The following is a 72,089-nucleotide window of genomic DNA, read 5'->3' as shown; positions in this document are numbered from 1 at the left end:
AGATTTGGATTTTAGCAATTTTGGGGTAGATTTGATAATAAATCGCTAAAATTAGAGGGTTTTTTTCCTTGAAAAATTCCCCTTAAAACCGTGACCAGATAAATATGTGGTTTAATAAATGGGCCCCATGGAGACAGATTTGTGAGTATTTTTTCTAATTTAGGAAAACTTGAAAATCTTGAATGCGTCCTTATTTTTGAAATAACTTTTTGAAAAATTTGCTTAAAAGAGTTTAAAACAAAAAACTGGAAAACAGTGAAATCACATTCTACCCTTCATTTTGAATAAGTCTGGCAAATGAATAAAATTTGATGGGGAAGACGTGTCTCCAGTATTTGAGGAGGTTTCTTGAAAAGTCCATTGAAGGCTTTGGGGAATATTTATTGGGGATGGCATCACTTCTGGCATCTGGATCACCATATGATTATTTGGGTGCATTTCTGGTGTACCTATTGGCCCACTGTGCTAAGGGAACCCTGGAGCTACCACCATGTTCAGGGTGGCCCTAGCTCCAGGGTTCTTAAGCATTAATAGGTGCAATAGGACTGGTTTTGGACACAAGTACCTTCAGGATCAAACTGGGGCTCCATGGACTACTGGGTTGTGTCTCAGGATCCCCTTCCCCCAGCCCAGATCTATCCCCCCTCCCCCAACACCACCCTCTGCACAGTGGACCTAGTTTTTTCTTTTTTGTTTGAGGCCAGTGGGGGAAGTCAGTGAGCAGTGCCTAGGGTTTCCGGCACAGAATCGGACACAAGAGGTGTCCTGCCGGCCCAGTCTGACCCTGAGTATCTCTGAGTACAGCCTCTTTTTAGCTTGGGTGTACTTGCCTTTGTAAATGAACCCTATCTTTTTCTGATTGCATTGAATTTGTTTGAATGCCTGGGTTAAATATGTAAACCTATATCTAAAGCTCCTTCATAATGAAGAATCTCATCCAATCACCTCAGGGTACATTGGCTTGCCTAAAGTAGTGGCTGGGGGGCACCCTGGCCGATGACATTTAGAAAGAATGTCTGTTTCCTCTCGTAGATACTCCTGAATGCAAAATCTTAAAGACTGGGTGAAATTGTGATTAAAGGAGAACTAAACCCGAAAAATGAATTTGGTTAAAAATGCCACATTTTATATAGTGAATTTATTACTAGGGATGTAGCGAACTGATCACCGGCGAACTTCGACCGTTCGCGTCCGCCTAATGTTCGCGAACGTTTGGGAACGTTCGCATTTTGAGTTCGCGTTCGATTCGAATACAAATCGTTCGACCATTCGACCATTCGACCGCTAAAATCGAACGATTTCCATTCGTTCGAACGATTTCCATTCGTTCGAACGATTTCCATTCGTTCGAACGATTTCCATTCGTTCGAACGATTTCCATTCGTTCGAACGATTTCCATTCGTTCGAACGATTTCCATTCGTTCGAACGATTTCCATTCGTTCGAACGATTAAAATCCTTCGAACATTCGATTCGAATGAAAATCCTTCGATCGAACGATTAAAATCCTTCGAACGTTCGATTCGAATGAAAAATCCTTCGAACGTTCGAATCGAACGATTTTAGCGGGTGTTCGAAGTTCGCGAACTGTTCGCGAACGTTCGCATTTTTTGCCGGTGTTCGCGAACGGCGTTCGCGAACACCAAATCGGCAGTTCGCTACATCCCTATTTATTACACCAGCCTAAAGTTTCAGCTTGTCAATAGCAGCAATTATCCAGGACTTCAAACTTGTCACAGGGGGTCACCATCTTGGAAAGTGTCTGTGACACTCACATGCTCAGTGGGCTCTGATTGGCTGTTGAGAAGCTAAGCTTAGGGCTCGTCACTAATTATCCAGCAGACAATTAGGTTGGTCTGTCATATAAACTGCACTCCTGGCGCAAATCTTTTTGTCACTCTTTCTGTTTCCAAAATGTTGGGGGTATGCACCCGTACTGCAAACTGCCAGCTACAGTGCAGAGTTAAAACTTACTGTACACTACAGCTGGTCAATAGTAACCCACATCCTGACCTGCTGAACTTCTAGTTGCACAGGCTTTACCCCAAACTCACCTGACCTACTGGTAAATCCCTGGATCCCATGAGTACTGAGCAACCCCATGTATCACTAGCATCACTATCAGGAATATTTCACAAAGGATGTTAACATTTCAGCTCTTTATATGATTTATGAATTCAGTGGTTTTGTTGCCTCGGCCTCAGCTAAGCTTTCTCATCCTGTTCATTTTAATTGATAAATCAGCCCCCAAAACAGAAGCAATGGGATGTTATCCTGCTGCATGTGGCCCCACTTCAACCCCTGGCTGTGCACATACGTAAGGGGGTAGCCAGTTTATTATAGGGATGCACCAAATCCAGGATTCAGTTTGGGATTTTGCCTTTTTCAGCAGGATTCGGCTGAATCCTTCTGCCCGGCAGAACGGAATCCTAATTTGCATATGTAAATTAGGTGTGGGGGACTTAAAACAAGGAAGTAAAAATAGTTTTCCCCTTCCTAACCCTAATTTGCATATGCAAATTAGGATTCAGGTTCAGTATTCGGCCAAATCTTTCATTAAGGATTTGGGGGTTCGGCCAAATCCAAAATAGTGGATTCGGTGCATCCCTAGTTCATGATGAGGTTTATACAATGGATAATACATTTGATCCAGGGTCAGACAGAGAAATCCCACTGTGATTAAATAGGACAGACATGAAATCATTTAATTCAGCGGTGATGTTATTCCAAAACTTTATGTTCTTTTTAGATTAAAAAAATGTAGAAATACAGGAAAGAAGGGAATAAAAACACCCTATAAATATCTGCGAGTGGATTATAAAAGGCCAAACTGATTGCAGGAGACTGCGGGCTACAAATATAAAGACAGAGAAGAGGAGAGAGAGAGAGAGAGATTAGAATCTCTGGCGATTGGTTGCTAAGCAACACTCCCTAAAGCTAGAGGGGTCAGTTACTCCATCCTTCTGGTTTGTGGTCTCATTTACCGGCCAGTTTAGCTCTGTTCCAAGTGCAACGTGGAAGCCTTTCCCTGGGATCAAGTACAGGTATGGGACCCATTATACAGAATGCTCGGACTTAAGCTGGCCATAGGCGCAAAGATCTCATCGTATGAATCGAGGATTCGTACGATATTCGGATCGTGTGTGTAGCATCCCATCATTTTTCGTCCGGCGGAGATCGGTCGTTTGGCCGATCGGACAGGTTCGAAAATTTCTGTCGGCTGCCGATAATATCTCTGCGTGTATTGCTGAGTGGGATTTGTCTATCGTACGATTGCTGTCAGGGGCAGAACATCGGCTGATCTGTTCTTTAACTACTTTATTTGGTCGGAATGGTAAGACTTTGATCTGAATGGTTAGTGGCAGGTCGGGAGATGGGAAAGTCCGATCGTACGTTGATTCGTAGGATCGGATCTTTGCGTCTGTGGCCAGCTTTATAGTTTTCAGTATAAGGGGTCTTTCCTTCTACTATAAAATTATTTAAACATTAAATAAAGCCAATAGAATCATTTTCACCTCCAATAAGGATTAATGATATCTTAGTTGGGATCAAGTACAAGGCACTGTTTTATTATTACACAGAAAAAGGAAATCGTTTTAAAAAAACTGAATTATTTGGATAAAATGGGTCTATGGGAGACGACCTTCCTGTAATTCGGAACTTTCTTGGAATGACAAACTGCTTGGCATGTGGGCGTAGTGCATGTCACTAATTTGTTTTTTTTGCAGAATATGAGCCATTATCAGTGGTCATTCTCTACAATTGCATCATAGGGAAACTGGTAGAAAATACATGAAATGCTTATAATGTTGTCATTTCCATGATTTATTTCATTTTAAGGGGATGTTAACCTTTAAATTAACTTTAGTATGTTGAAGAGATTGATATTCTGAGACAAATTGCAATTGGTTTTCACTTTATTTATTATTTGTGTTTTTTTTTTTTTTAATTCAGCAGCTCTCCATTTGCAAGTACAGCAATCTGGTTGCTAGGGTCCAAATTACCCTAGCAACCATGCATTGATTTGAATAAGAGACTGGAATAAGAATAGGAGAGGCCTGAATAGAAAGATGAGTAATAAAAAGTAGCCGTAACAATACATTTGTAGAAACACTTGTAACATTACAGTGACCCCTATTTGAAAGTCAGAAGAAGTCAGAAGAATTTAAATAATTAAAAAAACCTATAAAAAACAAATAAACAAAGAAATGGTCATTCTATAATACACTAGGGGGCAAATTCATTAACTTCGAGTGAAGGGTTCGAAGTAAAAAAACTTCTAACTTCGAAGTGTTTTTTGGGCTACTTCGACCATCGAATGGGCTACTTCAACCTTCAACTACGACTTCGAATCAAAGGATTCGAACTTAAAATCGATCGACTATTCGACCATTCGATAGTCGAAGTACTGTCTCTTTAAAAAAAAACCCCTAGTTCGCCACCTAAAAGCTACGAACCCAATGTTCGCCTATGGGGAAGGTCCCCATAGGCTTGGCTAAATGTTTTTTGGTCGAAGTATAATCCTTTGATCGTTGGATTAAAATCCTTCGAATCATTCGATTCGAAGGATTTAATCGTTCGATTGCAGTTTTTGCGCAAAATCCTTCGACTTCGATATTCAAAGTCAAAGGATTTTCATTCCCAGTCGAATATCGAGGGTTAATTAACCCTCGATATTGGACCCTTGATGAATTTGCCCCTAAAAGTTACCTTTAGGGTGAACCACCCAATATATATATGTTGTTTTATGGTGCTCTGTAGTAATCAAATGTTCTGGTTTTGCTAAAGAGGAGACCACTTTTACATTTGATCTATTGAGAGCTCTGGGAATCTGGGCCCTTCATGCTTTTTTAATTTAGGGTTCCTTTTCTAGTCAAACATTTGCCTGGGACCTCTCTCCCCCCCATATCCCATAGCAAAGTTATGTATACACAGGGTTAGACTGGGCCGTCTGGAGGCCACTGGGAGTGCAACTGAAGGGCCCTCTTCCTGGCACCCTGCATCCAACCTAGCCCCCACCCAAATGCCACCACTTACCTCCTAAATTAACCACTACCTGATGCGGCTGGTGAGAGGCTATGTACCGGGCAGCGGGAGTGGGCTGGGTTGCCCATGAAGGCCGGAGCCCACTGGGTCTTTTCCCAGTCCAACACTGTATATACTAGTTTTATACAGGGTTTTTGCCGACCTGCACCCGCCCGAGCCGACTTCTGTGTCTCTTTTATAGACCCGTGCCAACCTGCCCCGCTGATGACATCACAAAAGGGGCGGGGCAAGAGGCATGCATCTATATAAACTCAACCTGGAAGTTGGAAGCCGGAATTTTGAAGGTCGCAGGTGGGTGAGGTCGGCCCGAACCTGTCCTGTCACATCACTAGTGCGTTCACTAAAACAGGGGTCCCAAACCTTTTTACTCGTGAGCCACGTTTGAGTGTAAAAAATAGTTGGAGAGCAACACAAGCATGAAAAAGTCCATGGGAATCAAATATGGGCTGTGATTGGCTGTTGGTAGCCCCTATGTGGACTCACAGCCTACAGGAGACTCTGTTTGGCAGTACAACTGGTTTTTATATAACCAAAACTTGTCTCCAAGTCTGGAATTCAAAAATAAGCACCTGCTTTGAGGTCCCTGGGAGCAACATCCACGGGGTTAGTGAGTGACATGTTACTCACGAGCTACTGGTTGGGGATCACTTCACTAGAAAATAATGTTGAAGCAGTTCTGCTCTTCCTGTAATAGCCAAGACAGTAAATAAGCATTCACCCTCACATTTCACCTTAATCACGCACAAGTGATATGCATGGCCATCACTGTCTAGTAGATTTGGTTGATGTTTTGGGGGAAGATAACAGAATCACAGGAAGAGAAAATGCACACACTCCCATAATATGCATCTGCTGGAACAGCTACTAACAAAACAGCTGGAAAATCAAAACAACACAAAATATTTAATTTTGATCATTTTCGATGTACAAAAACCCTCCTTTCAGCTTGTGCCAAGTTTGCCAGAAATGAGGAAAGAATTTCATCCTATCCCTTAACTGGAAACGCTCAGCACATTTACCCTGATTAAACTAATATTTAAAAACAGAGAATATTCTACTTATTTGATCTTTAAAGGGAATTATAGTTTATACTTATAGAGCCATTAAAGGGAATTTAAAATCAAAACTTCCACTGATATAGGATACTCTGATCTATACAAACAGAAGGTAGCAGAAGAATTTGGCTTTGTTTTTGAGTTTTTAATGCATCAGTTTGGCACTTATTGAATTTTAACCCTGGAGACGAAATAGTACTCTTAGTACTCATAGTACTCTTTCTTAACTGACTGGTGAAGGCCAAAGAGCTTTAAAACAAATGATCAATAGTACTTATAGGGAAATATACACCAGGGCAGAACCTTCGGTCAGTGGAGAAACAACAGAGGCAAAAACCAGGAGCCCCGGACGCTAAAGCAGCAGATAAATCCACATGTGCAGCAAGGCAAGATAGTTTGCAACCTTCAGCTTTCTATGAATCTTGCACTTTCCCTTGACTCACAACCCCCTACCACTGCTCATTCTCTCCCACCACTTGCACCCAACTGGCATAACCAGGAACTGTCTGGGCAAGAGCAGTGCACTCCCCAGAATCCTGCTGCCCTAGCCCAGGACCTTTGTGGCCTTCCCATAACATCTGGGCCTGCCTAGACCCCAACACCAATAAGGTGTGACTGACGAATTTGTAGAGATAAATGCAAAAATCATTCATTTCTATATGACCTGTAGAAACAGATATAGGATCTGTTGCCCAGAATTCTTGGAACTCAGGGCTTTGCTTGAAATGAAGGGATCCCTCCATTATTTGGATCTTCGAACAGGGTCGGACTGGTGGGTGCAGTGCCCACCAAGGGCCCATGCCACACCCCCACGCTCCCCTACAGGGGCCACCGCATCACGGCCTCCCCCAAACTTGAGTAGATTAAACCTACCTTCAGTGAGTCGGGGAAGGGAGATCAGCGGCTTTCATGGGATTTTGGTCTGGCCCGGCTCAGTCCAACCCTGTCTTCATATTTTAAGTCTACTAAAAATTAATTTAAACTCAATAGACTTGTTTTGGCATCAGTAAGAATTAATTATATCTTCGTTTGGATTGAGTACAAGGTTCTGTTAAATTATTACAGTGAAAAAGGAAACAATTCTTTTAAATTCGAATTATTCGAATCAAAAGTGAGTCTATAGGAGACGGCCTTTCCTTAATTTAGAGCTTTCTGGATAACAAGTTTCCAGATAATAGATCCGTGGACCCCAGAGTGTTGAGCAGGCCCATGGCTAGAAAAAAAAGACATTGAAGAGTTTTTATTATGGGACTACTCGTTGTGGACTGTTTGCTAAATGACCCCAAAGAGCTGAAATGGGAAAACTCTTAAAAACAATGACAATTTTGCAGGAGGGCTTGAAAGAAGGCGCTTTATTGATGGAACGTCCTTAAAACAAAAAGACCTTGATGATGGGCAGAGGCTACAAAACTGCAAAAATTATAGTAAAGTGATGTTAGGGGAACTAAAAGCAATGAATCCAAATTAATATTATCAGTATGGGTTACAGTAAAAATCAGTTTTATCCCAGTTTTTACCCCACTTAAAGTTTTTTGTGGCAAAAATGTATTATTTATTAAGAGCAAAAAAAGTTAGAGTTTTCGAGATTCATTTAAAATTCTTTGAAAATAAGTATAGTCGTGATCTCACTGCTTTTTCAGTTTTTCAAGGATCAAGTTTTGATTATGGTGTTTTTCCATGAATAAATGCATATTTGAGATGATATGTCTATGTGATATATTTTTATACATAATCCTGAAAATGTGTGTGAATAATTCTCATTTGTTTTTGTTAGACTGAAATCTTCCAATTGGAAATTAAAAAATTTGCAAAAATGTGGAGAAATATAGTTTATAGCAATAGTATAACTTGTGTGAAATGGGGTCGTTTGGGTTGCTGATACCTGGAAACTCCAGTAATGGTCATTTTTAGTGATGGCTGAATAAATTCAACAGGCGCGAATTAGCAGGGAAATTCCGTGTTTCACCTCTGGAAAATAAATTCACGAAACTCCATTAAAAATTCACAGGCGAAAAATTTGCTGGCGTTGGAAAAGTCGCTTGTGTCAAAACTCGCAGCGCGTCAACACTATTCGGACACCCATTGACTTTAACATCTCCGTCAAAATTGGCGTGATCGTCAGAATTGACGCGGGCGTCAAAATTAGAGTTTCGCACATTTTTTTTGCCGTTTTGCGAATTTCGCAAATTTTTCGGCAAAGTGAAATGGTAGAAATTCGCCCATAACTAGTCATTCCATTTTGCTTTTCCACTAAATTCGCAAATTTCCTGCGCAATTCTCAAAACGGGATAAAAATTTGCAAAACTTTTGACGCCAGCGACAATTCCGACGCCGGTGACAATCGACACACATTTAAGTCAATTCGTTTCATTGTTGCCGGAGTCGGTACTGTTGCGATGCAAATTTATTCGCCGGCGGCGAAATGTGGAAATTCGCCGCAAATTTGTGCCTGCGGAATAAATTCGCCCATCACTACTGGTCAGCTGTTTCCAAAATGATCCACAGCTATAACTGAATTCTGAGAAATATGTATTTAAAACCTAATACTTTTGGTGATTTTGTACCTCCTCCCCCATTTATTGTGCCTACAAGAGCAGGAGCGAAAGGGACATGAACAACCCCATGAATGCCACTTCCTTGTGCATCATGGAGAGCTCCAGGGCCCTGTACTCTGTTTAAAGCAGTTGTTAAAGGGGAAATGTTGTATTGAAAAGATGCTCAGACATGCAATTTTTTTTTTTTCAAATGCAAAAATGTTCTTGGGTGGAAACCGTATTTACATTGTGGGTTCCCTGGTACTTGTGAAAAGCGTCTCTCCATTTTGCACCGGATTCACAACTAAAGGCTGCCACTTTTCCCAAGCTCATATATTCAAAAGTTCCAAGTAATGAACAATATTTTTGGGATAGTGCATTTACTTTAGCTTCGTACATAGCAGGCTGGCACAAACTGGACCAATGTAACCAAAGTGATACAGATAAAAAGTTGTTTATTTAAAGAAAACTTTACGCGTTTTGTGCCAAGAAAGATGCACTTCTAGCAATGAAATGCATAAGGTTTTCGAGATGTATTTTCCTTAATTAAACAACTTTTTATCTGCACCACTTTGGTTGCATTGGACCAGTTTGTGCCACCCTACTACTTAAGAAGCTAACCTTTCATGAGCGCCAAGTAAATTCAAAAATATACTTCACGCAATCTAAATTTTGTAAACATTTGTGCACCTGGCTGTTGCACCTTCTAGATCATTTTAACTGAACATTTTATCTTAGTTGTTATGTATTTATTTACTTGAAGAATGAAATATTTAACTTTAAATATATTGCTTGGCTTGGCTGTTGAGTTCACTCAGCCAATGAGAACCATTAAAAGAAGAACACAAATAAAAACAATAACAAAACATGTTTTCTAAAAATTCTGTCCCAATTTCTTCTCTCCCATTCTTTACTTTTAATGAACAGATTCTTCCTGGCGTCCAGGCAATTGCTACAGGCGCAAAATGTGAAAAATAATGTGCCAACTTTTATCTGTGTTCCTAAGGAAAGGAAAAAGGCTTCTGGGACTCATCAGTGTGCACCAACCTCATCGATCTGTGTTCAAGATATATTGACAATGTCCTGCTTGCACCGTGTAGGGGCATCACAAGATGAAGCTTCAGTCTGAGGGCCTCACTTAAACGAATACAAATTGAAATCTTAGGTTTCATTATTTCGTTTAAAGGATGATAAATGGCACTTCCTTGTTTTGCACTGATTCCAGAAATATTAATAAATGGGAAAAAATATAAAAAAATAAAAAATTCAAAACATAAGAATTTTTTGTTTCCATAAACTGTATTTGTTTTAAGTTTTTGATCTTTTAGCTGAAAGTGTTTTCAGTACGACGTTTCCTACACTGATACAGTGAAATACGGACACGGTACTTCCAACCGCACCTGACTTTAGGTGTGGCTATCAGGGGTCACTCACTCAGTCTCTCACCCACCTTGCACTCAGGTTAGAGTAGAATAACACAAAAGCACCCCAAACACCAACCAACACCCACAAAACTCATTCGCTGCCACCATCTATCATTCCCAGGCAAAAGAAACCTAGGGGCCGATTCACTAACTTCGAGTGAAGGATTCGAAGTTAAAAAACTTCGAATTTCGAAGTTAAAAAACTTCGAATTTCGAAGTTTTTTTTGGGCTACTTCGACCATCGAATGGGCTACTTCGACCTTCGATTACGACTATCGAAGGATTCGAAGTAAAAATCGTTTGACTATTCGACCATTCGATAGTCGAAGTACTGTCTCTTTAAAAAAAACATCGACCCCCTAGTTCGCCATCTAAAAGCAACCGAACTCAATGTTAGCCTATGGGGAAGGTCTCCATAGGCTTGGCTAACTTTTTTTGGTCGAAGGATAATACTTCGATCGTTGGATTAAAATCCTTCGAATCGTTCGATTCGAAGGATTTAATCGTTCGATTCGAAGGATTTAATCGTTCGATTCGAAGGATTTAATCGTTCGATCGAAGGAATTATCCTTCAATCGTTTGATCAAACTATCTGCGCTAAATCCTTCGACTTCGATATTCGAAGTCGAAGGATTTTAGTTCCTAGTCGAATATCGAGGGTTAATTAACCCTCGATATTCGACCCTTAGTGAATCGGCCCCCTAATGTGACTATTCCCCTGTTCTCTCTAACAGGCTCACAATACACCAATATATTAAACACTCTCCCACTATAATCAGTTAGTTCCTACTGATTCAACAAGTACTTCAGTATGCAGAGGGTTAAGGCTCACAGTTACACTCTTTCAGGCTAGGTTCGTTTAGAGCAGTGATCCCCAACCAGTAGCTCGTGAGCAACAAGTTGCTCTCCAACCCATTGGATGTTGCTCCCAGTGGCCTCAGAGCAGGAGCTTACTTTTGAATTCCAGGCTTGTTAGCAAGTTTTGGTTGCATAAAAACCAGGTGTACTGCCAAACAGTAGTCTGCCAGTCCACATAGGGGCTACCAATAGTCAGTCACCACCCTTATTTGGCACCACCCAGGAACAATTTTCATGTTTGTGTTGTTGTGTTGCTCCCCAACTTTTTTTAAATCTGAATGTTGCTCACGGGTGGAAGAAGGTTGGGGACCCCTGGTTTAGAGCATCAAAGACAATCCTATTAAATTCTCTTTAATATTATAAAAGGTATAACAGTGCAATATACAAAAAGATGTTACAAAAGAGACATACATTCAATAATACAATTACAAACAGTTGTAAAATAAAAGGGAAAACATGGAAAACCTATACTTAACTCCAAAGATATAGAATTCCTGGTCCTGGAGGCAAGGGGAAACAAACGGGATAACTTCCAATCGCAATTGGTCCTCCAAAGTAAATCCAAAGTTTAGTCAGAAGAGCTGACTATTTATTAGTGATTTCGGGGCATCAGGTAACTGCACACTCCCCCCTCCCTCAGGAATGCAAGGGGCGTGGCCTAGCAGGACACAGATTGAGTTTTTATGACCTCCTGTGAGTAGGAACTGGACCAAGAATATAATGACCATAACTCCTTATTTGAACATAGGGGAGAGATGATATTATATTCATTGGTTATTAATTCTCTCAGGGATTCCATAGATACTAAACATCAATACTGTGTGACCTGCCCCTGCCCAGATATCCACATCTAATACACAGAGCACCAAACTTAGTCATGTTTGGACTCGTTTGAAATCTGAAGTTGCCTTGAACCCATCACCAGTTTTTTATACTGTTGGTACAACAGGTATGGGTTCTGTGAGGATAAATATATTTAAGGATACATTATATGTGACCTTCACTTCACCTTTGAGGGTCTTGCTGGGAACTTTAAGTTCTCACTCCTTGGGCTTCCCCCTCCCCATGGAATGGCTCTTATCAGCCAGGGCTTACAGGAGGGCATTACAGCTCTGACCCCTCTGACCATAGTGAGAAGAGGCCTGTTATGTGTCTGATTTAGATGTTGGCAGAAATATTTTTCATGATACCTTGGCCTGTTTTATTAACTATTACAGGCCTGTATCATGACAACCACCTTGTCTAAATATCATGCAGAAACCAAGTAAAATTCCAAAAGAAATCTCAGTATTTACTTATATTAGTTGTAGTACGGGTCTGGCATTAGAAGATTTGAGCCTTTGGGAACAGGGAATTGGATTAAAAAAATGTAATTGAGCCACTATCAGAATTTTCTTACTTGATCAGGTTTCTTTTGTTTTGTTTTTTAATTGGACTGATTTTAGATGGTGAGAATTAAATATTTAAGCTTATAAACAATAAAGAACAGAAAATATGATTATGGGGGTTATTTATCAAGTTCTGAATATCTGAACCTCGAATAGTTCGTAGTTTTCGGAGCAAAAAAAAAAAACAGAAGTTTTCAAAATGTATTACAGTCCGATGGTCTAAAAACTCAGAATCCGAAACCCCGGCATCTAAAAGCTCTCAAGGTCCTGTATAAGTCAATGGGGAAGGTCCCAGTGTCTGCGCTGATGTCCGACCCGAGATCTGATGATTTTGGGGTCTTGGTGCAAAAAAACTCACAACAAAATTGAATGTAAAAGTTGTCCGACGCTACAAGATAATTTTTCTTTTCAAGTTTTTCAAAAAAGTTGCTAAACTCATTGATGAGCATTTGAGGGTTTTTTTTCCAGGTAAAGTAAATGTAAAAGTAATTTATAAACTATACAGGTATAGGATCCCTTATCCGGAAACACATTATCCAGAAAGCTCCGAATTACAGAAAGGCTGTCTCCCATAGACTCTATTTTATATAAATAACCAACATTTTTAAAAATGATTTCCATTTTCTCTGTAATAATAAAATAGTAGTTTGTACTTGATCCAAACTAAAATATAATTAATACTTATTGGTAGCAGAACCCATTTATTCAGTTTATTTAATGTTTACATGCTTTTCTAGTAGACTTAAGGCATGAAGATCCAAACTACGGAAAGATCCGCTATCCAGAAAACCCCAGGTCCCAAGCATTCTGGATAACAGGTTCCATACCTGTATTAGTATATGAAATCTGCCCCATTAAAACATGTAAAATAAACAAGGTCATAATAAATGCGGGAAATGATTCAATAATAGAATAACTAAAAGCATATGTAAGAATTAGTGCACTGCCTAGTTTTATATATGCTCATTAAGCAATGCAATGATCATATAAAACCACCAGGTTGCAGGATGAGTTATACAGGGAACTCTGAGTATCACTCATGTATTATAAGGGATAATGTACCCCCTACTGTAAATGATAAGGATATTAGAAGTCACTGAGGGGTTCTGTGACCATATAAAGGCACAAGGCTGCAGGCTGAGTTATACAGGGAACTCTGACTATCACTTGTGTATTATAAGGGATAATGTACCCCCTACTGTAAATTATAAGGATATTAGAAGTCACTGAGGGGTTCTGTGACCATATAAAGGCACAAGGCTGCAGGCTGAGTTATACAGGGAACTCTGAGTATCACTCGTGTATTATAAGGGATAATGTACCCCCTACTGTAAATGATAAGGATATTAGAAGTTACTGGCTGGTTATGCAACCATATAAAGGTACAAGGCTGTCTTTATAAAGGGAACTCTGAGTATTTGTTGGGCCTTAAAACACCTGTCCCACATATTTTAAGGCCTTACTAGATTTATCTTCAGTCTCTTCAATGCAAGTATCTTTACTTTCTGTTCGACTGCCTTTCTTTTGTTACTCGCAAGCTCATTTTGTGTCCTTTAGTTTCAGCCTCCCCACTCTTGTGATAAATAGCTCCCTCCTGAACTCTGTTAATTATTCTGATATATTTGAAAGTTTCCACCACATCGCTAAACAGCACTCACAGATATAGCCATGACATTGCTTCACCTTTGCTATCCCCAGAGAAAGATTCCAGCCATGATATTTTGTTGTCAAACCTATTTGTCATTCATGTGACATCTTGCTTCCATACAGTGTCAGATCCTTTCCTTTAGACTAACTACTTTTGTTATTAAGATCTTATCATATAGGGTTTTATTGTATAGTGACTGCCATGAACTGCAACACCTTAATGAAATGAAACCTTGATCACCATTGGGTTTTTGGGTTGGAGTAGGAAAGGGATTTGTCACTGGGCCTTTTCAGGTTTTAAACCTTATTATTAGAAAATACAGCGCATCAGCTGGTACAAGTTATAATGATTTATAATATTACAGACCATTAAGAAGGAATAAGGAGATAAGAGTTGTCCAGAGTAATTTGACATAGAGCTGCTTTAATAGCATTTCAGACATTAATATCTTGTTCTAATTCTTTGTGATCATCCATAAGGACAAGATTAAAAGGGATGGTCAGGAGAATTCATTCAACATAATAAGCTTGAGCAAAAAATGATGTGAGGAACAAACAATCTTAATACTTGGACGTAATTCCTCCATAATTGGAGGTACATCCAAAACAAACACTCATCATACATGGAGGTAGAACCAAAAATACCATCTGGACATTCTAAAAACCCAATCTTCATACTTGGAAGTACTTCCAAAACAGGCGTGTTTCATACACGGAGGTATAACTAAAAAGACCACCTAGACACTTGGAGGTACATTCAAAACACCCAATCTTCATAGTTGGAGGTAGACTCCAAAAAAGATTATCTTGATACTTTGAGGTACATCCAAAAGAGACAATCTTCATACTTAGAAGAATAAAAAATTTTGAGAAGGAATCTTGAGCTGTGAGGTCCTAGAACCTATTCAATCAGCTGTTGTCTACAGGTGTCAAAAGGGGTTTAGAATCCTTGGAAACTCTTCAATGCACCAAGATCATTTAATGAAACCCAAATAACAATCCAAGACCAAAATTTATGTACGTATTGTAGCCCAAAGTATACATTTCTACTGGGTAGTTTATTAGTGAATGTGAATGATTTGAAATGTTGAATTGATCTTCTAATGATACGGGGCAAACTTAACATGACCAAACGAGCAGTAATGGACAACAAGAAGATACTCATATCAGCAAATATGTGGGTGAACTTTGGTTTTGTTATATCTTTTTTACACTGCTTTAAAAGAACGTTATTAGAGCTCAAGTTATTGAGCAATAATTGTTACTTGTTACTAAAAAAAATACAGCATTAATTAGGACATCTATAGGATATAATTGAAGCCTTTCTCAAACTTGATGAAGGTTGTGGATCCAACCAAAAATTTAGTGTATAAATTGAAGTTTTCCTACACAAAATTAACTCATGGGAGTCCTACTTATGGAAAAGATGTTGTCACTGGGATTTTAAGATTTTTTTTTTGTAACTTAAATTTTATTTGGTTTTAGCATTTAAGTTTCCAAGCATAAGAAAATTACACGATACATATATAAAAGAGAAAAAAGGTCATGGTTATTGTTTTCACAAAGTTCTCTGTTGGTAAAGGAAGAGAATGGAAGCTAGCACGGGTGCCACAATAAGCTCACAGTAACACAGAAGTGGATAGAAAACATTGATCAACAATGAGGTACTATGCAAGTATCATTATATCAACAGGCGTTATTCCCCTTATCCCTGTATAGGTGTCTGAGACATATAATAATCCCATTTCGACCAAACTTTCTCATGCTTAGGCAAGGACCCGCGATGCTTAGCTGTCATTTCTTCCATTAATTTCATATCGCGAATGCGTGAGATAGTTTCGCCTATCGTTGGGGCACGAGATGTTTTCCAATTGGAGGTAATAGACAGTCTGGCTGCTGTGTAGATGAAAGTCAGGAGTTTTTGTTCTGGGGGGGAGATATCTGTATGGGGTAGGCCTAATAGTGCATTGGATGCATGTATTGGTATTTCATAAAAAAAGAGCTTTGTCACCATGACCCCAATAGCTTTCCAAAATTCAGTTTTGGGCAGAACCACATAATATGGGAGAGAGAGCCCTCCTGTCCACATGCCCTCCAGCACATTGCTGAGGTGGTTGGGTACATTTTACTTAGCTTCACTGGGGTGTAGTACCAATAAAATATAGCTTTGTAAATACTTTCTTTCTGTCTCACACAGGTAACACTTTTCCGGACATTCTCCCATATTTCTTGCCATTGTTCTATAGTGAAAGTGGTTGAGAGCTCTCTCTTCCATTGCATCATGTACTTATGCTTAGAGAATGGGGGATTTTAAGATTTTAAACCTTATTATCATTAGAAATTGCAATGTGGCAGCTGGTACAGGTCATAATGACTTATGATATTATGGCCCATTAAGAAGGAATGATGAAATAAGAGTTGTAGAGGGGAATTTACCATAAAGCTGCTTTAATAGCATTTCAGACATAAATATCCTTCTAATTCTTTATGATCTCCCATAAGGGCAGGATCAAGGATCAGACAATATTCATACCTAGTGGTAGACCCATTACAAACACTCTTCATACTTAGAGGTAGACACATAAAAGACTATCTTGATTCTTGGAGGCACATCCAAAATAGACAGTCTCCATACTTAGAGGTTTATGCAGAATATGTATTTTTTTTAATAGCAGTTTTCAGTACAATTGTCACATTTTAAGATAGCATATGAAAGACTGAGGAGCAGTCATTCCAGCATATTATACACAAGTAGATAACCACATAGTAGCTATACCCGATCCAAGCTATCTGTTACAACCATACTTATATTTATACAAATCCTGAAATAGGAACAATGTAACTAAGGAAATAAAAGGAATAAAATATATAACAAAGAAAAACGGAAAAGTAATAAAAGAAAAAAGAAAGGAAGATTCCTCTCATAATACAGTCAAATTCCGTAAATCATTTGGACAGTATATCTAGCCATCTATTGGTTTTCTGACTAAGAAACTCTTCTAGTTGAGAATAGACTTACCAGTGACGCCATGTCACAAAATTATTTATATTTCCCCAGAGTTTGTGCTGTTAATTTCTCATATAAGTTTACCCTCATCAACCTTTCTTTAACTTTGTTAAATCGTAGGAAATTGGTCTTCCAGGCTGCTGCAATTGTTTGTTTTGTTGCATTCAATATATACGTAATTAAGCATAACTCAAATTTATTGCTACCATCTATTGGTTTGTGCAAGAAGGCTTCCCGTGGGTTTTTGGATGGAGTCACCCCCAATATGCTGTCTATCATAGTATATACTCTGCACCAAAGGTGCCTGACTTTGGGACAGCTCTACCCAGGGTCGGACTGGAGCCTTGGGGACCCACCGGGACTGCAAACGAAGGGCCCTCCTCACAGTCCCTGGGGGCCCCCTCCCGATCTCCGATTCCCCGGCGTGTGGTTTACACAGGTTTATTTATTTATGGGACAACTGGGAGGAGCAGGTCTAGGCCGGTGGGGGACCATGAGGGCCATGGCCCATCGGGTTTTTTCCTGGTGTCCCTCTGGCCCAGTCCGACACTGGCTCCACCAAAAATTAGTCATTGTGCGCGCTTCCCGACATCCTCTAAAGCAGTTAGCATTATAGGAAGGGACCCATTTTGCTATTACATACTAGATACCTTGTTAGGATTTTAAATGGGGTTTCCTGAATATCAGAGCTAATAGAGCAATGGGCAATTCTAAGGAAAATGAAATTCCATTCCTCTTCCTCTAGTTAAATTTAGTTCCCCTACCCAAGCTTTTACATATTTTAGGTCTTTGGGGGGTGGACATTAGTTCATTAATCATAAAAAGTGGAGGTTGGTTTCTTAGATTGGGGATATTTAATACAAAATAGTGGGTACTATGAGTTGCAACCTGTGAGATCGATTGGATATAATGTCTTATTTGAAGGTAGTGATAGGATTCTGTTTGTGGAAATTCATATTTCTCTCGTATAAATAAACTTATAAATTGTCGTCAATCCCCTTTCTATCCACCATTGAAAAGAATTCAGTGTGGAACCTGGAGGGAAGGGTGGATTATCAAATAGGCTAATAGCTGGGGTATATTCAGATTTGAGCCCTAATGGTCTTTTGCAATGTTGGCAAACTGTAAGAGATTGTGCAATAATGTGGTTCAATATTGGGGGGAAGGCCCTTGGGGAGAGCCGTAACAAGGTATGTAATGGAATATTGGGAATTGCGCTTTGTTCTATATTTGCCCATTGTAAGTAGTTTAGGTTAACATGCCATTTAACTATTTGGCTCAGACGTGCAGCTTGGAAGTGTTTAGTGAAATCAGGGATTCCCAGGCCTCCTTTCGTTCTGTGTCTAACTGCTCCATTATGAGCGAGGTGGGAGGTTTATCCTTCCAGATAAAGAAGATTTGAAGCATATTGTTTGTAGTGCCTAGAGAAATCCCTTGGGGGGGGGGTCTACCGGTAATGTTCCAGATAAGGTATTTTTATATTTGATAACACAAAATGGTGACTTGAACTGGGAACCAAACTTTAGAAAAGGAATCTTGAGCAGTAAGGTCCTAGTAACAATTCAATCAGCTGTTGTCTCCAGGTGTCAAATGTGCTTTCGAATCCTTGGAAACTCTTCAATGCACCAAGATCATTCAATTAAGCCCAGATGGCAATCCAAGACCAGAAATTACATAATTAAGGTAGCCAAAGTATACATTTCTTCTGGATACTTGACCTCCAAAAGATCTTGATACCTGGAGGCATATCCAAAACAAACAATGTTCATAGATAGACACTATTCATACTAAGAGGTAAACATAAAAAGACTATTTTGATTCTTGGAGGCACATCCAAAACAGACAATCTTCATACTTGAAGGTATACCCCAAAAAGACTATATTGATACTTGGAGGTGCATCCAAAACCAACAATTTTATACTTGGATGTAGATCCAAAATGGGTATGTATGTGTTTGGTAAAACAAAAAGGTCAGTAGGACTGGGGTCCAAACTTTAGAATAGGAATCTTGAGCAGTAAGTCCCTAGTAAATATAGAATCAACTGTTGTCTGCAGGTGTAAAATTGATTTAGAAGTCTTGGAAACTCTTCCCTACAACCACACTCACTCAATGAAGGAAGTTCAAATGCCAATCCAAGAATAGAGATGACATATTATTAGTAGCAAGTGCATATATATATTTCCTCTGGGTAATTTAATAGATGATATCATGATTAGTGGATAATCAGAGAAGTTGAATTGATAATGGTACAGAACCATATTTTATGAACTTCAGCCTCAAATCTATTAACTTTGCATGAAGTAATCATTTTACGATGACTTGGTGGACACTTTCTTGTATCTCTTGGGTTTGTTATTGCCTCCACTTACTTTTATAGAATAATAAGTAAATGTTAATAAAATGAAAGGAAGAGCAAATGATCTTATATTGGCTGTTAGCTTCCCAATTACCCCAGCAAACAGGCTGCAGTTTTAAATTCATAGTGGAAGATGGTTAGAGCTTGAATAGATCAATAGTCCCATGGCACACAGGGCAAGAACCGCCTGAATGTTGCAATGAAGCCTGTCATTTACATGAATAGTAGTAACTTCCTGCAATGTCACAACAACCCCACTAGATTGAGATTGTAAAATGATTGAGTTTAAATTTCAAACTCAAGAGTGTTAGAAAAAGTATTGATGGTCCTCAACAGAATGTCCATTTTAGTGCCTACCACAAATTCTGCGACTTTGATTTTATTGTATATATCAGAAAAGGATGTCACATTTGGGTATTAAAAGTAAAAATAATAGTGCCTACATTATTAATTAATTAATTAATTAATTAATTAATTAATTAATTAAACCAGAAATTAGTTTGCTTGTTACAAATTATTTTTAGCTACAAGTTACAACCTTGTATGCAAGGAGGCTCAGAGCCTTATAGTTCTGGGGTCCTGAGTTCAATTCCAGCCTTTACCCCTGGTTAACCGACTCCTGATAAAACTGACCCTAATGTGTGTGTAATGTCATAAGGACCTCAGATAATAAGCTTCACTGGGACAGGGAGAACAAGGTATAATCTCTGGAAAGTGCTACATGTTATGTTATATAAATAACAGAAAAGGTTAAGCAGGAAACTTAAAGGACTAGTAACATCAAAAAATCTTTTTAAAAAATTCGTTAGTATACTACGAAAAAAACACACTAACCAGGGGCGTAAATATAGAGGAAGCAGACCCTGCACCTGCAGGGGGGCCCAGGAGGTATAGGGGCCCCACGAGGCCCTAATTCATATACAGTTTCAATAAATATTGGTAAAACAAGTCAACTGCTAAAAATTATAGGGGGCCTGAAAAATAATTTGCTGTGGGGCCCAGTAATATCTAGTTATGCCACTGCCACTAACACATATAAAACATTAAAATCGCAAAGTCTTTATTAAGAAATAACTTACCAAAACTCCGCTTGCGCTCCTCTTCAGAGATTTTTTTTTGATGTTACTGGTCACAGATGTCATGAATGGTATGTCTCATAATTATTTATGTACACCATGCTAAAGCCAATGCCATGCTCCTATCCTGGCAAAAGTGCTCTTTAGAACAATTTAAGGGGCAGATTTAAAAAAAGGACAAAGTGGGTTTTTCTAGTGAAAATTCACCAAAAAGACAATTTGCAGGGACATAGCCAATTTACTAAAAGATGAAGTGGACAATTCGCTAAAGAAGACGAATTTCCCAATACGTTACACTTTTCGCCAGAGTCTGTTGGCGAATTGATAAGATGAAGCTACATCCACCTCAATCTTATGTCAGTGACATCATATCCTGTATGCCAAAAAAGTAAAAAAATAAGACAAAACGGTGCGCTTTTTTCATATTTTATTGTGGGATTATGTTTAAAAGTAATGTAAAATATATGTTTTTTAAAAAAATGTCTAACCATTTGAAGCTCATACCACATTTGCTTTAGGGTGGGCTCATGTCTAGGACAATAGAGGATTTAATTGTTATTCTCATTCCCCCCCAAACTCATCAACCCCATCTACTTCTAGTTCTATATCCCACAATATCCAACATGCTTTTTCCAAGTTAAGAAACGTTCATTTCTTTTGGCACAGTTGCAACTGTTGAGTTTACAGTAACTTCTGCTGGTTGGCTTCAATGCATCCTCTAGACCAGTGATCCCCAAAAAGTGGCTCAAGAGTAACATGTTACTCACCAACCCCTTGAACGTTGCTTATTTTTGAATTCCAGGCTTGGAGGCAAGTTTTGGTTGTATAAAAACCAGTTGTACTGTCAAACAGAGTCTCCTGTAGGCTGCCAGTTCATATAGGGGCTACCAAATAGCCAATCACAGCCCTTATTTGGCTCCCCCAGAGACATGTTATCAGGCTTGTGTTGCTTCCCAACTTTTTTTACACTTGAATGTGACTCATGGGTGAAAAAGGTTGGGGACCCCTGCTCTAGACACCCATAGTTGTATAGGATGCCCATTTGTTTGTATCTGCTGGTACCACTTGTACTGGTCAGAAGTCCCCTGGAGAATCCAGCTACATTGGCTGAAATACAATCAGTGCGGCCCTGCAACTTGCATTTCTTATACGTGCCCCTGACTTTTCAGATAATCTGGTAACCCTATTCTTTGTCAAAATCAGATTCTCCTCTGCTAAAACTAGACATGGGTTTTATCTATGTTTTCACCAAAACCTGCCAGGTTGTCCCTGAAGCTGCACTAGGTATACTAAAATAGTCACTGTAGGCTTCAATGTCTTCCCCTGCACATAGTTATGCTCCTTTATTGGTACCTTCCAGTCTTTATGTCTCCGTGTTACTTGTATGAGCAGCTGAAACTTCTCATTAGCAGCCAATCGATTTAGTTGGGCTTATATGTAAGACTGCAAAAATCCAAGTAGGGTGAGATCCATCTCCAAGTAAAGCAGTAGCTCAAGTTTTGATGAATTAAAAACACTTTATAAGGACATCCTTAAGCCTAATGCAGTTTGTGCCTGTGTGAGCCTATGAGTAAGTGCACACACAGGCATGAAACGCGTTAGGCTTCTGCATATCCTAATAAAGTATTTTTAATTCATCAAGACTTGAGCTACTGCTTTAATTGGAGACGGATCTCATCTTATCTGGATTTTTGCACATTGAAAATTGATTGGCAGCCCTTTGACTGTGGGTTGTCCTGGTGAGAAACCATTTCATAAACTTTATTATACTTTTTCACTATGGACCTTTAATTAATTGATTTTTTTCTGAGATAGAGCCATACACCATTACTTGTATATGTATATAACTGTACAAGACTCCCCACTTCCCTGTCTCAAACACAACTTGTCCTACTGAATTTGTCCTTTTCACCTGTTTTGATCTCAGGCGCATAAACATTCTCTGTCCTCTGGACTGAGACTTCTATCTTTAGTCCATTAGAGCATTAGGTCAAGAAAGACCATGTACTATATATTAATGTATAATTGATTCAGGCTGGTCTATCCTGCTGGGTTTGTCCAATGTGACCCCATAATGTTCAGTGAATTAGACTGAAATTGCCAACCTGCGCAAATATATCCTTCCATATAGAGTCAGCTTTATTTAACATAAAACGATTAAATCTTGTGCAGGCAATTAAATAAGGTTACAACTGTGCAGTGGAAATGATCATCATTTGATAGTAGGGCCCAATATTTAATAATCCAGCAGCAGATCTCCAGTCTTTCTTTAGTGGCTGAGCAATGCTGGGAGCAGGACGCTACTAGAGGAGGGGCAAAATCCATGTAGATTCTTTACTTTCCCTTTACATGTCTTGAAAGAACTGCCCACGCTCCAAGTCACCATCACAAACCCAAAGCCCATTAAAGGGTAGCGCCTGATGACTGCTCTGACAGCCCTTGAAAGTAATTTTTGCAAAAAAAATTAACCCAAAAATACATTAATGGACAACAATGATACTTTTGGGAGGCAAGATGAGACCAACTGCCATATATAAGTATATAGTTATAAGTTGTTCCAAGGACAGCTTTCTACTAGTAGCCTCCCCAATCACAAATTTCACCCGCCTCTCGTCCAGTTCTAAAATATGTTTTAGAATTCCAGGAATATTCAGCCATATCTAAATATATAGTTGTGGATCACTGACAGCCCCTCCGCTGTATGTTGACCAATGTGATAGGTCAGTGTAAGGGAGGCTGCCCAATAAAGAAAGCAAAGAAGCTAAGAAAGAGCTAGTGCAGTGCAGAAATGCCATCCTTGCTAACAGCTGCTCCTTGGAACATGGATAGGTTTCCACTCCAAACTTTCCTGCTCCCTCCAGCAGTTGATGAACTAAAACTCCCAGCATCACTTTTGAGGGTTGTGTATCAGAAACAGCTCCTGTGCTGCCTGTTCAACTACAACTCCCAGAATCCACTTTGAGAGTTGTGGTTCAGAGACACCTCCTAGGCTTCCTTTGAAATACAACTCCCAGTATCCCCCTTTGAGAGTTGTAGTTCAGAGAAACCTCACAGCCTATGAGTCATAGGCTGCCTATTGAACTACAACTCCCAGTATCCCCATTTCAGAGTTGTGGTTCAGAGACACCTCCTAGGCTTCCTTTGAACTAAAACTCCCAGTATCCCCCTTTGAGAGTTGTGGTTCAGAGATGCCTCATAGGCTACCTGTTGAACTACAACTCCCAGCATCCACTTTGAGAGTTGTGGTTCAGAGACACCTCCTAGGCTTCCTATTGAACTACAGCTCCCGGCATCCCCTTTAAAAGTATTGGTTCAGAGACACCTCCAAGGCTTCCTTTGAACTACAACTCCCAGCATCCCCTTTGAGAGTTGTGGTTCAGAGACACCTCCTAGGCTGCCTGTTTAACTACCGCTCCCAGCATCCCCTTTAAGATTATTGGTTCAGCGACACCTCCTAGGCTTCCTTTGAACTACAGCTCCCAGCATCCCCTTTGAGAGTTGTGTATCAGAAACAGCTGCTGGGCCGCATGTTGAGCAAATGCAGCCAGTGTAAGGGTGCTGCCAAGGAGTGAATAGGAGAGAGAGAGAGAGAGAGAGAGAGAGAGAGAGAGAGAGAGAGAGAGACTATTGCAGAGGAGAATCCCATCGTTGCCAACAGCTGCTCCCACACGCATGCCCCGACCCCTCCTCATGCATATGGATAGCCCGGCAGCAGTGAGGGATTCCTTCTTTGGCTCCTTTCCCTTGTTCTCTCCCTCTTTGCGCCCCGACCCCAATGAATGAGTCGGCGTAGGCGTCTGTAAGGGGATCCCCAAGTCGGAGGAGCTGAATGAGGAGCACAATGAGGGGTAAATGAGCTCACACGTATCACTAACGTAACCAGCTGCCATTTCCACTCTGCTGCTGCGGCTCAGCCCTCCATTTTCTGCCTAAATCTTCTTTGCTCCTCGGGCTCTCCCCTCGCTTCATGTGGATTATCCCGCGGTTAATCTCGGCTGCAGTTTCCCGAGCGCTCACAACAGCCGCCGCCCGCTTCTTATGTTTCATTGACAGCTCAGCGTTTGTCGCCGACCCCCAGGGATGAGAATCTGCAAGATGTTCCGGGTCGCCAGTGTCTTGGGACTGGTCATGCTGAGTGTGGCCCTGCTCATTCTGTCCCTCATTAGCTACGTGTCCCTGAAGAAAGAGAACATCTTCACCACCCCCAAATATGCCAGTGCCGGGGGGCCCCGTATGTACATGTTCCACGCGGGATTCCGGTGAGTGTGACAGGCTGGAGTGTATTTATATATATATATATATATATATTCATCATCACTACTAAACCCATGTCTGCACTTGCCACTGCTGCTCACATTCACTTTAATGGAGCCTGACTCATTTACATTCCATTGCCATCTGCTCTGGCGCATGCGCGCTGCTTACTAATGTCTAGGGGCTGATTCCCATTAGAAAGAGGTCAGGGATTTTTGTGAGATGATATTCTGCCATGAATATGTGGGAATATCTGAATTGATTCTCCTGTAAGAGAAAAGGAGTCTTTCACTCTTCTGGCACATAAAGGGTAAATAGTGGCCGTCAATACATTGCTCATAAGCAACTGCCAGACAGATGTCAGCACCCCCCCCCCCAACAGCAGAATAGGTGAACCAATGAGGCTTATTTATAATATCCAGGAGGAGTTTGCAGCGGGGAGGCCGCACTTGATGGCAATGCGCAGGTTCCATTGTATCCCTATTGGGAGCTGTCCAGGTGCTGAATTCTGCTTGTAGAGACTGGTCCGGCGCTGAGAGGCCCAGAGCACGCTGGGAATTGTCTAAAAGGCACTTTCAGCCGATGAGGCTTTCTATGTGCCTGTCAGCTGGGCTATATATAACATGTGGCAGTTGCAGTCTACAAATACAATGTCTTCTCTTTACCTTTCCTGGACTTCAAGACCTAAGCATGGAAATGTCTGCATCTCTTTTATACAATAGATATAGAAACATACATATTCTATACATGAGCATTCTCATTCATCAGGGAGAGAGGAGAGAGAAAAGGAAGAGAAAAATATATGATATACTTGAGAAAAAAGTGATTGATGGTGATATTTTGGTCACATGATCACATGCTAAGAGATTCCTCAGGTAGCCACTAAAATGTGTTTTACCTATTTTTTTGTATCTATCTACAGTAGATAGACAGATAGTTAGATAGATAGATAGATAGATAGATAGATAGATAGATAGATAGATAGATAGATAAATAGATAGATAGATAGATAGATAGATAGATAGATAGATAGATAGATAGATAGTCAGACAGATAGAGATAGAAAGATGATATATAGAGAGAGAGAGAGAGAGAGAGAGAGATAGGTTGACAGACAGATATTTGATATATAGATAGATAGAGGGAGAGAGAAATATATGATAGATAGACAGATATATGGTAGATAGATAGATAGATAGATAGATAGATAGATAGATAGATAGATAGATAGATAGATATATGATAGATAGATAGATAGATAGATAGATAGATAGATATATGATAGATAGATAGATAGATAGATAGATAGATAGATAGATAGATAGATAGATAGATAGATGTTACATAGATTAGCATGTGGCCATAATGACATAATAAATTACTTTTTTCATATTTTTCTCTTTTTAAGGCAAGTAAGTACATCATTGAGGCCTGAACTGGCAATCTGAGAGTTCTGCAAATGCCAGAAGGGCTTCTGTAACATGATATAGACAGTCACTATTTAGTGGGCCTGTAGGGGCTGATTAGGCCTCTGTGTGTTTGAAATGCCAGGGCCTGACATCATTTTCTCTCTTTCTTTCATCTCTTTCTATGAATGAGGGTGCTGGGTAGTTGTAGCCAGGATGTACATAAGCAAATGGTTTAACCTGATTTGTCTTTTAAACCTTAAATGGGTTGTTAACTTTTGGTATGACATTGAAAGCGATATTCTGAGACAACTTGCTATTGGTTTGCTTGTTTTTATTATTTGTGGTTTTTGAGTCATTTAGCTTTTTATTCAGCAGCAATTTCAACAGTCTGGTTGCTAGGGTCTAAATTACCCTAACTACCATACATTGATTTGAATAAGAGACTGGAATATGAATAGAAGAGGCCTGAATAGAAAGATGAGTAATAAACAGTAGCAACAACAATACATTTGTAGCCTTACAGAGCATTTGTTTTTAGATGGGGTAACTTAAAGGTGAACCAACCCTTTAACTTCTCTGGAACAAATGCTTTATTACATTAGTATTTGCTGTTCTTGTAATAAAAACGTGTGTATAGAGAGGGGGGAAGAGAATGATGCACTTAGTAACTATGTTACCAGGTAAGTGTATTATGTTGTTATTACAAGAACATAAAATACTAATCTAATAAAGCATGTGTTTTACAGATAGAGGGAAACAATGGTTTCATATATCCTAACTACAACTATCCCAGAATTCTCTTACAGGCAGTGTCTGTCTTTGCTTTGATAGTTGTAGTTTAACAACATCTGGAAGACTGCAGGTTGCATACCTTTAGGGTCAGGCCACACTGGTAGTTTTGGGGAGATTTGGTCGCCGGACGACTTCGGAAAACGAATCGCCGTGTGTGAATAGCACCGGCGTTTTCTCATTTTAGCCGGGGCAGAGTGAGGGAAGGCGTTTGGGGAGATTGGTCGCCGCAAAAACGAGGCGATTAGTCGCCAGACAACCAAATCTCCCCAAAACGCCCAGAGTGGCCTGACCCTTATTAGTGTATCTTTCCATTCTATTCTATATTTATGACCCATTTACTATGCATTAGAAAATACAGAATGCACTTACTATAGCACAGAAGAAACCTTCTCTGCACCTTTGCAATGATAGAATAAACGTTCTATGTATGGTGATATGCTTCTCATAAAATCCGAAAAATCAGCACAAAACAAATCTATGTTCTGACGGTATTAGCTCTACAACAATATAAGTTCTATAGCGCTGTACCAGAGGACCCGAAAAGTGGCTGGGTGGGCAGCCTGAAGACCAGATAGGATAAGATTTGGGGAGAATGCATAAATAGATAGATAGATAGATAGATAGATAGATAGATAGATAGATAGATAGATAGATAGATAGATATGGCAAGCACTACACTCATGTGCCAAGGGTTTCTCCTTAATTGCACCTATAATTCTGCACCATGTCTGACACAGAAATAATTTTATATATCTGTATATTTGTTATTGGTTAGGGGGACCTTTCCCCAATTTTAGACCTCAAAGGGACACTTGACCCAAACATGTTCAGAAACCACTGCTTTGAAGCCAGCGAATGTTTACCTAGACTGTATATAAATCAAAATATAACTTATGTAGCTGTGACCATTAATGTGTGCTAAAATGCATCATACCTGCAAGATATAGTAATATGAAATTTAGCAATTTGCTGGCATAATTAAATGATAGTATAAAGCATGCTAAGGTTTCCAGCTACTGTGATCATCATTTCCAGGTTAACAGACTAGACAATTTGAGGATTTTGACACAATAGTTTTTACTGCTGAGACCCAATGAAATGTCCTTCTGCTTTCCTCTAACTCCTCTAATTTTGCACAAATGGGCAAAAAGGCAGCACAGGTAATGTGAAGGCTTAGAATTCATTATAGTCAAATAATTCAAATTAAAAAAAAAAGATTTCCCTTTTTCTCTGTAATAATAAAACAGTACATAGTAAGATATAATTAATCCTTATTGGAAGCAAAACAATCCTATTGGGTTTAATTAATGTTTAGAGGATTTTTATAGCAGACTTAAGGTTTGGAGATCCAAATTACAGAAAGACCCCTTATCCCAAGTGTTCTGAATAACAGGTCCCATACCTGTACTTAATATCCTACAATTCTATCTCAGGGGGTCACTGCAGTAGACCCAATCAGACAAGTCTGCCAACCAATCAGTGTATGGGATTCGGTGATTTTGATACTGTGACACTTATATCTCTACCAGGCTGTTGGCTTTCTATCCACCTCAGCCTGAGAGCTGCTACACACTGTCTCCTCATTGGAACTTTCATGTAGAACCCTGTCTATTGCTCTGTGGTCTTTATTTCATTCCTTTCCATGAACCCAAACTATCTGGCAATCTCAATAAACACTAATGCAAACATTCGACCTTGACGAGATGTTGATGAACCTCCATGGTCAACACCAGCCACTTCCTACCTTCTGAGTAATCACCATATAGGGAGAACAATATATATGCCAAGTACATTACTTTTCGCAGGAGTGATGACACATTTCAGAAGGGGTTCATAAAACAGTCTATTTAATCTGGGTTCAATCCTGAAGCTTGAGTAATTTATCAACTGGACCTTTTCATCTCTGTATGTAGGCACCATAGGTAGCTCTACATTCTCTTAGATCAGGGATCCCCAACCTTTTGAACCCATGAGCAACATTCAGAAGTAAAAGGAGTTGGGGAGCAACACAAGCATGAAAAATGTTCTTGGGGTGCCAAATAAGGGCTGTGATTGGCCATTTGGTCGCCCCTATATGGTTTGTCAACCTACATTGAGGCTTGGTTTGGCATTGCACCTGGTTTTTATACAACCAAAACTTGCCTCCAAGCCTGGAATTCAAAAATAAGCTCCTGCTTTGAGGCCACTGAGAGCAACATCCAAGCAGTTGGAGAGCAACATGTTGCTCAAGAGCTACTGGTTGGGGATCACTGTTTAGATGATCCAAGAGATGGAGCACTTTCTGACTGACCTATAGATATCTTAGTATGGTCACATGTTGCCTTGGACTTTCCAGAAAATGGATCCCCAACTGTTTTTAACCCATGAGCCACATTCAAATGTAAAAAGAGTTGGGGAGCAATACAAGCATTACAACTGTTCCTGGTGGTGCCAAATTAGGGTTGTGATTGGCTTTTTTGTAACCCATTTGTGGACTGGCTGCCTACACAAGGCTCTGTTGGGCATTACACCTGGTTTTTATGCAACCAAAACTTGCCTTCAAGTCTGGAATTCAAAAATAAGCACCTGCTTTAAGGCCACTGGGAGCAACATCCAAGTGGTTGGTGAGCAACATGTTCATTGAGAAGGATATGATTAGCTATTTTCTCGCCTTTTGTGGACTGGCAGCCTACAGGAGTCTCGGTTTAGCAGTACACCTGATTTTTATGCAACCAAAATTTGCCTCCAAGCGAGGAATTGAAAAATAAGCACCTGCTTTGAGGCCACTGGGAGCAACATCCAAGGGGTTGGGATACACTGGTTGGGGGCCACTGCTCCAGAACAATACCACTGTCTAACCTCTGAAGCTGGGGCGAGATGGGAGACTTGCAGGGTGGAACAGTGACCTCTAAGGCTGAAGAGCATGAGATAGTTTCTCTATTATGCTGCTGGCAGAATTCCCCTAGCAAAACTTACTACTCAGCCAGGAAGTGCTGATGTAGTCTATTGATGGCCTCTGGCCATAGTCAGACATCTATCAAATGGTCAGCAAAACATCAATACCTGGAGGTGCAGCCTATTGCCTGTGCCCTACTCTTAGCTCTTCACTCAAGCTGTCCTATTTACCTTTAAAGGAGAAGGAAAGGTTACAACTAAGTAAGCCTTATCAGAAAGGTCCATCTAAATATACCAGTAAACTCCCAAAGTAATGCTGCTCTGAGTCCCCTGTCAAAAGAAACACAGCATTTCTTTCCTTCTATTGTGTACACATGGGCTTCTGTATCAGACTTCCTGCCTTCAGCTTAAACCTCATTGCCCTGGGCAAGAGCATGCTCAGTTTGCTCCTCTTCCCCCGCCCCTCCCTTCTCTACTGTAATCTGAGCCCAGAGCAGGGAGAGACTCAGGCAGGAAGTGATGTCACACCATGTTAATACTGCAGCTCCTATACTAAACAAACAGAGAGTTTCTAGAGCTTTTTACTCATGTATGGTAAAACATTCTACAGAATAAATATAGCATTCTAGCTTGCACTGTTGCAGCTAATCAATTGGCAATAAAATGCCTCAGTAGCTTTCCTTCTCCTTTAAAACGAATTTAAATCCATAGCTAAAAATGTATATTTCTAAATGATACAATGCATTGCATTACATGTGTATTTATCCTTTATTCTGGCTGTATGGAGCGAACGTATGTCATTTAATCACATTATGTACAACCACTTTGTTGTTATCAAAGAGTAGAAATTCCAGTCAGATCTTTTGCGAGCGCAGCTTTGCCTGGTAGGGTCTTATTCATTCTCACAGTCGGGAAAGCTCGGCAGGGAGGATCTAAGTGCTCTAGAGCTAGCAATACTGGAACAAGTCAAGGTGATTATATTGTAGGTTTAATTATCAGTAGGAAAAATATATAATCATTATTGTTTGTAAAGAACCAGCCTATTATTACTCACCCCTGTTTACAGAAAGGAACGTAAGATGGAGCTGAAAGAAAGGCAGTTAAAGAAGAGAGAGTGAAACTAGTACAAAAGCTCAAGATCTAAAGGGGAGAAAATATGAGAACAGAATAACATGAAAATGGATACAGTATTTATAAGCTGAAAAAGATGCAATTCAGCGATGAAAAAAAAAAAGAAAACTAGAACTGGAATGGAAATTGAAAACTTGCAAAATAGGTTTTTGGAACAGCCATAAAAAATTGCACAACTGTCACTAAGCACCATTAATAAGGAGATTCGGGATCTTGTGTATAATCATATCAATGTACTTTATGCATGTACTGTAAAATATATCCTAATAAACTGTGTCTAGTGATTATAATTGGTTTTTTAGTGATGTCATTTTTGTCATATGACTCACTTAAACCTGTGCATGTAAAATATAATGGACCTCCTATAGTATGAAAATAAAGGAAGTCAGCTTCAGCCTTGTGCCTTTATTTGCTTAAATAACTCCTCAGTGACTTCTAATATCTTTATAGTTTACAGTAGGGGGATACATTATCCCTTATAATACATGAGTGATATTCAGAGTTCCCTGTATAACTCAGCCTGCAGCCTTGTGCCTTTATATGGTCACAGAACAACCCCTCAGTGACTTCTAATATCCTTATCATTTACAGTAGGGGGTACATTATCCCTTATAATACATGAGTGATACTCAGAGTTCCCTGTATAACTCAGCCTGCAGCCTTGTGCCTTTATATGGTCACAGAACCCCTTAGTGACTTCTAATATCCTTATCATTTACAGTAGGGGGTACATTATCCCTTATAATACATGAGTGATACTCAGAGTTCCCTGTATAGCTCATCCTGCAGCCTGGTGGTTTTATATGATCATTGCATTGCTTAATGAGTATATATAAAACTAGGCAGTGCACTAATTCTTACATATGCTTTTAGTTATTCTATTATTGAATCATTTATGAAAATATAGGAAGTCAGCTTCAGCCTTGTGCCTTTATTTGTTTAAATAACTCCTCACTGACTTCTAATATCCTTATAATTTACAGTAGGGGGTACATTATTCCTTATAATACATGAGTGATACTCAGAGTTCCCTGTATAACTCAGCCTGCAGCTTTGTTCCTTAATATGGTCACAGGACCCCTCTGTGACTTCTAATATCCTTATCATTTACAGTAGGGGGTACATTATCCCTTATAATACATGAGTGATACTCAGAGTTCCCTGTATAACTCAACCTGCAGCCTTGTGTCTTTATTTGGTCACAGAACAACCCCTCAGTGACTTCTAATATCCTTATCATTTACAGAAGGGGGTACATTATCCCTTATAATACATGAGTGATATTCAGAGTTCCCTGTATTACTCAGCCTGCAGCCTTGTGCCTTTATATGGTCACAGAACCCCTCAGTGACTTCTAATATCCTTATAATTTACAGTAGGGTTACATTATCCCATATGATACATGAGTGATTTCCCAGAGTTCCCTATATAACTCAGCCTGCAGCCTTGTGCCTTTATACAATCACAGAACCCCTCTTTGACCTCTACAATCTTTATATTTTAAAATATGGGGCACTGTATTCTCCATATATTTTATAGGTTAGTCTATACTTTGTTGCATTGCAACGTTACAGGAAGCATTTGCAAAATAAACAGCTGTGTATTTGAACAGCATTTTAACATAATTCCCGTGTTACTTTGCAGTTATTGCCGTATAATAAATAATTTAGCATTATACCAAAATATCATTGTGAGTTTGGGCATTGAGAACAACTGGAATTCATTCTGTATCGGTTAACAAAATAATCACATTTTTCTGCAACAGTGGAGTTAAATATTGAAACGTCTTAATATTTTGATTGGAGGAGACAGGTAATCCCTTTTCTATTGTAATTTGAGAACAGAGAGACAATAGCTGATGCCTATGAGCACATGAATATATTTATCAGATATTTCTATGCTAAATTATTGAGAACCAATGTAAAAACGATAGATACTGTTGTTATTGTTGCCTAAGTAACGTCAATGAAGCTATAAATCACAAGCTTTGTAAGGTTACTTTCACTGCTTTTAGAGGCCACAATTGCTCTGTTGTCCCTGAATGCAAATGAATATGCATGTCCTGTGTGTAACGCACGTCGATACTGGAGGAAGAACCTTCCAAATACTCTTTGTTAATATGATGATTTATTCTCAGGTCTCAGTTTGCGATGAAGTTCTTAGACCCTTCGTTTGTACCAATTACTAATTCCCTGACCCAAGAGTTGCAAGAGAAGCCTCCCAAGTGGGTATTTAACAAGACGGCCTTTGCACGGCAGAGGTAAGTCCTGCGTATGATCAGTACGCCACTCATTTATATGCATATATGGTAACAGTATATAATATTAGCATTGCCAATTTAGCATATTGGAATTATTTTGTTCTGTTTTCTTTAAAAAAAATGTTAAACCCCCCAATAAGAAAAGCCCCTACCTACTACCCTAGATAGTCACCCTCCCTTCTTCTCCTCCACATGGTTCATTACCCCTAAAAGTGTCCTAAATACATTGCTCATGTATCAGTGCAGAGTAAGCGCAGTGGAGCTCATGGGCGCCATCTTCCGGATCCTCGGTCTTCATCTGTAAGGAGCGACATATTGGCGCATGCGCTGTTGGAGCAGTTTTCCAGTTCGTTGCAACTGCGCATGCGCCAAAAGTACTGGGGAAGAGGACCTGAAGAAGACCGAAGATCCGGAATCTGGCACCCATGAGCTCCGCTGTCCTTACACTGCACCAATACATGAGGGGTAATGATCTATGCTGGGTTAAGCAGGGTGGGGGGACTATCTAGGGTAGTAGGTAGGGGCTTTTCTTATTGGGGGGGTTTAGTTCTCCTTTAAACGTAACCAGTGCAAATATAAGGAGTCAGTCACAACAGTATCCACAGTGTGCACTTATGGGCACACAATGCAATGTTTTGACCAGCAATGCAGCATATTTCCCAGTATAATTGTGGGCACAAGATGGAGATGCACCTGATGTGATTGTGGGTGATGCATTGAAATGCACTCAATGATGCTTGCCCTTTGGCATGAACTGGATGCAGATATGCTGATAAAGTCAGATTGCATCCAGGGTTCAGTGTCATAATGATATAGGGTGCCATGGGTACCCTGGAGCTATCATGTTTAAGATGGTGGTAGTTCCAGGGTTCCTTGGTTTTAATAGATCCCCTTGCCCTCAATTCAAAACAGAAGGCAGGAGGAAAACAGTAGCACCAAGGGTCACTATACGGAAGTGAAAGGATTGCCTTTAGATGCAATGACCAAGGCATGTGCACTTAAAGGCGACCTGAACACCCAGACATAAAAAGCTGAATAATAAAAGTCCTTTTCGAATTAAGCATGAAACCCAAAATAATTTTTCTATTCAAAAATGCATACCCATTATTAAAAATCTCAGCTGTCAATCATATATTGCCTGCCCCACCTCTGTGCTCTGAGGGATAAAGGCGGAGCAGGCAATTACTTTCACTTTCCATTCTGCACTTCCTTGATGTCACTGCTCTCCTCACATTCCCCTTCTCTCCTTAACATCTAATTGGCCAGTGCAAAGACGTGGACATCAGATACCCCCATTCTGGTGCATAAACAAGATTTTGGAATGATGAAAAACTTGCCTTAATAACAATGTCCACAAAATGGCGCCTGCCTGCTTCATGTGATTTTGAATTCCAAGACTAAAAGATACAAGATTTAAATAATTTATAAAGTGTTAGTGAAGTTTATTTTGCTTGGCTAACATCAACAAATAAGATTTGGAATTATTTCTCTGAGGATGACAGGTCCCTTTTAATGGTTGTAAATGAGTCTCATATAAATCTAGTCTTGTTGCAGTTGGTGGTAGAGCAAGGGTATGATTGGTATTAGGGTAATGGCACATGAATTTTACATATTTTTGCAGAACTCTTAGGCACAACAAATTCACATTCACTGCCTACTGTGTCGACAATAGCCATTCTCACCGTTTAGCAGTAGTTTATGCAATTTGCATTCAAGTTATTAGGAAGTGGCCAGTGGATACAGTTATATTGATGACTAAAGTTCTTCCAAAGAAGCAAGAAATGACCATGTGCAACTGGTCTGATGTACGGCACAACCATTTTGGAAAAGTGGAAGGAGGGCAGATTCAGCATTGCTTTTTTTATTGTCTAAAAATGCCTACCATTACATTCTTGACCATAGGGGATTGGTGGTCTCTACATCCAACTACATTTTGCCTATAGTGTCTAGGTGTTTTACTTACTCTTTAGAATGGCTCCACTCTTGTCCCATGTCTACCTGCACCCCATAGATTTGCCTGCACTGGATATCCTCCATGATAATACCCTTGCTCTGAGATTAAAGGAGAAGGAAAGGTTAAAACTAAGTAAGCCTTATCAGAAAGGTCCATCTAAAATATACCAGTAGACCCCCAAAGTAGTGCTGCTCTGAGTCCACTGTTAAAAGAAACACTGCATTTCTTTCCTTCTATTGTGTACTCATGGGCTTCTGTATCAGACTTCCTGTTTTCATCTTAAACCTCATTGCCCTGGGCAAGAGCATGCTCAATTTGCTCCTCTCCCCCCACCCTTCCCTTCTCTACTGTAATCTGAGCCCAGAGCAGGGAGAGACTCAGGCAGGAAGTGATGTCAGACCACGTTAATACTGCAGCTCCTATCCTAAACAAACAGATAGATTCTACAGCTTTTTACTTAGGTATAGTAAAACATTCTACAGAATAAATATAGCATTCTATCTTGCACTATTGCAGCTAATCTATTGGCAATTATATGCCTCCATAGCTTTCCTTCTCCTTTAAAGGCTCTTGTATGGAGAAAAAGGAAAAAGAAGAGCTGGAGTGGGCTCAGTGTGGGCAGCCACCTGAACATAGAGATAGCTCAGGTCTACACAGCAGCACACGGTTGCTGAGTAGTTCATCATTGGACCATTTTATTCTCTTTCATTATCCTTTTTCTTTCAGCTGGAGGGACCATGGGGTGTAATCTTGTCTTTTTTCTTATTGCTTGTTGGCCCTTCTCTAATAAGATGCATGTAGTAAACATTTTTAAAAAGCAAGAGTGTGTGGGATAAATCATTATAAGATTCATTTTGCTCCACTACTAAGGAGATTGCAGAAAATCCATTTCCCTCTATGGCACCTCTGTGTATCACAAGAAAGCTGTCACGCCGACTCCTCTTCTTCCACAGAACCAAGAATTATGGGAAGCATTCCGGCTTGCCTGGTGATTGCATTCCTGAGTAAAACACTATTTAAAGTTAATTAGTTATAATGCAGCCCTTGGCTGTTTACTTTACGGAGGTGCATTAGGGAAATGAATTAAGGCAGAATATATTAAAGTGGGTTGGAGGCATGGAGCACAAAAAACATCCATTATAGATCATGCTATAGGGAAATATAAATATACCAGAAGATAATCTAGGCATGTACTCTGTATGAAATAAATCTGTGCAGGTATGGCCAACTTTAAACCACTTTTAACCATTAGATCACAAATGGTTTGCTTGATTGCTCTTCTTGTAGATGAGGCACTGGCAGATCTCTAAGAGGAGTTGGGCAATATGAGCATGGGAACATTCGCTGAACGTTGTTTGGTTGTTTGGTTGCTTGGTTATATGATTAGATTTTAATTTACTTATTTTAATCTGTGGAACAATTTAGATGGCTTCACCAATCATATTTACTCTTCATTTTCCTATTAGGCATTTTTGCTACAAGTTGTATTGGTGTGCCTCATTGTTCTGCTTTGATCTTTTGTTGAAATTCCTGCTTGTTTAATGTGGAAAACAATAAAAACATTTTCAACAAAAAAAAATATGAGCATGGGAGACGTTAGTGGCTTCATTAACATACTGTAGATCAGTGATCCCCAACCAGTAGCTCGTGAGTAACATGTTGCTCCCCAACCCCTTGGATGTTGCTCTCAGTGGCCTCAAAGCAGGTGCTTATTTTTGAATTCCTGGCTGGGAGACAAGTTTTAGTTGCATAAAAACCAGATGTACTGCCAAACAGAGCCTCAGTGTATGTTGACAATCCACAGAGGGGCTACTAAATGGCCAATCACAGCCCTTATTTGGCATTCCAGGAACATTTTCAAGCTAGTGTTGCTCCTCAACTCCTTTTACTTCTGAATGTTGCTCACGGGTTCTAAAGGTTGGTGATCCCTGCTGTAGATATTCCACCCATTTAATCAGTGATGGACAAGTGGTGGTCCAAGGAACTGACTCGGCCTTCTGGTATCTGCTACTTGAGTTGGAGTTGAAGATCAGTGTCATCTTGAAGGCCTCCATTTGTCCATATATAATTTTTAGCTTGCTTAATATTTCTTTACTCAAAACTTCAAATTATGTTGGCAAGTACCCGTATATCATAGGAAGCATTGTCCCCCAATAAAAGTATTGAAATTATTGTTTTGGTTTATATCACAATGTGACCTTGGCCATTCCCATTTTTATTCCTTCCTTCTTCTGCATTTCTTGCCTGATATATTTTCATGGCTTTTTGTCTAGTTATACATGATAATTGGCCATCACCATATTCATAAGGATGAAATAACAGTACTTTTTCCTCCTCTTTTTCAGGCGAGAGATTCTCCAGAATGTTGATGTCATCCGAAACTTCTCTTTGACAAAGAACGGTGTAAGGACAGGACAATTGATGCACTACGATTACTCCAGTCATAAATATGTCTTCTCTATCAGCAATAACTTCAGATCTCTGCTCCCCGACGCCTCTCCCATCATGAATAAACATTACAACATCTGCGCCGTCATTGGGAACAGCGGCATCCTCACGGAGAGCCATTGTGGGGCCGAAATCGACAAGGCCGATTTTGTCTTTCGTTGCAACTTTGCCCCAACCGAGGGGTTCCAGAAAGATGTTGGAAGGAAGACCAACCTTACAACCTTCAATCCAAGCATCCTTGAGAAGTATTACAACAATCTATTGACTATACAAGATCGGAACAACTTCTTTTTGAGTTTGAAGAAACTCGATGGGGCCATTCTTTGGATTCCAGCGTTCTTCTTCCATACATCTGCAACCGTCACTAGGACATTGGTTGACTTCTTTGTTGAGCACAGAGACCAGCTAAAAGTTCAGTTAGCTTGGCCAGGAAACATCATGCAGCATGTCAACAGGTAAGATTGAGCTGTATGTAATTTATTATAATAAAGTTGCCACCTCACTCCATTAAAACCTTTAATACCTATCTACTTATAACCTCTCCTTATCTACCTCTCTCTCTCTATCTCTCTCACTCCCTTATTTGTTCCATATATCTATACGTAGGATGTATTAATGCAGCAGCAAGTGGATAAAGCTAAAATAAACACAAATGTTGTTCATGTTGTTGCCATTCATTCAATTCATCCAAGCTGCCAACAGTGGGTTGTTTCCAATTGGTTCATCAGACTTGAACCAACAAGATCACACAGTAACGGTGTTTCAACTGCCCCTTCTAGAAGTGACACAATCCCCACTCTAAAAATGTTAACTGCAACTTGACTTTCAAATGCACATATGTGCAATTCATTTTGACACCAATTACAATGGAATTCTTGAGGGAAAACCCTGCATTGTTTGCATCCAGAAATTGCTCTTGGCCACTGCACTGGCTTTGCTTTAGCCTTTATCATTTGTATCTTTTTATCTCTATGAATATCTCAACCTACAGTATTTATCTATCTGTTTGTCTGTCTGACTGTCTGTCTGTCTGTCTGTCTATCTATCTATCTATCTATCATTATCATAGATATCTATTTGTCTGTCTGACTGTCTGTCTATCTATTTGTCTATAATTATCTATCTCTATGCATTATCTATCTGTCTCTCTGTCTTTCTGTCTATTTATATATCTATCTGCCTATCTGTCTACTATCTGTCTGTCTGTCTTTCCATCTATAAATAGACTTAATATATTTTTATCTCTATGAATCATAGATACCATCTATCTATCTATCTATCTATCTATCTATCTATCTATCTATCTATCTATCTATCTATCTATCTATCTATCTATCTATCTATCCTATCTATCTATCTATCTATCTATCTATCTATCTATCTATCTATCTATCTATCTATCTATCTATCTATCTATCTATCTATCTATTATCTATCTATCTATCTATCTATCTATCCATTCATCCATATCTATCTATCTATCTATCTATCTATCTATCTATCTATCTATCTATCTATCTATCTATCATCTATCTATCTATCTATCTATCATCTCTCTCTCTCTCTCTCTCTCTCTCTCTCTCTCTCTCTCTCTCTCTCTCTCTCTATCTATCTTTCTATCTATCTATCTACCTAACTATCATATCTATCCATTCATCCATCCATATCTCTCTATCTCTCTATCTATCTATCTATCTATCTATCTATCTATCTATCTATTTGTCCATCTATCTATCTGTCTGTCTGTCTGTCTGTCTGTCTGTCTGTCTGTCTGTCTATCTATCTATCTATCTATCTATATATCTATCATATATCTCTATATATCATCTATCTATCTGTTTGTCTGTCTGTCTATAAATAGACTTTATATTTTTGTATCTCTAGGACTAGACTAGACTAGGATTCTTTTTTTTATCCAGTGATCATTGCCCAATATCTATATTTGATGGTACAGCTTTGTATTTTTTCCTTCCCAAATTGAATGGCCTATTTCAGGCAGGTTTACGGGTTAAACAGAGAAATCCTGAAAGCTTTTATTTCCAGGCACCTGTATACTTGCGGCACGGTGTAGCCTTTTGATGGCCAGATTCACAGAACAGCCTGACAAGCCTTGATGTGACACATTAATAATCTCAATTTATCTGCCTGGTTCAGGGTTAACCATTGTCACATTCTAACTTCAATGATTCAATATAATCTGGCGTTTCATCAAAAAAGTGTAACCCCCATCCAATCTGATTTGCCAACTTTTATTGCAGCCATGTTTCTATTATTATTTTTTTATATAGTTCTCTCTGTGAGCAAATTTAATTTCATTTTTCAGCCTTTATTGAGCCAGTGTTGGCATGGCTGAGGCAAGTGCTAATGGAGATTGGCGAACACTGAGTGACAGTTTTTATTGATGAACATGTCCAAAGAGGGAGGATCCGCTAGAAACAATACGTGTGATATTGCAATGATATGGTATTCTAAAGCCTCAATGCTTAGCTTATTTGGAGAAAAGCAGCTTTTTCTTTAGTTAAAGTGCATCTAAACCCAAAAATTAATTGATGTGCAATCATTTTTCTGTTTTAGCGATTTCTGAGATATTAGCAGTTTTAGACCGCTAACACCAGAATCTTGCTACAACAGCTTTCTCTGAAAGTCAGATAATTGTCAAGCCTATGGTTAACTGGCTAATGCTCTATACCTCAAAGATAGGAGCCTGGTATCATCAGTCAAAAATTGTATAAATCTACGCTATATAGATTTATAGTACAGATATAGGATCAGTTATCTGGAAACCCATTATTCAAAAAGGGACAGCTGTCTCCCATAGACTCCATGGTAATCAAATAATTAAAATTTTTAAAAATGATTTCCTTTTTCTCTGTAATAATAAAACAGTACCTTGTACTTGATCCCAACTAAGATATAATTATAAAACATTTGGGGTTGTAGACTTAAGTATGGAGATCCAAAATATGGAAAGATCCCTTATCCTAGAAAACCCCAGGTCCCAGGCATTCTGGATAACAGGTCCCATAACTGTATATATCACAGAAACCACTAAAAATGTAACATTACATTGTATCATGTATTTTTTGGGTTTAGATCCCCTTTGATCTGTCAAGTTTTTTTCAGTTAGTTTAGTATTAGGTCTCATATCAGTAGTAGAACATGTTTTAAGAAGAACACAGGAAGAGGTGGGTTTTGGAGCATTATTGTTGTGATTAGCTGTCCTCTGATTAAATGGGCCCTAATAGTGTGCGAGTTTGTGGGACAGATATGTGACTGGGCCAGTCCCTGCTCCTCTGGGGCGGGGACTGGCTCATGTTTGTGTTCTTTCATTATTGGATATTAGAATGTTTGTTTTCTATCCATATTGGATGATTTAAAGTCAGATATTCCAAAATCTGCAGGAAGGGTCAACAACAGGCTCAGCCTGAAGATCATTAGAATAAACATCTGTAACCTTATTATAAGGTTTGGGGAGGGCAACTTGAATGTAAAAAGCCTGAAAACCACTGCTATATGTTGCTCAATCTATTAATGTGTGAGCCGAACCGAAGCCTGCGGTACCCATGGGTTTACATGCGGGTCAGGCAGGTCCAGGTCAATTTCCACACAAAGTTTGGCACCTCCTATTGCCCCATTTCCACCGGACATGCTCCTTTTTATATACTTGCGCACTGACGTGCCCCACCCCTTCCATGATGTCACAGCAGGGGGCCGCGGGTTTACAAATAGGAGTGCATGGTGGGTTAGGGTCGGGTGTGGGTTCTCAAGAATTTTTCAACCTGCAAATCACTAGTTCTTTCCATATGAATTTCTGTATGCTTGACCAAAGCCCTGTACCCCAATATGTATGTTGAATTAGCAATGCATACTAATGCGTTTACTAGTGATGTGCACCTGACCCTAACTTGCCCTCACCCAACCCACACCCGACCCAGCTCGGCTCCTCCATTTAAAGACCCGGACCCGCCCCGCAGTGATGTCACAAAAGGGGCAGGGCAGGCGCGAATCTATAAATAGAGAAGTCGGAAGTGTTAGGTCGTGGGCAGGGAGAGCAGAAGGAATCACTCAACCCGAATCCGCCTGCAAGCCAAAGACTTGATGCGGCAGCCGGCCCGAACCCATCCAACCCGTGGGTAAACCACTAGTGTTTACCCTGAACTACTGAAGAACAACCAAAGGTCCTCCAAATAATAATTGTGCAACAGCAACATGCAGAATAAAGTGGGACCTATAAAAAATCTTTAATATTCACTGTATCTAATCTAGAGCCTAATTTAGTTCCAAATGGAGCACAGGACATTGTAAATAACCCATGACCTACATAGAGTAATATCTGTGCCTCGATCATTCACCATGGAGTAAGTACTAATGCCATAATCATAATATTACTTGGCATTCTTGAAGGCAAGCGGCAACATCCATCTGTGTCGCCCAGCAAAAAACCTGCCTTGGGTACGAAGCATTTTAATGTCTGTCTAGAAACAAGATTAAACAGCCCTATTTGCTAAGAGATGCCTTTGTCTAGATAATAACATGGATTACATTTATACCATTCACTGCCACTGCATTATCTTAATCTTTCCCTGCATGGGATTTTATTGCTAGCAAAACGGTGTCGGGGAAGTAGAATTTTCCTTTGCTCAGGAGGATTAAAGCCGAAGGTAATGAAAATGAAAGATTTCTATTATAATTCATGTAAATTCACGAGACCTTGCTATTAAATCAAACACCATTACACAACCCAGAAACCTTTGTCAAATGACTTTTGTGATTATTTCTATAGTCTAAAAATTCCATTAGTTTAAATGGGTTGTTCAACTTTGAATTAACTGTTGGTATGACGCAGAGAGTAATATTCCGAGACAATTTGCAATTGGTTTTAATTTTTTAATATTTGTGGTTTTTTAGTTATTTTGTTTTTTATTCAGCAGCAATTTGCAATTTCAGCAATCTGGTTGCTAGGATCCAAATTACCCTAGCAACCATGCACTGATTTGAATAAGAGACTGGAATATGAATAGGAGAGGCCCGAATAGAAAGATGAGTAATAAAAAGTAGCAATAACAATACATTTGTAGCCTTACAGAGCATTTGTTTTTTTTACATGGGGTCAGTGACCCCCATTTGAAATCTAGAAGAAGAAGGCAAAAAACTATTAGAAATAAATAGTGAAGACCAATTAAAAAGTTGCTTAGAATTGGCCATTCTATAACATACTAAAAGGTGAATTACCCCTTTAAGCACGAAGCCAAAGGCAACTCTAGTTCTAAGGACAGACAAAAAATTATTTGTATAAGGGTCATTTATGAAATGTGGTTTGTAAAGTACAATTTCCAATACATGTAACATGCATTTCCCCTATAAATCGAATAGAAATGCACCCGCCACAAATCAATGCATGGTTGCTAGGGTGATATGAATCCTAGCAACCAGACTGATGAAATTGCAGACTGGAGAGCTGCTGAATAAAAAGCTAAATAACTCAAAAACCACAAATAATAAAAAATGAAAACCAGTTGCAAAGTGTCTCAGAATATCACTCTCTACATCATACTAAAAGTTCATTTAAAGGTGAGCAACCCCTTTAAATGCAATGAGCATTTAAATAACCCTATACCTGTGGTTTTGAAGGTTTTTCAGGTCAAGTTCCCCTTTGTGGTCTATCCTTTGGTCAGGGCCCTCTTAACAAGGTTACAACAATATAAAACTTCACCCCAAATCAGAGACCAAAAAGTAATTTTTCCTAAATCTGATTCTAACGTGACCTTCCAGCCCCTGCTTCCCAACAACAATAAATTTAGGCACAAATCCACATTACATTGGGTATTTAATTTCATGACAGATGGTATTTGTAATTCAGTGGAGCTTAGTTTCTTCTCAGCCGCACAAAAATTAGGATTTGAGCAAAATCCTGATTGGAATGCATTAAAAATGACGATCACTAATGACTTTTTTAATTGTAGGTACTGGAAGAACAAGCACTTATCCCCTAAACGTTTGAGCACTGGTATCCTAATGTACACCCTCGCCTCTTCAGTCTGCGAAGAAATCCACTTGTATGGCTTTTGGCCCTTTGGATGGGATCCCAACACAGGCAAAGACCTTCCGTACCATTATTATGACAAAAAGGGAACCAAATTTACCACCAAATGGCAGGAATCCCACCAGCTTCCTGCAGAGTTTAAATTGCTGTACAAAATGCACAGGGAAGGACTTACTAAGTTGACTTTATCACAATGTGCCTAAAGAACAAAGAAAAAAAATGTGCCAATTAATAAAAGTGCCCAAGATGTAAATTTAATATTCATCAGGGGAGGGGGGAAATAGGAACACAATGTATTTAATGACGTAGAATGTAGATTCTCTCATTTGTCTTTGTAATATTTGCTGGGTTGTTTAGTTAGTGTGTAGCAATGTAAAGCTGATGAACATTCACTAAACGACATATTTACTCTTGGGATACAGTTTGCACCGTATATTTGCTTCTATGTACGTATCGCCTCCAGATACTGTGAAAAGAATTAGTGATGGGCGAATTTATTCGACAGGCGCGAATTCCCGCGATTCACTGCCGGCGAATAAATTCACAAAACCGCCGCCAAAATTCAACAGCTTCAAAAAAAATGGACGCCGGCATCAAAAAAGAGGCGCCGGCGCCGTTTCTTGAATTTTTCACCGTTTCGCGAATTTCGCTGGAAATTCACACATTTTTCGGCGAATCGAAACACCCCAAATTCGCCCATCGCTAAAAATAATCAACATCTTGGGGCAAAAGTGATCAAATTTGAAAAGCATTTGGAATATTTACACAATCTAAAGCCAAACCGTTTGAATATTTACGCACTCTGAAAGCCAAACAGTTGGGAAATTATTTGTAATTTATTCCAGAAAACTGATTCAGAGCGGTAGATTTATTTATATGACTGAAACTTCCACAAGGGATTTTAACAATTACCAAACCAAATCCAAATCCTAATTTTAAAAAAGAATTGTAAAAACAATGCTTCGTCTATTTAAAAAAAAATAATATTATCCAGAGCTTTATATTCACTTGACTTCGGGGGGAATTTGTTAAAACACAGTCAGGACTGTAAGATTGCACAAAATTGCATAAAAATATTGAATAGTGGTTTTCATTGCACAATTTTGTGGGGTTTAGCAAAAAAAATGATTGCAAAAAAATTATTCTAACGTCGGCTTAAACCTGCCAACATGCCATAGAAGTCAACAGGAAGTATATTTTCAGAATTTTGTAAATAACCATGATTTTTTCCCATGAAAATAGGACAATCCAGTGTTGGACTGAGGTAACAGGGGCCCATCAGAAATCTTTAGACCACTGGCCCATTTTCCAAACTATTTCCTCCTCCTTTCTTCTCTCCTCTTTTCATACTCTCATCTGTCATGGTATAGGCTACAAGGTCAAATATTTGGGTGAGCACCCAACCATTGGATCCACTGGCACCCTGGGCCCACCAGGAGTTCAGCTATTACCCTGGTGGGTCAATCCAAAATTGTGATAAATACAATCCATTAACTGACCTGAAAATCCATTGAAAACGGAGATTTCCCATTTTCCATAAATATGTGCAAAATTAAAAATATCAAGAAAAGTCACAGCGGCAATAAATCATTTATTTTTATCAAAGGTCGAAGTGAAAATTCAAATGAAAAAAATTTGAACTTCAAGCTAATTTTTGTCTATTTCGACTAGGGAATAGTCCAAATTTGATTCAAATTTGAAAAAAAATCTATTTTGGAAATTTATCATGTACTGTCTCTTTAAAAATTCAACTTCGACCATTCGCTGTCTAAAAACTGCCGAATTGTTTTAGCCTATGGAGGACCTCCTAGAACCTACCTGAAGTCATTTGGTGGACTTTAAATATAAATCAAAGTTTTTTTGGGGGAAAAACTTCGAAGCATATTATTCGGATGTGCTATCACTTCGATTTGTACGATTCGAACTTGATTGAAAACTGACCTTTTTGATCGAAAACTGACCTATTCGGCCAAAAAAAAACTTTGATTCAATTTCGGTTGGGCTTTTTGAATAAGAATTTTGAATTTTTTCAAATTCGAAATTTGACCCATAGTAAACAGTAAAACAGTAAAACAACCTGAGAATTCTCAAGATTTCATTGAAACGAAAAAAAATTTGCACGCTGGTCTGAGTTGATTTCATCACCCAAAGATTTTGTTGAAGACATGCCCTCAAGAAGATACTAGAAACATTTTGTGGAGAGAGAAATGCAATGTTTAGTTGTGATCAAAATTTTGCATCTCGAGTTTTGATAAATCATAGTGTACAAATCAATCTAAAATTTATGCCATTTTAAAACGGCTTTACTCAATTCTGTCTCAGAATTACAACCTACTTGTAACGGGTTTAAAATGAGACAGCTAAACATCTTCATGTTCCATTTATATTTTTAGGGCCAGATAATGCTACTAGTTGCAAATTTGACTCAAAATAGACCTAAAATCACGACTTCTTTACATCGCTGACTTTGTTACCGATTCAACAATTTATCTAAATCTACGTAAATCAAAGGAATTGTGTTGTATCTTTTCTGCCCATTATTTTTGTAGGGTTTCATAACTGGTAATCTGATATTTGGCTTGTTAGCAGGAATAAGTCTAGAGTGCAACTTAATTGCAGGTGGAAAATAAGATAAGACAGTGTAAACTATGTCATTTACAAAAATGCATTTTATTTCTGAATTCAGCAAAGTTGTTATTTTTTTCTTAATGCTGTATGGCGCTGCCTATGCATCATCAGACCCAATTAGAGAGTAAATTGGATTAAATTGTAACTTTGTTTATATGCCATAAGAAATACCAAGGGTCTCTATGTCAGATAATTGCACAATATGTATTTATTCTAAAGCAGGGCCAAGCAACTGGAGTGCACTAATGTGCTTATTCCTCTGAACCCGACCCCCTAGTATTCAATTTCATTATTTTCTAGATGGGCACAGTATTGTTTTTGGATTAATTCTATGTCTGGTTTAAAGGTTAGAATTTTGAGTTGAACTTTTTAAAATACTTATGAAATTAAAAGTCAAAATTCTCTCGTAATTAAGAGATTTAAAGTCAAAATTTTGACTTATAGTTATAATTATGAGATTGAAGGCCTTGTTTATCAAAATTCTAAAATTTCTGGTAATTTTCAGTAAAAAAAGTTTAACCGAATCCACACTGATGGTTTCCCCTTATTTATCGTTACATTTTCCCGAAAATTTCCTGTGCGGGAGAAAAGCTTGAAAAGACAGTATCATACGAATTAGATTTTTTTTTCTTTTTTTGCCCGAAAATCACAAAATCTTCTGATTATTGCACAAAACCCAGGGCAGATCAGGATATCTTCGGGATTTCTCCCATTGACTTATATACAACTTTGTCAGGTCTGACATGCCTGATTTTCGGATTCAAACTTTTTCCATCCTTGGGGTATAATAAATCCTGAAAAATTTGAGTTTTCCCTTTCCACTAAAAATTCTGATTTTATATTAAAAAAAAAAAAAATTTTCCGAGTTTTTGGCATTCGGACTTTAATAAATAACCCCCTTAACATTTGAGTTTACCAGAAAGGTACTTTTTAAAACTTGATTTTATAAATTTTTTCTATTAAAACAAAGACAATCTAACTCCCATCCACAAATTTAACTAAATCATATAGAAGTCAACCCAAAAGTCAGCGTGAGAAAAGTCTCGACAAAATAGTTTGACAATTCAAATCGTATGAATTCTTCCAGTTCGGTCCCCAAATTGCTTGATTTTTCTTGTTGCCTGAAAACCCCAACCGTTTCAGATTATTGTACGAAACCCAGAGCAGATCACAATGTGCTATTGACTTCTACATAACCTCAAAGGGTTTTAGTTGGAGTATTTTCAGATTCTGATTTTTAGCAGCTTTCGGTTGTAATAAATCTATAAAAAATTGAGTTTTCCCCTTTAAAAACACAAAATGGGGCTCATTTATCAACATAGGGCAAATTTGCCCATGGGCAGTTACCTATAGTATCCAATCGGTGATTAGCCTTTTAAAGCCAGCTGCAAGTAGAACAATGAATGCAGCAATTTGATTGGTTGCCATGGGTTACTGCCCATGGGCAAATTTGCCCAGTGTTGATAAATGACCCCCATTGGGTATTCTTCAGTTGAAAAGCTGGCAACACTGTTGTGGCAGAAAGTGTTCACGTTAGTTGGAACTATAATTTTTTAAAGTGGCAGTGTCACAAATATAAGATTGCCTACATTGCAGCAAACATTAAAGGCACTCCTTTTTTGTTTGTTTAATTATTTTCCATTTGTCTAAAGGGGCAATTGTTGGGGATTATTTTTGAACTAAAAACAAAATGGGAAAAATATATTTCTTTAAAATGCATTTTATGCAAGCTTCACACTAGAAGCAGCGATGGAATCCGATTTGCACTGCTTTGTGTTTTGTATCTCTGTAGCACTGTAGTTTATTGCTCTGGAGAGGCTTTTGCTCGTTAGATTCAGTAGGGAGATCGTCAGTTAATTATGGGGCATGTTCTTTTGAGAGATAGCTGGGTCTTGTAGTTCCAGTTTATTTGAAAAAGTCTTGTTTTTTAGATGGTAGCTGTAGTTAAATGTACTTTAACGAATACAAAAAGGGCATTAGATTTGATATGTATCACAAAGAAGATATAACTTATTTTAACACAATTACAAAAATAGGCATTTTATGGACAATACAAGCAGCTTGTGTCACTGCTGTAAAAGATTGTTATCAGAACCTTGTTAGGAACTCAGCTGTAAGTAGTGTATTAGAACAAAAGCACATGGGAGTAAGAATACTAGACTGTGAAATATTTACATATGTACAAAGTCAGGTATTATGAGATGATGGAACTGAAAGTTACGGTGGTAGGCAATACTGTTTATATCAATATATACGTATATGGAGTGGTTTCCTCAATTCATTCATTTGTAGAATAGTTTTTACCCATCAGGTTAATGTCACAATGGGTGATTTCCCAGCAGCTGATGTCACAATAAGTCATGTCAAACAGAAAAATGGAGGAAACGCTCATAATTCAATTTGGAATATTGTACTGATAGTAGGATCAAGGTATATACCCCTTCAGGGAAAAGGGCTGCGATGTTGGAAAATATTGTCTGTGTAAATAAAATTAAACGTGAAATGGTAAACAGGGATAAAACTTGGGTGTGGTCTGTACACCATTATCTTACTTAAGACCATGTTTGAGGGTTCTGCATTTGGGTGATAGGCTGTTGGTCGAAAATGTACTTCGATTTTTCTTGTGGATTTATATTGTTTTGTACATTAAACTTTTTTTTTTTGCTTTTATGTTAATTTTTTTTCTTATTTATGTGCAATTGTTTGTGATTACATAATCAGTTCATTGGTTTTACTCAAAACATGTTGTATTATGAAAAATTCACATTATGCAAACCATGTAAAGTTTGTGGTCCGTATTGAGTGTTCATCAAAGCCACCGATGCTAAAAAAATGACCTGCCCCAGATCAGGTTGAGTTCAATTGACAGGGAAGTGTTACCGGGTCAGCAATGAGCAGTCCATGACAAAGAGATCTGGAGCACCTGTATCAGTGATCTACATAAGTGTCATAGTCATTGTCTTATTAGAGTATAACGTTGATATTTCACTGGGACATTTTTTAATGATATTCATGGGTGCTTGCCATGCTAGTCACAATCCTACTCTTCCTTGACCTCCCACAATTCTGCTATTGTGTTATAATGCCTTTACAAGAAGCCAGTAGGGCAGTGGTCTTCTGGCAAGGCCTGTTGGAGGCCTGGCCAGATTTAAAAAGTTGAAGATAAAATTCTCCAGGTTCAGCATTAGCAACCCCCCGACGTTTTCTCATATTTTGTAGGAAGAAATATCATAAAGCTTAGGCATTCCTGTGTAATGAACACTATGCAGCATGAAAATTGAAGAATATATAGTGGTCATTTATAGATGAGGTGTCAGGGACCCACTTTTATTAATTCTACATTTACCCATATTTTGGAAAGTGGCACTTTGGAAAGAGCAGTTCCTTCGAAACACGGATGGAAATAATATACACCTCTTTGTATCAGCATGTTAGGATATTGGTTTGAATAATCCAATTTTTAAATATGCATGACATACTGCATAAATCATGAGTATTAGGAAGTAGGCTTTAGTTTCCAGTTATGTTTTTCTTAGATAATAAATGGGGAGGACAGAATAATCCTCCTCGGCCTATTTGCATTGACACATCCAAGGCAGTCTGCCATATTGCTTGCCTCGGCAAAAGCAGTTTCACTTCTACTGATCAAAACTGGGTGGTCCTTTTTCTTTTGCAGTAAGGTGGCATCTAGTGATGGGCAAATTTATCACGAAAATCACCAAAGTCAACTTTGACACCAGCGTTAAAGTCAATGGGCGTCCGAATAGTGTTGACGTCCGTCAGTCAGACACAAGTCCAAATTTTTTTTGACATTTTTTGAGTTTCGCAAATGTATTTTTGAGTTTCACAAATGTATTCCCAGCGTTAAAGTCAATGGGCGTCCGAATAGTGTTGACGTCCATCGGTTTGGACGCAAATGGCTTTTGAGACACAAGTCCAAATTTTTTTTGAAGTTTTTTGAGTTTCGCTAATGTATTCCCAGGCGGCGAAACGCGGATTTATTCGCCCATCACTAATGACATCCCTTCCAGTAGTTCTTGGTAGGGAGATAGTATAATAAGGAAACAATGGCAAATGCACAAAACATTATAATCTAAAGGTTCTCCAAAGGATGATTGTGTAGGCTCTCTAACCATTCAACCACCAAGCTGAATAGATAGAGTAAGTGCATGGCCACATTTCTATTGTCCCAATAGTACATGGATATATCAGTCTGAATTGGCAGCCATGCATGTACCAATAATCATAAAATACTTATGCCAGCAATATGTTCTTTACATAGGGCTAGATGAAGCTTAGACTCTGCAGAACTCTTCATATCAGCACCTTATTTGTTACAATCCCTAGTACTAAGGGGTTCATGCACTAGTTACTAAGCCCCTTAGCCATTTCAAGACCTCCAAACTTTCCAGATGAGACATGTATTAAAATTCGTTATCAGTCAGTGCCCCACTGACCCACTTCTACCCTCATCCCACATGGTCTACTTTCGACGCTTGAGGAATTCTCAAGAGCAATCCTTGCTTTTAGAGCTTTTCTAATGATTTTAATTTGATGTATATCTTTGGCACAGAGGAATTATCATATCATAGCATGTTTTAAATGGGCCAAGTAAAAATTCTAAAGAGGTCATGGTGGACTATTGGAAAGGAACTTGCCGTTTGCTTCTGCTGAATACTTTGAAAGCTCATCCTTACAGTCTTGAATAGTGTTCTACTTGGTGAACTTGCTGAAGAATTGATATTTTTATGACAAATCTACGGAGAGAAGCCAAATCGCTCCTTGAATCCGGCCAGTACAGCACAGCTTAATCTATGAATGTTGATTGATCCACCTATATGGTCATGGTCTGGCCCCGTGAGGTGTCCTGTCTGCTCTGAACCATTGAAAGTATTATCTATTTTGAGTGAAAATGCTTCTTTAAATAACCTGTCAAGTCTGAAATATATTTCTTACTTTGGAGAGCTGTTCTACATATTTATTGTAACGGTAATTTGTGAATTAAAAATGTGATGATTCACTTTCATTCTCTTTGGATGAATATTTGGTCAGTGTAATGTGCCTGCAACCTTGAATTCATGTGCCAAAACTCGACAATAAATGCATTCATTTTAAATACAAAAGAACATTTTATTGTGTCTATAGTGTTTGTAATTAATATGTCATGAAAAAGTGAAGGTTTTGGTGCATGAAATATAGATGGAGCACTGGGTATGCCAAATGTACTGTCAGTGCTCCATCTGTATTTCATGGTTTTCTAATCTTTTCTTGGCTGATGGACCAAACCCCATTGGAACACATGAGGGGGCATTTAATACTCCCCAAGCAAAAGTGCAAGAGGAATGAGTGCCATATGTTTTCCCCCTCCTGCTACTCACCATGAATATAACTCTGCTCAACACAGGCAACAGTGTCATTATTGGAACAATTCCAGAACAGAGGGAATACATTTTGATTTTGGCAATTTCTTGCACTTTGCAAACTACCTTTGAATGTTATAAATGGCCAATATGGTGTAAACAGCCACGCTGTATTTCAGAGGGAATGATTGGAGTATCTTTTCTTCAATAAGGTCAGACACAATTAATGGGTTAATACAGGTATGGGATCTGTTATCCAGAATGTTCGGGACCTGGGGTGTTTCAGTAATTTGGATCTTCATACCTTAAGTCTACTAGAAAACCATGTACACATTAAATAAACCCAATAGGCTGGTTTTGCCTCCAATAAGGATTAATTATATCTTAATTGGGATCAAGTTCATGGTACTGTTTTATTATTCCAGAGACAAAGGAAACCATTTTTAAAAACCAGGATTATTTGGATGAATGGGAGATGGCCTTTCCGTAGTTTGGAACTTTCTGGGTTTCCGGATAACAGATCCTATACCTGTAATGCCATGAGAAGAAAACACATTATCAATACACACTTTCTTCGGCACACCACTTACTTTTTCTTGCACTTGAGAAAGGGGAAAGCTTGTGCCATTTTCTGCTGAAATAAATGATTTAAAGGCAATGCTGACGTTTCTGGTGTGCTTCCTCCTTATGGGAAATCGAGTTAGAAAACACCTTAACCATTTATACAAGGTATAAACTTAGGGCCCCATTTATGATGGCTCAAGCAGTGGCGTAACTACCGGGGGAGCATGGGGTGCAACTGGGCCAGGGCCCGCACCCCCTGGAGTCGGCTGCAGCCGCAAAGTAAATTCGCACGGACGAGGGTGGGGGGGGCCCGGCTGCACAGACCGCACCAGGGCCCGCCCCCACCTAGTTCCGTTACTGGGCTCAAGCTTTCAAGTGCAGAAGTTTTTGTTCTGAAGAAAAGCCCATTAGGTAAAAATTATGGAAACTGCAAACCTTTTCAGCTCAAAACCAACATGAATTAAGGAAATTAATTCATGTTAGAAAAGCTCAAGCGATCATAAATGGGGCCTTTAGAGGCAAGATTTACATTCACAGGGTTTTTTTTTAATTGAATTTAAAATGTTGCACAATGTATTTTTCTCCATCACTAGCATATTTACAAAAAAAACTTGAATTGGGCAAACTTGATCGCTTTAAAAACCTGAACGCAATTAAAATCATATTGTTCCATCAAGTTAAAAGTGGAAAATATAACTTCAGCTGAACGTTATGATTTTCATTCTAATTTTATTTGCTGCAATTTTCTCAAATAGTGGAAAAAAGGGATCTCTAATTTTATTAAACCTGTCCCCACGCCTGCATATTCCCTATAACATTTCTATAAAGGCCTTTACTGTTAGTTATAAGGGGGTTGTTCACCTTTAAATTAACTGTTAGTATGATGTAGAGAGGGATATTATGAGACAATTTGCAATTGGTTTTCATATTTTATTGTTTGTGGTTTTTGAGTTATTTAGCTTTTTTATTCAGCAGCTCTCCAGTTTGTAATTTCAGCCATCTGGTTGCTAGGGTCCAAATTCCCCTAGCAACCATGCATTGATTTGAATAAGAGGCTGGAATATGAATAGGAGAGGCCTGAATAGAAAGAATAGTAATAAAAGTAACAATAACAATACATTTGTAGCCTTACAGAGCATTTGTTTTTTAGATGGGGTCTGCCATTTGAAAGCTGGAAAGAGTCAGAAGAAGACAAATCATTAAAAAACTATAAAAAAAAAATAATGAAGGCCAATTGAAAAGTTGCTTGGAATTAGCCATTCTATAGCATACTAAAAGTTACTTTATAGGTGAACCACTCCTTTCAAGACTTTTTGGCCCAAGTCATTTGAATGTATTTCATTTCACTAAGCCATCATTTTGGGTAATTGTAACAAAAGTGCTGATATCTTCCATCTCTTTCGTTCTGTTGCTCCTAATTGTATATATTTTGCTTCTCTTGTCTGTAACACCAGATTCATGTCTCAGAGGAACATCTACAGACAGTGATTGTGTCTATAGAGCAGGTTTTCATGGCAGATGAAGTATTGTGATGTGTTTATGATTCCGTTTTAGCCTTTCTCCTTTATCTGCCATCCACACAATGAATTCTGAGAAACGAGTCCATAAAAATTATCAGAACATATGTTTATATTCTAGAACCCCCCCATATCTAAATGATGACCTCAAGTTCTGCTTCCTTTATAGACATATATTTATATTTGATATTCCTTTATATCTGCTTACTTTAAAGTTTTCTGTTGAATCCTACCTAAACAACCAGTACCATGCTGCTCTGTGTCTAGTTGCCCTCCTGCTATGCCTTTTACTCATTCCCTCCTGCTGCTCCCGCTCCAGCTGTTAATTTCTGACGGCCCCTGACGGTATGTTGCTTTCTTCTCCACTTCTTTGCATGTTCTTCTATAGATAACAGGTCGCTCTCTGCCTGATTAAATTTATATCCATAATAACAGCATTTGCTTTGCAGATCAAAGCCATTCGAGACTTGGCCCTCTACTTCTTCTTTAGTCTCTCGCTTGTTACTTTTAATATTCTATATCGTTTTTTATACCACGCAGGGGGTACAACTGGGACAGGAACTGGAGGAATTCACAGTTGCATTTCTACTTATGACTTTATATTTAATGGAGTACTTTTACTTGATATTAGGATTAAGGAGAATATGGGTCAGGTAAGCACAAGAGCTCATCTAGACAAAGGATTTCTGGATCACTCAGTTTAGAGTTACACTTTGGGTCAAAGGCAGGGGACCAGCCTGAAGGTCAGTTAGGGGAAAACATATAAAGGTGTTAATAATACTTTCTGTACAGTGTCGGACTGGGATGCAAGAGGCCCACCAGAAAACCTTAGGCTGAGGACCCACTTTCCAAAATATTATATCTCCTCTTCTCACTCAACCTCTATATTCTCCTAGTCTATTTTCTCTGCATACTATACTGTAATCTTCCATTATTAAGCCTTTTTGTTCCCCTAAAGAAATAGAGAATCACCATGAAATAGGCCAAATGGTTAGAAGTAAGAGGTCCACTGACCACTGGGCCCACCGGGAGTTTACCTGGTATAACGGTGGGCCAGTCCAACACTGTTTCTATAACTTAAGGTTGCTTAAGTCTAGCAAAATTCTTATTCACATTTTTACTATCTACCCATTTTTCTATGGAGATTTACTAGACCTTTGCCAGGCTTCTTTCCATAAACATCAATGGACGTTGATATAAACTATGCAAGGGATTCACCGAATCCAGGATTTGGTTCGGTATTCAGCCAGGATTTGGCTGAATTCTTGTGCCTGGCCAAACCGAATCTGAATCTTTAAAATCATGTGACTTTTTGCCGCAAAACATGGCTCTCTTTTTCCCACCCCCTCACTAAATTGCAAATGCAAATTAGGGTTAGGATTAGTATATAGCCAAATCTTTCACAAAGGATTCAGGGAATCCAAAATAGTGGATTTGTGCATCCCTAAACTATACAGTGTATTTACAAAGCATATGCATGAACGGTGGTCTCTTTTGTTTGTAGGAATATTGAACAACGCTGCACATTCGCTTAAAATAATTCCACAACTTTATAAATACGGGGGGTGGTGGAATTCAAAAATTGCTTCCACTTTGATGTGCAAGTGGTAGGGCATTAAGGGGGCAAAAGCTGGAGAACAAGGACTGTGCCAATAGGGGCTCATGGCTGGAAAGAGTGCCAAGTGTGAAAAACATACCGCTAGTGCCTGTTATACATTGCACCCTACCCGACCTAAAGTAAATGAGCCATTTGGACAAGGTATGGTCAATTTCAACTCCATTTCTACACATCTTTTTTAAACTGAAATGTTTTATTGATTTTCCAATGAAAAAAAATCAACATGTTATTGCATGAGTGCAGTCACAGAAAATCATAAGATATCATATCTACACATCTTTTTAAATATGCCGCTTAGTGTGCAATTTGGGGCAACTATTTCCATATGTCTGTAACTTTGTTTGAGCTAAGGGTTTTGAAAACAAATTCAAACTTAAAGGAGAAGTGGAAAAAATCTCTGAAGCTGAGGTTGATGTTCACAAGGACAATCTGTATTAATTATCCAAAACTCCACTGGGAGTTGGCAGTGAAGGTAAAAACACATGGTACATAAGGGGATAAGTGGTATGCATACAACACCATATACCTGTCCAACATCTTCTTCAAACCAAAAGTATTAACATGGAGTCGGTCCTCCCTTTACTGCTAAAACAGTCTGTACTCTTCTGGGAAGGTTTTCTTCTAGATGTTGGAACATAGTTGGTTGGATTTGTTTCCATTAGCCACAAGACTGTTGGTGAAGTTGGGCACTGATCTTGGGGATCAGGCCTGGCACCCATTCTGCTATTCAGTTCATCCCACAGGGGTTAATTGTCCTGAGATCAGGGGCCTTTGAAGCTCAGTCAAGATCGTCCTGTCCCATCTCAGCCTCAAGTATGACCCTTGCCTTGTGTATAGGATCATTGTGCCCTTTCCCAAACTATTGTCACCAAGTAGGAAGCCCAGAAATGTCAAGAAAGTCACTGTATGATGTAGAGATAAGGTTTGATGGAAACATTGTAAAATAGCCCCAGACCAATTTTCATCCTCCATTAAGACTTTCTCCTGGCATCCACCAAACCAAATATATTAACTAAACCTAAAATCAAATTTCACCCACAAATTGTGTTAGTGAGTGAATGCAATGCACACCTCAATTATCCTGTGTCTTACAAATCTGTTATATATGAATTTGTATTTTAATTGGTCTTATTTTAGTTGCAACTATTGATATCAATAATTGTTTTATTCATTTATTTATTTGTCCTACATTTGAGTATTTAAAATCCACTATACAAGACTGGTCCATCAAACTGCCACATGATGAACCTCAATTCTTTACGCTGGGGGAAAAAAATCAGTTTCATCTGTCCAATGGCATTGGCTTTACTGGCCAATGCGCGGCTTCGCTTAGGGAATGCGCGGCTTCATCCATAAAAAACATATGCTCCCAATGAATACGTATTGTTTTAGAAGGGGTGTTCAGATACTTTTGGTCATAGGGAGGCTGATTTATTATTTTTCAAATGTGAGTTTTTAGAATGATTTATTATTTTTCAAATGGGAGTTTTTAGAATTGCCAACCCAAGAGAAAAGCAAATTAAAAGCATTCACCTTTTCCATGATTTTTTTTTTTTTTACAATTCTAAGGCAAAAATTTATCATTTTTGTTAATTTTAATTATAGTCAGTTTTCTAGCGCTACTGAAAAAACACTAAAATGGTTTGCTCCATAGTGTAAGGGTTGGTATTCCGATTCTAAAATTCTGCATTATTTTTCAATTTACAAGTAATGGAAGAAGAAGAAAATAAAGAAGAATAAAAACATAAGAATTGGCTGTTACTAAGGGTCTAGATAACGGATCATCTCTCTCTCTCCACTTCTCTGCATGTAAATGCGCTGGCAATATTTACTAATGCATTGCTGCTAACTGGCAGAAAAGAGCCGACAGATTGATGGCTGGGCAGAGTATCTGCGAGCTGTGAAGATACAAATCACTTTAATATGTTTGTGCAATATTTAAAGCAACGGTATGACCTTATGATGCAGCCTATGATAACACACATTATATGTGGGGATTTAATGATGTGATTTGTATCGGCAAATGAAAACGGCACTTGCATGTGGATTTCACACGAGGACAGTCTTTTGTAATGAAACACTAAATCACAGCATGCCACTATTTCCATATATCCAAGGCTCATTAAATTGTTTTCACACACTTCAGTCTATGTATGTGGTTCACTTTGGTTAAAGGGGAAGCTCAATCCTATGTGCAAGGTTGAAAAATATGTGGGATGGAAAGCTAACATGGGAAAAACAGGGAATAGTGGCAAGAAGTTGGGCCTTGAGTAGAGCTGATGGGAATCCAGCCACGTCTCTGCCCCCAGTCATTAAGAGGATCTAAGTGTCCTGGGAACTGAAGGCCTTTTCCCTACCTGTCCCTCTGTCCACAATGTCCATCTTCATCCGTTTTCTTGATTTCACCCTGAATTTCTGCCCATAGTGTCTTGAACTCCATTTAGTCTCTTTTATAACAGTACCGTAAAACCATTAAACCCTCAGTCTGAAGCACCCAGATGCTCATTCCTCATCCAAATTAGGGCACTATTGTGCTTTGGTGAGAGCTTGGGCTTCCCATAACTGCCGACGATGTGTTTTATAGTTGGGCAATTAAACTCGCTGTTCATTGTTATTTTAGAGGTTATTGTCTACAGGCTTGGGTGCAGTGGGAAATAATGAGAGCCATTACGGAAGCAGCCCCTTGCATACACTAAGAGGGTTTTTACTAAAATCCACATTTTTATGATTATTTAAATAAAAAAAAGTCCGACCAATCCACGATTGGACCTTATTTATTTTTAAACAGGTTTGGGGAAAAACACGTTAAAATGAGCAAAAACACAAATTGTATTGGTTTTTTTGGAGGTTTTTCCCAAATCGTATGATTTTTTTTACCTTTTTCCCAAAAAGCCCAAAAAAGGATTAATCATTAACTTATATACAACCTCAGGTGTGAGATGACGGATTTTTGGATTTAGCCTTTTTGCAGCTTCGGGCTTATAATAAATCCTGAAAAAAATCGGAGTTTTAAAAAAAATCAGATAAATTTGAGTTTTGCACCAAAAAGAGCAAACAAATGTTTTTATATTTAATTTTGAAATCTAACATGGGGCTAGACATATTGTCAGTTTCCAAGCTGCCCCAAGTCATGTGACTTGTGTTCTGATAAACTTCAGTCACTCTTTACTGCTGTACTGCAAGTTGGAGTGTCATCACTCCTGTCTATATGGCAGTACCTAGCTTTATGTGTAAATAAAAATATACAGGGCAGGAAGGTCCTCGATGTGCTGTAAGTTATACCCTCATACAGAACAAGAAGAAACAATGTGACAGATAGCAACCGTAAATAAAAAAACTGATTTGAGGACGCTGTTCTGTGCACACAATAAGCAATATTTGCTCCTGATGTAATGTCTAGAAGAAAGCAATATGGTCACTCCCACCCTCAAATATACAACTAATAAAGTTTAAAGGAGAAGGAAAGTTTAAAAGGTTTATATAAATACACCAGTAAACCCTCAAAGTAATGCTGCTCTGAGTCCTCTGTCAAAAGAAACACGGCATTTCTTTCCTTCTATTGTGTACTCATGGGCTTCTGTATCAGACTTCCTGTTTTCAGCTTAAACCTCCAGGGCTAGGGCTTGGGCATGCTCAGTTTGTTCCTCTCCCCCACCCTCCTCCCCTCCCTGCTGTAATCTGAGCCCAGAGCTATGAGTGAGCAGGGAGAGACTCAGGCAGGAAGTGATGTCACACCAAGCTAATATGGCAGCTGCTATCCTATATAAACAGAGAGCTTCTAGAGCTGTTTACTCAGGTATGGTAAAGCATTCTACAGAATAAATTTAGCATTCTAGCTAGTACTATTGTGGCTAATCTATTGGCAATAAACTGCCTCCGTAGTTTTTCTTCTCCTTTAATGTAGGGAGTCCCTGGAAAAGGGAAGGGAGCTTTCAGTTAATAATACTGTTGTAAGGTAAAGTTTTGGGGAAAAATAATTTGCTTATTAACTGTTTGGTTTGTATATTTAATGCATTAAGTTTTTATAAAGAAGATTGTATTTTTTTTTCTTTTAAAATATTATGTTATGTAATAAGAATTTTATCAATAAACAAAATTATACAAATAAAGAGAAGGAATATTCTGAGAATTAGCTCTACCCCATTATTTGCTAAGGGATCAAGAGTGAGTGACATATATATATATATATATATATATATATACTGTATATATTGATAGGATACATTGTGCAGCAATATATACTCACAAAAAGCCACAGCCTCGTACCTTACTGTTTATTGAACACTGGCAACACATGGAGATTAGACTCATAGTGGATAGTTTAGAGCTCAGCTAACATAGGAGCCTGTGCTGTGTATCTGCTCTCAGCATAGAGTAAGGAAAATAGAGATAAAGGCAACCACAAAGCACCAAATACAAGTTAAAAGGAATCTAAAGGGCAAGATGTGAGCCTACAATGGTTCAGGTGAGAAAAGAGAGGAAACAGGGCACATGAGAGGACACACAGAGGCTTTATGTTGCACTGGAGATCACACTGGAGATCACACTGACCTCTCAAGCACAGAGCTGGATGTGACTGATAAGAGCAGAGAAAGGCTGGATGCTTTTGAGGCTCAATAGCTTAGGGAACATTGGATCTACATGGCTCGCTGGCTGATCTACCCTGTCCATGAATTTAACATTCCAGTCTGGAATTGTAATGAGGATTTCACTCAACCATTCATACTCAGACAAGAAGCTGACCATTATTTTTTTTTGGGCAGGGCTGATCATGGAAATGTTCAATGAATTTATATGCTAACTTTTAGTATGATGTCGAGATTCATATTCTGAGACAATTTGTAATTGCTTTTCATTTTTTTTATTATTTGTGTTTTTTTTAGATATTTTGTTTTTTTATTCAGCTTTGATATGAATAAGGGACTGGAATATGAATAGGAGAGGCCTAAATAGAAAGATGATTAATAAAAAAAAGTAGCAATAACAACACATTTACAGTGCATTTGTACTTCAGATGGGGTCAGTCAGAGCCAGTCCCAATTCTGCACTCCTTCTTCTGCGCAAAAAAATTCCAAGCGTGCATGTACGCATGTGCGTGCACATGTGGTGAGGGTACACAAGGTATCCGTTTGCAGCTGGGGGCCCCGGACCCACTCTTGCACTCCCTCTTCTGCAGAAAAAACTCTCCAGCGTGCAAAGGGGTTATAGTCGGAATCAGCTGGGGCCCCCGGACCCACTCCTGCACTTTCCCTTTTCTGCTTACGAGTGCATGTACACACTCACACAGAGGCGGTAGAGGAGTTGCATTGAGTAGTTTGCGGCCGGAGGGCCCAGGGGACGGTGTGGGGGGCCCCTGAGGCTGCAGGTCTTGTGGATCCCGGGCCCCCCAGTCCAACACTGGGGTCAGTAACCCCCATTTTAAAGCTAGAAAGAGTCAGAAGAAGAAGGCACATCATTTAAAATAATTAATGTACTGGAGCACAACAGACAACTAGACTCTTTTGACACCAACATGGATTTATGCAGCTTTGTTACCGTCAAGAAACATAAACTAGGGGTCATTTACAAATGCGCTGGATGTATGTTCAGGGACACCACTGTCATAAGGGATGTCCTTGTACAAAGGAGCACAAAATTCAACAAGCACTGTCTGATCAAAAACCCTGTGCAAGGTACAAAGTGCAACTCTGGCAGGTGCAAAGCCTCCCTGTATTTACCATACTACAAGTTAGGGGGCAAATAGGAGCCAGGATAGAGGACATCTACATAGGCTCTTGAGCTCCAACCTGCACCTAATGGTGTTCACTGGAGGGAGGGTTGCATAGTATGAAAAGTATGGTGAGATAGTTTATGTACTTGCACCCTGCACTTACAAAAGAAAACAGTTTTATTTAAACTCACCGTTTTATTATTTAAAGGAGGATTTTAACGGATCAAATGTTACGGCAACCGCAAAGGATTTTAATGACTTACCTGATACCCCGGGATGGTGCTCCTGTTAGCACAAAACTGCACCCTTGAGGGGGACGGGTTGATGCCCTAACATTTGGCACCCCTCTTGAATTGGAACTTTCCTTCTCATTTAAAAGAAAATGAATAAACGTTGAAAATTAAAAACAAGTCATTTTTTTACATTTTCGGTCATTTCCAAATGTTGTGAGAAATGCCCAGGGAAATGTTTCTCTCGAAGCAGAAATTTCATTTCCATTGTGTAGGCTCATCATTCCCAAGTCAAGATTTTTGGAAGATTTTTTTTCTCAGATGTATCCACTGATTTTGCCATGGGTCTGCAGTCACCACTTAGCATCATTTATCACAGGTAAAGCGGTGCCTCCCCTCGGTATAGTGATAAAAACGGCATCAATTAAATCAGAATTTTCACATTCAGTTAACACCATAGCAAATAAAAGGGAGATTGAGTGAATTAGAAATAGTGGCTTGGCTAAAAATAATCTAAATTCAGTGTACTCCATCAGACCCTGGGGCCTTATTCACATTAACGCTTAATTAGCATATTGTGTGTACATCTCCTACAACTTGTTTGAGCAAATTTATCTACTACAGAGTAGTTCTTGTAACTCTAGCTCCCCTACTGTATATATTGAAACCACACTCTGAACCCACATCTATACAGTGCATTGCAAAGGTCTTCACCCCCCCCCTGACATTTTTCATGTTTTGTTGCCTCACAACCTGGAATTAAAATGGATTGTTTGAGAGTTTGCACCATTTCATTTACAGAACATGCCTACAATTTTGAAGATGTTTTTTTTTTTATTGTGAAGCAAAAACTAATAGGACAAAATAACAGAAATCTTCAGCGTGCATAACTGATGACCCCCCCTAAAGTCAGTAATTTGTAGAACCACCTTTTACAGCTGCAAGTGGCTTTGGATAAGTCTCTATGAGCTTGCCACGTTTGCCACTGGGATTTTTGCCCATTCCTCGAGGCAAAACTGGTCCAGCTCTTTCATGTTGGATGGTTTTTGCTTGTGAACAGCAATCTTCAAGTCTGACCACAGATTCTCAATTGGATGGAGGTCTGGACTTTGACTAGGCCATTCCAACACATTAAATGTTTCCGCTCGAGTGTTGCAGTTTAGCAGTATGCTTCTGGTCATTGTCCTGCTGGAAGGTGAACCTCTGTCCCAGTCTCAAATCACAGACAGACTGACACAGGTTTTGCTCAAAAATATGCCTGTATTTAGCACCACCTTTTCCTCAACTCTGACCAGTTTCCCAGTTGCTGCTGCTGAAAAACATCCCCAGCACAGCCTGATGCTGCCACCACCATGTTTCACTGTGACGATGATGTTCTTGGGGTGATGGGATGTGTTGGGTTTGCGCCAGACATAGCATTTTCCGAAAGGTTCAGTTTTAGTCTCATCTGACCAGAGCACCTTTCTCCATACATTTGGGGAGTCGCCCACATGCCTTTTGGCAAACTCAACAGGCCATTAAAGGGATACTGTCATGGGAAAAAAAATGAATCAGTTAATAGTGCTGCTCCGGCAGAATTCTGCACTGAAAGCCATTTCTCAAAAGAGCAAACAGATTGTATTATATTCAATTTTGAAATCTGACATGGGGCTAGACATATTGTCAATTTCCCAGCTGCCCCAAGTCATGTGACCTGTGCTCTGATAAACTTCAATCACTCTTTACTGCTGTACTGCAAGTTGGAGTGATATCACCCCCCCTCCATTTCCCCCCCCCCCAACAGCCAAACAAAAGAACAATGGGAAGGTAACCAGATAGCAGCTCCCTTAGGGTAGGGACACACTGGGCGATTTGGGGAGTTTTAGTCGCCTGGCGACTAATCGCCGCGACTTTTCTCCCCGAATGCCTCCCCTCGCTCTGCGCCTGGCTAAAATGAAAAATCGCCTGCGCTAATCACACGCGGCGATTCGTTTTCCGAAATCGCCCGAAGTTGCCTCACGAGGAAACTTCGGGCGACTTCGGAAAACGAATCGCCGCGTGTGATTAGCGCAGGCGATTTTTCATTTTAGCCAGGCGCAGAGCGAGGGGAGGCATTCGGGGAGAAAAGTCGCGGCGATTAGTCGCCAGGCGACTAAAACTCCCCAAATCGCCCAGTGTGTCCCTACCCTAACACAAGATAACAGCTGCCTGGTAGATCTAAGAACAGCACTCAATAGTAAAAACCCATGTCCCACTGAGATACATTCAGTTACATTGAGAAGGAAAAACAGCAGCCTGCCAGAAAGCATTTCTCTCCTAAAGTGCAGTCACAAGTCACATGACCAGAGGCAGCTGGGAAATTGACAAAATGTCTAGCCCCATGTCAGATTTCAAAATTGAATATAAAAATATCTGTTTGCTCTTTTGAGAAATGGATTTCAGTGCAGAATTCTGCTGGAGTAGCACTATTAACTGATGCGTTTTGAAAAAAACATGTTTTCCTATGACAGGATCCCTTTAAGTAATGGCTTTTTTCTGGCCACTTTTCCATAAAGCCCATCTCAGTGGAGTGTACGGCTTATTGTGCTCCTATGGACAAATATTCCAGTCTCTGCTGTGGAACTCTGCAACTCCTTCAGGGTTACCTTTGGTCTCTGTGCTGCCTCTGATTAAAGCCCTCCTTGCCTGGTCTGTGAGTTTTGGTGGGCGGCCCTCTCTTGGCAGGTTTGTTGTGTTTATACTGACAGATCATGTGACACTTAGATTGCACACAGGTGGACTTCATTTCACTAATTATGGGACTTTTGAAGGTAATTGGTTGCACCAGGATTTTTTAGGGGCTTCATGGCAAAGGGGTTGAATACATTTATTTTCAATTATTTTTTATACATATTTTTCTCATTTCACTTCACCAACTTAGACTATTTTGTGCAGATCCATCACATAAAATAAGATTAAGAGACATTTATTCCAAGCTGGAATGTAACATAAAAGCCAAGGGGGTGAATACTTTTTGCAAGGCAGTGTATATGCTACAAATATACTGGGGATTAGCCTTCACAAGTGATGCAATCAATTTTCTGTGTTTGCTTTCTTAATTCCTGCTTTAAGAAATGTAGTGTTTGTAGCTTCTAAAAAAATCCTTCTCTACATTCTCTTGGAAATACTTTCCACGAGTCTTTTTATCTTTTTTCCCTAATGGAATAAATTGAGAAGAGTAATGGTTTACTGTTTACCTAAGGTGAATGGGAAATACCTGATACTGTACCTGAGCCTAAGTGCCAGTATCAATACTACACAATCTCCCATGACAAAAAGCTGATAACAAGGGCTTGTTTCAGATTATAAGGAAAGTGTAATTAATTACATGTAGCCTGACCCAGGGTTAATATCCCTGTCTCCGATATATGATGCAGCAGGAAATGATGGATCACAGGTTTTGGAAGGGAGAGCATTGGTATATTAATTATTTCCTATTATATTGTTACATTATCTGTCCCGACTCAACCAAAGTTCTCCTGCTGTGGGGCAATGCCATTTAAAGTTTCTTATGATCATTTTCATCAGAAGAAGCTAATCAGTGATGTAAAACATCTAGTTTAATGCTGGATTGGGATTCTTGACACCAACATACCCCCTAGGCTGTGTAGTTTGTGTTTTGTCAAAGGGTTTCTACTACGTAGTGTGTGTACATACGTACATTTCTGGTCCCAAACTGTGGGTTGGGGGTCCTAGGGGGTCCCAGAGCACTGCTCTTGAGTATGGGTGATATATGGATTAATGCCTATTTGGTCTCCTAGATACTTCTGGATATTCAGCTTCAAAGTCAGCAATAGTGAGACTTGGGGTGAGTGCTTGTTTGTTGCTAGAGACATTCTTGAAGCAATGGCTGATAAAACAATACATTTCTGTAACCTTATTTTAAGCTAACTGGTAAAAGGTCTCTCCTATTCATATTCCAATTAGTAACGGGTGAATAACTGCCACGAAAATTCGCCTGGGAAAAATCCACCATGACGAAAAAATTTGGGCGTGCGCCAGAATAGCTGCGCACATAAGCATTGTCGAATGTCAAAATTATTCGGACACCCAATGACATACACATCGACGTGATAATGCATTTGGGCAAAATAGGCCCTTTATAACAATTGTCACGAGAAAATGACGCCCATTGACTTCAAATTAATTTTGCTAATTTTTTGCCGTTTCGTTTCACTAATTCCAGCCTCTTATTTAATTCAGTGCATGGTTGCTAGGGTAATGTGGACCCTAGCAATCAGATTGCTGAAACTGCAAACTGGAGAGCTGCTGAATAAAAAGCTAAATAACTCAAAAACTACAAATAATAAAAATTAAAACCAACTGCAAATTGTCTCGGAATATCACTCTCTACATCCTACTGAAAGTTAATAAAGGTGAACAACCCCTTTAAGATGGCCCAGTTGTTGGACTGAAACCATTTGGCAAATGGAGTTGTAGTTTAACAACTGAGAGCAACTTGGATGCCCCTCCATTAACCAAATTTGTTAAAGGAATCCCAATTTAGTGCTACTCCAGCAACATTAACAATACTACTTGTGTCACATGCAAATACTTTGGCAGAAGGAATACATTATTTAAGGTCTATTGAGCAGTAACAAATGTAAATGTATTACCCAGGCTGTAAATACCAAGAATTAGGAATACAGCCCCTGTAGATTTGTGTTACAGCTTTGTATCTGACTTTGACGCATTATTTGGGTTAGTGGCCTTCTGTTATTTTGGTATTGTTACCCGTAATGTGACTACAGTTATGATTCTTTCAAGGAATCCAATGCACACAGGCAGAACTTTAATATTCTGGAAGAGTCCTCTTGAAATATTTTAAGGAGCCAGAAAATGAGGTGGAAAAAAAGGCCCCCGGTGCTATACACCTTATGCTACAAACACAACTACGTTGTACAATGAAGCCTTAGACCTGAGGCTCACAAGTTTTTCCAGTTCTAGTTCATACCTTTCAGGCCTGGAGAAAAAGGGGGTACAAACAAAAAGATCATCGTCGACCCATGTGGTAAGGTGCATATACACTGATTTCAAATCTAATTATTCTCAGCATCATGCAATTATCCAATTAGGTATGCACCGAATCCTGCTTTTCAGGGTTCAGCTGAATCCCCGAATCCAGGGGTATGGATTCAGCTGAATAGCGAATCTGAACCCTTTTCTACACCAGAATAACCGAAGCAAAGGCAGAAATGTTAGATTCCTAAATTGGAGCGCATAGCATGTGTGCCAATTGTTTAAAGTTATGTAGGGTTTGGATTTGATTCGGCCAGGCTCTTGGTTTTGGCTGAAATTGATTCCTGATAAAAATAGCTCCGTTTAGCCCAAATCCCGAACCAAATCCGGGATTCAATAGCTCCCTATTTCTGTCAGCAAGTCCACTTACCAGTGTTCATTTTGGTCCTCATATGTGCTTTTATACAAACAAACATGAATCATGGTCAGGAACTGGTTACCAGTTTGATCAGTTTTATTTGGTGCATATTTGTTTTGTGCAAGGCTGTTTTGTGATGGGCATTTTGTGAAGTGGGTGGGCTACAGTGAAGAACAACATCACATTATTTATTTGAGGCACCTGAACTGCTCGTATGAGACAGCATGTTCCTCAGCAGCCACCCTCTATTGGTCCTTTACAGATGTCATGATACTGAACACATAAAGCTGATGTAAGAAACTTACCCTGGTGGTCTAGTGGGCAGCGGGGTCCACGCCGCGTCCCTGGCGTGGACACCCGCTGCGCCGCTCCTGTCCTTGCCGGCGGCATTTTTGGATCCCTAGGGCGCGCGCGGCGCGCCTGCGCGTCTCTTAAAGGCGCAGGCACGCTGGCGTGATTGCGCCAGTGCGCAACAGCGCGAAATTGCGCACGTTTTGGTGCCAATTGGATCCCTATTTAAGGCCCATTCAGACCTGTAGCTAGTGCCCGTTATAGGATCATATCCTGAGGTTTCCTGAGCTTTTTTCTACCTGACTGATTATCCGTGTTTGACCCTGCCTGTTCCTGACTATTCTGTATTCTGACCCTTGCCTGCCTACGACAACGATTCTTGCTTAACCCTTTGATTGACAACCTGGTTTGACCCTTGCCTGCCTGCCGATTCTGATATCCGCCTGCCTCGACCCAGCCTGTCTGACCCTCCTTCTGCCTTATCCAGTCTGTCTGATTATCTGGTTTTGACCCCTTGCCTGCCTGACGATTCTGCTGTCTGCCTGTCCTGATCCGGTCTGTTCCGTTTCCACCTGACGCCTTGTCCTTGACCTTCTGCCCAAAGACTCTTGCTATCCGGTCGTGCCCCTTTGCCAGCCAGAACTCCTCGCCTTGTATCCCTCGTTAAGTCCAGGTGGCACCCAATTAAGCTGAGGGCTCCTCCCAAAGCCTAAAGGTGGTCACACTACTGGTGAAGCCGAGCCGAGACCAGGGTCCTTGGCATTTGTTCTGGTATTGGGTGCCGGCCGTGACAGCTGAATTTAAAACCAATTAGGAAATAGATTGTGGTGCAACCAGCTGACTCACATAGCCTGTCTCATTCTGAAACTGTTCCTCCCGACTCTCATGAAGGAATACATATGATAAACATGCATACAATGGAGTGGTAAAATGGTTAAAATAAATTTGTAGGCACAAATGTCCCATGCTAGATCCCCTTAAATGACTTTCCATTGGTTTTCCATTCTTTATAGCAGTGATCCCCCAACCAGCGGCTCATGTTTCTCACCGACCCATTGGATATTGATCCCAGGGGCCTCAAAGCAGTGCTTACATTTGGCACCCCCAGGAACTTTTTGCATGCTTATGTTGCTCTTCAACTTTTTTTACATTTGAATGGGGCTCATGGATAAAAAAAAAGTTTGGGGAAAGCCGAATGGTTTACTATTTATTTACTATCCAGGCTCCCGGTTTCTCCACGCCTTTGACAAAACACGCGAGTTGCAGGTGAAATGAGCCTCAGGCGCAATTTTAGCTGTGGTTAAGCAGGTTGTCATACTTAGATGCAGTTTTCGGGGCAGTAACTAGTAGATTACAGATCAGATGGGGACTCTCTGTGGGTGAAGGGGTTGGTGATTTCTGCAGATGCACGGTTTTATAGTGGGTAAGCGGTGTGGGCCCTTTAACAGCGGTTGCTGAAGCTTGCTTGGCAATGAAAAAGGTATCTTTATTTCTTTAAAGCAGAAGGAAAAGTATTACACAGCTCAATTTCAGCATGGCATCAGAACAGCAGAGCAGTTTCTCTAGGTCTTTCCTTGAAGAGAGCCAACATCAGACAGAGACTCTTGCTGACTGGGAGTGGCCTTTTATACCCAAAATTTGAATTGCAATTTCCACATATACATTTACATATTAGCCTTCATAGATTACAACATAAAAAAGGTAAAAAGAAACTCACATTTAAACAAAGTTTGAATTCCAAGCTGTGAAATGTCTGTGCACAGCGGACAACAATCAGGCTACACCCATGTGTTTCCAAACCCTGTGCAGACTGATCAACTTGGGAAACTCAGGTAAAGTATTTTAAACTTTAAATGTTAAAGTTTGAACTCATATACTGTATGAAGGGTATATTTTAGTGGCAAGTTGCTTTTCTAAGAGGAAAAACTAATGTTTAAATGTTCTAGCTTTATAGAGCTGCAAAACAGACTGCTTTCACATGGCTTTTAACTCTGTTGTTGCCATGTTGAACACAGGAGAAAAAATATGTTTCAAGGCTGAGAATGGTGTAGGACAGACACAAGAAGTAATGAAAGACAGATTAAGAAAGAGGGTTTGCGCTGGCCAGCAGAGGTAGAAAAGACAGAGAAGAAAGAAAGTAAGAAAGTACTGTCCTCCACACATAGCTCAACAACAAAAAAAAGAAAAATTTATTTAAGTGACATAACTCTGTCACACGGTGCCTTTAGAAATTTGTTGCCAGTTGGGACCTGAGGACCAACCTAGATCGACAGGCAGGCAGTTCATTCACTGACAGTGTTTAATCAGTATGCTTTAAAATTGAGCATTGATTGATTATGGGACGCTATGTGGGTGATGGGTTGCTCACAGTTACATGGGTGAATCTACCCAGTTAGTCAATTATTACCGTACTTCTCCACAGTTTGCAATTTAGCATTTAGCTGTTAACTTGAGATTTGATCGAGTGTATATGTAGGAGATCAACCCACTGCCTCCTGCTGGTCCGTCCCCCCTGCTTTTTAACTTTATTTTAATATAATTGATACACACTGGTCATGGGGGTTTTTATATAATTTATGTATTTTAAATTTATATTCAAGTTTATATTTTGTTAAATAATCCCCGTGGGGTGTTGGATGTGATGGATGGGAGGGTTCATCTTTTTCTTTTCTCCTTTTTGTCATATAAAACTTGCACACCATCTTCTGAAACCTTAATTGATGGGAGGTGCTCCCCAATCTCTGTTCATTATGGACACCTGCCCTGCTGTTGGTAAATAAAGGCAATTTTTTACTTTATCCTGGAGTGCTGCCCATTTCATCTCTGATTCCTGTATTCCAGTGGGGAAGGACACTGCGGGAGGGGCACCCAAGCAATTGAGAAAATTAACCAGGTGTGTGCCCCTCAAATCCTCTTTGAACCGTTATGGACACCTGTTTTATCAAAGCCCAGTGTATCTTACACACAGTGATATCCGACCAACATGGGACTCATCTTTGGATTGGGGGTGATTACTTTTATTTCCATGAGACCTGCCAGGGTGACTCTCACTGTCCATGTATGAAGCAACCTCAGTCTCTTGGAGGAGTTAAAAATGCACAATATGGAGGAGGGGTTGGTAGCACTCATGGCTGAAAGAATAGGGAATGTATAAGAAAGAAAAATAAAACCATAGCAAACAATCTTCTGGAAATCCCACTGGAAAATAAACAAATGCCCTGCTGGTGTATAGGGCGCTGTGGCAATGCCGTCTTGTCCTACCTCAAACCATCCCTAGGGATAATTCCCATATATTATTTTTATTTCAGGGGTCCTATACCAATATCCCATCAACAAGGGGAAGTATCCCAAGCATTAACATTATGGGGTTCTACCACATGAACAATGACCTATGATGCCGCAAGACAGGACAAGTGTCATTATAACTTCCCACAGGATTCTTATTGCTCCAGAATCCCATTACATTAAGCTACAAAGGGCCTATCAAATCAAACACATATTATGATATGATTGGTTAGCCATGAACTCATCACAGCAGGGGTTTGAGAGCCACATCACTTATATCCCCTCATCACTTCCGTTTGTTACCAACTGTATTTCATGAAATGCTGCCAGAAGCACCTTGGTTTTCTACATTATATTTGTGTGTCCATCATCTGATAAAATAGTTGTTTAAAGAAATGTCTTTTTTTGTAATAAGGCCAATATATGCCCAAATCTCCCTCCCCCATTGCTTGTGTTTGTTTCACAATTGATTACTTACTTACCCTTTAACGGCCCAGTGTAAAAAAAATGAATGATGTCTATAAATGTCTGCAGTGAGGCTTTTAGGTTCCTGCTGAAATGAACTAAATGGTAGTGCAGCACATTTAATAGCACCCCCAGTAGCTCCCACCCACCCAACACATCACTTTCAATGAAAGACTGCTCCATGGCCATATAAGTGCCCACAAACCAATTCATTTCCTTTTATTTTAGATCTCTGCCTAGGGTGGGGGTTATTGGAAAAGCCAATATATCATCATGAGCACTCTATTTTACTGACAATGTTTAAATGGTTTCTGACCCATATCTACAGCCTATATATCTAATCAGCTATGGACTGGTGAGATCCAGACTGTCAAACTGGAGTCACATGGGCTGGGTTTGGCCCACAAAATATTTTAATGACCTATTGAAGGGCTCCTGAGGCTTCTTTGGATGGCAAAATGTTAATGCAGTTGCTTTAAAACCAGCCATCTATACAGAAAATATACTGCAAATAGGGGCTTCAACTGCAACTAATCGGAGTCAAAAGGATCAACAAAAGATGGACTTCAGCTTCCAAAGTCACAGGGAACCTCATTCTGACAACATTCAGCTTTTCCATAGGTTAGAAATAGATACTGTTTGATCTGCAGACTGCTAGCAGATTCACACTTCCATAAATCTAAGTCTAAGACGTTAACGCATAACTGTCTTATCACATAGGAACATGAAATAAGGAAGCTCAACCCATGCTGGCAGGTTCAGGTACACCCCTTCAACTTTATCCCATAACACTCCTTTCAGCAGAAAGCAGGGTTGGACTGACCCGCAAAGTACCAGGGAATTTCCAAGTCAGCCCAAGCCAAGGACAATGCCGATGATCCCTTTCTCATTCCCACCATAGGTCTATATATCATCTATCATATCTAGCACTGTCTACATTTAATAGTTGTGGATTTAGGCCTTCAATATCAGGTTCTCTGGTGGGCAGTAGGAGGCCTAGTCTAACACTGGCCAAAGGTTATGGGTAGTGTTGGGAAGTTACCTCCAAAAGCTGGTAGATCCCAATATGGACATTTATGTGGTTTTCTTATGGTCGTGGCCCCAGTCTTCTGTCATTGTCCTGCCCCCCTATTTTTCAATTCAGAGCCAAAATACCTTCTTCTTCCAGTCCAGTATAAGCTGTAATGCATAGTTCCCCTTCCAGTGGTATTACCGCTTATTAATGACTTTGACATCAGATTTCCCATTCCAGTGCTATTTTTCCTCAACTACTGGCCAAATGGAAACCCTGTGTCACAGTCCCAAAGATAATGCAGCCAACCGCACACAGTCTTTTCTATGCTAAAGGCACAGTTCTATGGCAAAAGAACTCATCTTTAAGTGGACTGGAGAAAGCCCAGTTCCACATCACTTAACCTTTGACACCAGCAATGACTCAAATGTATGACATCACAAGTCTTAAAAATCC

General features: G+C 39.4%; 1 protein-coding gene across 1 annotated transcript; it reads left to right on the top strand.

Annotated features, from left to right (window-relative positions):
* The first annotated feature begins 24,055 nt into the window (after window positions 1-24,055).
* st8sia3.L (ST8 alpha-N-acetyl-neuraminide alpha-2,8-sialyltransferase 3 L homeolog) lies at window positions 24,056-44,134 on the top strand. Its single transcript, XM_018266773.2, has 4 exons — window positions 24,056-24,652; window positions 32,991-33,113; window positions 37,413-37,970; window positions 43,479-44,134. The coding sequence occupies exons 1-4, from the start codon at window positions 24,474-24,476 to the stop codon at window positions 43,759-43,761; spliced, it is 1,143 nt and encodes a 380-aa protein (XP_018122262.1). The 5' UTR covers window positions 24,056-24,473; the 3' UTR covers window positions 43,762-44,134.
* The last annotated feature ends 27,955 nt before the right edge of the window (window positions 44,135-72,089 follow it).

Source organism: Xenopus laevis, chromosome 1L, assembly GCF_017654675.1.
Source record: "Xenopus laevis strain J_2021 chromosome 1L, Xenopus_laevis_v10.1, whole genome shotgun sequence".
In the NCBI taxonomy this organism is placed as follows: Eukaryota; Metazoa; Chordata; class Amphibia; order Anura; family Pipidae; genus Xenopus; species Xenopus laevis.
Note: the sequence above shows the minus strand (reverse complement) of the source record. Positions and strands in the feature narration are given on the sequence as shown.

Bases quoted from the DNA above. Each gene is read 5' to 3' on its own strand.
- st8sia3.L (XM_018266773.2), top strand. From the start codon at position 24,474: ATGAGAATCTGCAAGATGTTCCGGGTCGCCAGTGTCTTGGGACTGGTC. The intron at 33,114-37,412 runs GTAAGTCCTGCG...CCTCTTTTTCAG, and splicing joins ACGGCCTTTGCACGGCAGAG to GCGAGAGATTCTCCAGAATG. The intron at 37,971-43,478 runs GTAAGATTGAGC...TTTTAATTGTAG, and splicing joins ATCATGCAGCATGTCAACAG to GTACTGGAAGAACAAGCACT.